Source organism: Oryctolagus cuniculus, chromosome 3 (genome assembly GCF_051225735.1).
Source record: "Oryctolagus cuniculus isolate XC-2025 breed Fujian yellow rabbit chromosome 3, ASM5122573v1, whole genome shotgun sequence".
NCBI classification, from domain to species: Eukaryota; Metazoa; Chordata; class Mammalia; order Lagomorpha; family Leporidae; genus Oryctolagus; species Oryctolagus cuniculus.
The window spans coordinates 82,383,400-82,455,488 of NC_142869.1; the positions used below are offsets into that span (position 1 = coordinate 82,383,400).

Consider the following 72,089-nt stretch of genomic DNA (forward strand, 5'->3'; position numbering starts at 1 on the left):
CATATTTCTTTTAATGCATATCTTATCACAGTAGTCAGCAAATATTGATAGTGCAGTCATTGATACCTCTAGAAAGTATTAAGTCAACTGATAACTTTGGTTTTCTTATGTTAAAATTGAAGTAAGGCTATTAACACATGTATTTCTGTAATTAAATAATATGTAAGATGTGTATTAAAATAAATATCCAAAATATAAGGAAGCATATGGCACTGGTAACATAGGAATAATAAAAATTAAGCATCACTCAATTCTTAGGGAGGAAGAAGTACTTTCAATTAGGATGATGAGGGAGGGGCTTAGAGAGATGATTATATGTCGGTAGCACATTAGAGAGGAGGTTTTTTATTTCATCAAGTGAAGAGGGGTGGATAGAAAAGAGCATTTGTTTTAGAACCAGATAGAGTTCAAGTACTGATTCACTGTGTAACATCTATAGCAAGTCATCTGTGCCTCAGTATGTTCAACTGTAAAATGATATATTATATGCGAGGGTCTTCAAAAAGTTCTTGAGAACTGCATACCATGAAAAAACTATGCATGGGTTTCAGATTTATTTGGAATAAAAAATAAACTTATCTGTTAATTCCATTTTCCATTAATTTTTGAGACATCCTCATATATTTAAAAAGATTGCTTGAGATTTAAATATAATATTCATTTACCATTCTTCTGTCTTATTCATGTCACTTCGTGGATTGCTCTGATAGAGACATACAGAGGGACATGAAATTAACCATCAACATCAGAAATTTATTTCAGACATCCAAATTGACCAAACTTACACATTGTGGCCCTTTTGTTGATAGTATTAATATATGGACTTCTACTTTTTGCATTATATACATTAATAGTAACTACACAGGCTTATGTAAGTTACACTGAAGAAACCAAGGGGATCTTTTAAAATAATGTCCTTTTATTTGGGAAAGGGGGTAGACCTCATTAGAATGCCAACATTTTAAAAGGCCAAAATGAATTGCATTTATGTCTGTATGTATGTATGTATTTTTTAAAGATTTATTTATTTATTTGTTTATTTGAAGCTCAGAGTTAGACAGAGAGACAGAGAGAGAAAGAGAGAGAGAGAGAGATCTTCCATTCACTGGTTCACTCCCTAAATGGCCCCAATGGCTGGGGTGGAGCCAGGCCAAAGCCAGGAGCCAGAAGCTTCAACCTGGTTTCCCACGTGGGTGGTAGAGACCCAAATCTTCTGCTGCTTTTCCCAGGCCTTTACCAGGGAGCTAGATTGGATATAGAGCAGCCAAACACAAACCGGTGCCCATATGGGATGCTGGTTGTCCAGGTGGCAGCTTTACCTGCTGTGCTATGCTGGCCCCCAGAACGAATTTCAGAAAAGTTTAGATTGTTTTATTTGAAAAACAAACTTTCTTCTGCTCTTGCACCACCACAATCAAAACGTAAGTCTTCTGTGATCTGAGAAGGTGTAGGGATTTCTCCCCATCAGCAAGCATGCAGTTCTGCAGAGGACACCAACTGAGTGCCCTCTAATTCAATACAATTTTGATGCTATCACCCTAGAGATGTAGTGCTAGAGCCACAAGCTGAGAACTTATTCCTCAGGGGCTTTTGCCTCCTTCATATACCAATCATATGCCCCAGGTGGTTTTACAAACTGACAATAAATTGGGGTTTCTATCCTCAGTTCAGGTTCTGTTACTTTGCTCAAGTGGCTCAGAGAACTCAGGGAAACACTTCACATTTACTGGTTTATTATAAGTATATATTAAAAAGGATACACATGAAGATATGCATTAGGTGAGAAAAGGGAGAAGGGATGCAGCCCTCCCATGCCCTCTCTGGGGCACTGCCCTCCAGGAACATCTATGTCTCCAGCTATTCAGAAGTTCTCTGAACCCTGTACTTTTGGGCTGTTACAGACTTCATTGCATAGGCATGGACAGCTATGTCAAAATGTGATTGGCCAAAAGGATATGATCTGATGCTTATAGACAACCCCAGCAAGGCTAGCCTGTCCATATTCTTCATCTCTGTTCAGCCTTTCTTTCTCCAGAGTATGCGGTGGGACCCCTCTGACCTGTGGAGGTTCTTATCATGTAGATCAGACGAGGTAGGGTCACAGATTTCATCATGGCTGGTAGCTACAAGGTGCCTTGGGGAAGAGAAATCCAATATTAATGGTCTAGCTGCCTTGGGAAATAAAGGACAAAGTGAAAGAGACTTTGCTTTCTGAGACTTAATGCTCTTAAACTTTATTTCTAGTTGCTTCAGAAATAACAAGGGCTTAGGAGTAATGAGCTGGGAACTGTGGATAGAAACCAAAATATCACAACTTTACACTACACTCCTGTAATATAATGGATAAGAAAATAGTTTGAGGGGAGGTAACATACATAATAGTCAGGAACATGGACTTGGGGTCAGGAAAACCTTTTAAGGTTTTGGTCTGCTGATTATACACGTATAGGTGTTGTGCTCTTGAGGCAATTACTTACTCTAAGATCTGGAGTTTTCTTCTCTGCAGTAGAGCTAATATATCTTAGGGGTATTTATGATATTGGGTGAAATAATGCTTATGAAGCATTTGGCACAGTTGATGACACATACTAAAGTCCTTTGACCCTCACCATCACCACCATCATCTGTAACGGTACTTAAAATTATAGGATGAGAAGTTAGACTCAACCTAATTTTGCTTAATCTGTTAGAACCTAGTCTGTTTTTATTTTTACAATTCACATCCTACAGTGGAGTGCATCGGTGTGAGTCCTATTTCCAGCTCCTCATTCCAGCTTCCTGCCAGTGCAGGCCTCCAGAGATAACAGTTAATGGCCCAAGTAGTTGGATTTCTGCCACTCATGTAGGAGACCTGGATTGAGTTCCTGTCTCTGGCTTTAGCCTCAGCTGTGGTGGGCATTTTGAGAGTTAACCAGCAAATGAGAACTCTTTGTTTCAGTTTCTGTCTCTCTCAAAAAAATTAAATTTTTTATTTTCACTAATTTTATCATTAATATTGTAGAAATTTTATGGAGATAAATCTCTAACAATAGAAATATTTAACTTAATTAAGGTTGAGATTGAATTAGCATATGCTTTTGTATTGTGCACACTTAGAAATACTGGTAGTAGATAATAAATTTAAAATGTCAATTAGGGGCCAGCACCGCGGCTCACTAGGCTAATCCTCTGCCCGCGGCGCCAGCACCCCGGGTTCTAGTCCTGGTTGTGGTGCCGGGTTCTATCCCGGTTGCTCCTCTTCCAGTCCAGCTCTCTGCTGTGGCAAGGGAGTGCAGTGGAGGATGGCCCAGGTATTTGGGCCCTGCACCCGCATGGGAGACCAGGAGGAAGTATCTGGTACCTGGCTTCGGATCAGCACAGCAAGATGGCCATAGCGGCCATTTTGGGGGGGTGAACCAACGGAAGGAAGAGCTTCCTTTCTGTCTCTCTCTCTCACTAACTCTACCTGTCAAAAAAAAAAAATGTCAATTAGGTACCTAACACAGATATGCTATATAGCCAGCCATGGCGATGGCTGATAATTGTTTCCAATATTGATTTTCTTCCTCTTCTGATTTTTTCCTGGAACATCATTACCTAAAATGTAAATGTCATTTCCCCAGTCTCACCTGCCGCTAGGTGAAGTCATGTGACTAAGTTATGGCTAGAGATATTCAAGCAGTAGTTTGTGCAACTTTCAGGAAGCATCCTTAGAGGAGGGGGTGCCTGCTACCTTTTTTCCCCTTCCTCCTTGCTGGTTTAAATGCACATGAGATCATTAGACCACAAATGCAAACCACATACAGAAAATGAGCAGCAAAGCAGTAAGATAGGAAGTCCCTGATAGCTTCATGAAGTCACACTGCCTGCTCTGGGCTGTCTGCATCTGGACTTTCATGTTATAGAGATAAACTTCTCTCTCATATAAACCACTGACTTTTGGGCTATCCCTTAGTGGCCAAAACTAATCTTGATACGCTGAAGTAGTTTGACAAAGAAAGTTTACGCTACTGTTAAAAAATCTTGACTTTTGGCTGGCACCGCGGCTCACTTGGCTAATCCTCTGCCTGTGGTCCCAGCACCCTGGGTTCTAGCCCCGGCTAGGGCGCCAGTCCTGTCCCGGTTGTTCCTCTTCCAGTCCAGCTCTCTGCTGTGGCCCAGGAGTGCGGTGGAGGATGGCCCAGTCCTTGGGCCTTGCACCCGCATGGGAGACCAGGATAAGTACCTTGCTCCTGGCTTTGGATCGTTGCAGCGTGCTGGCCATAGTGGCCATTTTGGGAGTGAACTAACGGAAAAAGGAAGACCTTTCTCTCTGTCTCTCTCTCTCTCTCACTGTCTAACTCTGCCTGTCCAAAAATAAAAAAAGATTTAAAAAAAAGTCTTGACTTTTCCCATTTGGTTTGTTTTATTGAAACTCTGCTTACATTTAGGAGTAGAATGAAAAAGAATGATTCACTGCGGGAGCAGGGAGCATGGAAACCTTTACAGAGGAGAAACACTGCTGGGCTAGGTTTTTGGAGTATAAATTAGAAAAGAAATCTGGGAAGAGGAGGGAAATAGTCATGTAAATTTGAAAGAATGTATGTGCGGAGAGATGCAGAGATTTAGTCCAGTACTGTTAAAATGTAAACTTTGAGGAAGGCAATGAGCATTAAAATTAGATCTTATAGGAATTTATAAACCAAAAAGTTTAGTAAGTGCAAGGTCCCTGATGCTAAACTCTTTAGCATTTATAATTTCAATATTATTTTTGATCTTTCCATCACATATTTTTAATATATTTTGATATAAATGTTAAATAAGGTAGAACAAAGCTAACATTTAGTTGCTCGCTGAATTTTAAGACGCTAGGTAGAGGCCAACTGTGGATTGGGAGGTTAAGCCACCACCCACATTGTTGGCATCCCATATTGAGGAGCACTTGTTGGAATCCCAGCTATTTTGCTTCCAATCCAGTTCCCTGCTAATGCACACCCCAAAGACAGCAGATGATGAGCCAAGTACTTGGGCCCCTGCCACCCACGTGGGAGGCCCGCATGAAGTTCCTGGCTCCTGCCTTGTGGCCATTTGGGAAATAAACTAACAGATGGAAGATCTTGCTCTCTATTTCACTCTGCCTTTCTTTCTTTCTTTTATTTATTTATTGACAGGCAGAGTGGACAGTGAGAGAGAGAGAGACAAAGAGAAAGGTCTTCCTTTGCCGTTGGTTCACCCCACAATGGCCGCTGCAGCTGGTGCACCGCTGTGATCCGAAGCCAGGAGCCAGGTGCTTCTCCTGGTTTCCCATGTGGGTGCAGGGCCCAAGGACCTGGGCCATCCTCCACTGCACTCCTGGACCATAGCAGAAAGCTGGACTGGAAGAGGGGCAACCAGGACAGAATCCGGCGCCCTGACTGGGACTAGAACCCAGGGTGCTGGCGCCGCAGGTGGAGGATTAGCCTTTTGAGCTGCGACGCCGGCCCTCACTCTGCCTTTCATATAAGTAATTTATCTAACACCAGAGGTAGAGTTATAATCAGTTTTAAAATGTCTTTGATAAAATATAATAAGGACCAAGTCAAAAGTAAAATATTACATGGTAATTTCTATATTTGATGCCACCTAATAAAGCTAAAAATTTTAAATTTAAAAAATATTAATAAAGTGAAATTAAAAACTGTATCTTAAATATTTTATATTTCTGGAGTTTGAATATTTTGAATACTATATTCAAAATTGGTATGTAACAGACATTTAAATTACTTCATATAGATCCACTTTCCATTGATATTCCTACATGTTTATTTGAATAAAAGAAACCCTCCATCACCCCTACTGTAGCTCCTTCAAAAGTTGTACTATTTTAACAAAAAATGATTTTTTGAGGGACTGTAGAAATAAATGTTACCCTGCTGCCAAGGCCCAAGTTAAACTTCTTTTGGAGAAATGAAAGTGTACGGTGTTGCACAATCATTTGATTTAAACATTAATTTTTTTTTTAAAAAAAAGCTTTATTTATTTATTTGAAAGAGCTACAGAGAGCCGACGCTGTGGCTCAATAGGCTAATCCTCCGCCTTGTGGCACCGGCACACCAGGTTCTAGTCCCGGTCAGGGCGCCAGATTCTGTCCCGGTTGCCCCCCTTCCAGGCCAGCTTTCTGCTATGGCCCGGGAGTACAGTGGAGGATGGCCCAAGTCCTTGGGCCCTGCACCCGCATGGGAGACCAGGAGAAGCACCTGGCTCCTGGCTTCGGATCAGCGTGGTGCGCCAGCCGCGGCAGCCATTGGAGGGTGAACCAACGGCAAAGGAAGACCTTTCTCTCTGTCTGTCTCTCTCTCACTGTCCACTCTGCCTGTCCAAAAAAAAAAAAAAAAAACTTCCCATCTGCTGGTTCACTCCCCAAGTGGCAGCAGCAGTCAGGGCTGAGCCAGGCCAAAGCCAGGACCCAGGAACTTCATCCTGGTCTCCCATGTGAGTGGCTGAGGCCCAAGCATTTGAGCTATCTTCTCCTGCTTTCCCAGGCACATTAGCAGGGAACTGGATTAGAAGTGGAGCAGTCAGGACTAGAACCAGTACACATATGGAATGTTGGCATCACAGCTGGAGGCTATACCTGCTATGCCACATTGCTGGCCTCTAAACATAAATTGTTATTTATCCGAAAAATTTAAGTGAGCTACTGTTTAATAAATCTTCCTGAAACAGAAAAAGTTTTAACAGATTTAGATAATTTTAGAAGCATCAAAGGATATAAAAGAAAAGCCATTTTTTTTCCTTTGGTTTGATATTTTCTGATTATAATCAGCAAATACCTGGATGAGATAAATATTTTTCATTTGGCCTATAAATTGTTCTTATGCTCTCTCTTTGTACACCAATACCCAGTTCTGCTCTGATATGTACATTTGCAGAAATGGTAGTCAAGGAGTACCTAAGAAACAAGTGTGCTCTGCAGATATTGTTAGAGATGAGAAGAAGGGTGTTATAATCTGAGTTGTAGGATTATAACATTTACCTTTTTATATAAATATATTAAAGCAAAAATTGACAGAGAGAGGATTTTGACAAAAATGGCAAATTTTTGTTTCTATACTTAAAATTCTGTTATAGAGTATCAAGAGAGTACCTAAGTTAGTGGAATGTCATGGGTATTAAAAAGAAGTCTACCAAGTACAAATAATCCAGATGCTGTTCTTATAAGGATGCATTTTATTTATTCTTTTTTATTAAAAATTTATCATACATAAAAATTATGCATGCGTATGGGGTACTCTAAGATGTTTTGCTACACATACAGACTGTGTAATATCCAATCAGGGTAAAAATATTTTTCCTTTCAAGCATTTAACATTCCTTTATAGTGAAAACTTCCAAATTCCTATCTTCTAGTTTTTTTTAAGAGAAATATATGTTAATATTATCTATAGTTACCCTAGTGTGCAGTAGAACCCCAGAATTTCTTACTCCTATCTAGCTATGATCCTAGTACCTGTCTATTAATATTTCCACCTCCCTCCTTACCCACATCTCCGACCTCTGGTAACTACCATCGTATTTTTTGAATTTCTATGAGATCACCTTTTCTTCAGACGCCATTTAAGAGTGAAATGTGATATTTGTCTTTCCATGCTTGGCTTATTTCAGTTAACACAATGACTTCCCGTTCCATTCATGCTGTTGCAAACGACAAGATTTCATCCTATTTTTAATGACCAAATAGTATTTCATTGTATATATGTACTACATTTTCTTTATCCATTCATTAGTGGATGGACATTTAGGCTGTTTCCACTTCCTGGTTATTCTGAATAGGGCTGCAATAAACATTGGAACGCAGACAGATCCCAGGAATGGGATTGCTGAATCATGTAATAGTTTTATTTTTAATTTTTTGAGGAAACTGCATACTATTTCCTCAGTGGCTATACTCATATACATTCACACCAATCGTGGGCAGATGTTCCCCTTTCTCCACACTTGTTTTCTCCACACCAACATTTATTTTCTTCTGTGTTTTTTTGATTGAGTTTTTGATTTGCATTTTTTGATTGAGGTTTTGATTTGCATTTCCCTGATGATTAGTGATATTGAACATTTTATTAAGTACTTGTCGTCCGTTTGTATGTCTTTCTTTAAGAAATATATATTTAGATCTACTACCCATTTAAAAATTGAATCTTTTGTATTTTTTATTATTAAGTTGTTTGAGTTCTTTATATATTCTAGATATTAACCTCTTGTCTGATTAATATCTTGTAAATACTTTCTCCCATTTTTCACTTGTTGATTGTTTCCTTTGCCTTTTCATTTTTTTTTTGAATTTACATTTGTGTATGCTTTCATTTCCTGTGATTTGGTGCTCTGATCTAGAACATTCTTATCTATTCCAGTGTCCTGAAGTGCTTACCCTATGTTTTCTTCTGATAGTTTCAGAGTTTCATTACTCACATTTAGATCTTTAATTCATTTTTGAGTTCATTTATGTCTTTGGTGAGAGTTGCAGATCAAGCTTCATTTTTGCTGCATGTGAATATCCTGTTTTTCCATAACCAAATATTGAAAAGACTATTTCCCAATGCATGTTCTAAGTACGTTTTTCACAGTTCAGTTGGCTGTAGATGTGTTGGTTTAATTGCAGAGTCTCTCTTCTGTTCCACTGGTCTATGGATTTGTTTCTGTGCCAATACCATACTGTTCAGTTACTGTAGCCTTGTGATATATTTTAAAGTCTGGTAGTATAATATCTCCTATTTTGTTATTTTTGCTCAGGATGACTTTGGCTATTCAGAGTCTTTTGTGGTTCAGTACAAATTTTAGTAGTGGTTTTTCTAGTTCTGTGAAAAATATAGTCAAAATCTTTGGGATTTTGATAGGGATTACATTGAATCCATAAATTGCTTTGACTATATTGATTCTTGCAACCCATGAATATGAAATGTCTCCTTGTCTCTCTCTTTCATGTATCCTCCAGTCTTTCATTAGTGATTTATAGTTTTCATTGTAATGATCTTTCACCACCTTGGTTCAATTTATTCCCAAGTATTTAAAAATTTATATTTTTGTAGCTATTAGAAATGAGATTGCTTTCTTGTTTTTTTTTTTTTTTTTCCAGATGATTCATTATTGGTGAATACCAAAGCTGCTGATTTTTGTTTATTGACTTTGTATTCTGAAACTTTGCTGAATTTATTTATTAGGTCCAACAGCTTTTTGGTGAAGTATTTGGGGTATTCTAAATGTAAGACCATGTCATCTGTGAACAGTGACAATTTGACTTCCTCTTTTCCACTTTGAATGCCTTTTATTTCCTTCTCTTGCCTAACTGTTCTAGCTAGGACATTAAGTCTTATGTTGAATAAAAGTGGTGAAAGTAGGCATCCTTGTATTGCTCCAAATCTTAGAGAAAAAGCCTTCAGATTTTCAATATTATATGAAGTGTTGGCCTTTATAGTGTTGAAATTTGTTCCTTCTATGACTAATTTGATCAAAGTTTTCATTGGGAAGCAGTGTTGAATTTTACCAAATGCTACTTCTGTATCTACCAAATTTTTTTTTGCAGATTTTTTTTTTGTTTTTACTTATTTGAAAGAGTTACACAGAGAGGTAGACACAGAGAGAGAGCTTACATCCACTGGTTCATTCCCAAATGGCTGCAATGGCCAGAGCTGGGCCAATCAGGAACCAGGAGCTTCTTCTGGGTCTCTCATGTGGATATAGGGGCCCAAGGACTTGGACCATCCTCTGCTGCTTTCCCAGGTGCATTTGCTCGGAGCTGGATTGGAAGTAGAAGAGCTGGGACTTGAACCAGCGCCTATGTTCTTACTAATCTGTAACAATACTTTGTATTTCTGTCAGATGTAACATCACCATTTTTAATTTCTGATCCTATATATTTGAATCCTCTTTTTTCTTGATTAGTCTGGTGAGCTTTTATTCTTTTTCTTTACCTTTTCAAAGAATCAGCTCTTCATTTCATTGATATTTTGTAGGTTTTTAATTTTTTTAGTCTCCATGTTAGTTATGTGTGTTCTGAATGTTATTATTTCTTTCCTTCCAGCAATTTTGAACTTGATTTGTTGTTTTTCTGGTTCCTTGAGGTGCAGTGATAAGTTGTTTATTGGATATCTTTCTGATTTTCTTTAATGCAGGCATTGATTGCTATAAATTTCCCTCTTACTACTACTTTTGATGTATCTCATAGGTTTTGGTGTGTTGTGTTTCCATTTTCATTCAGGAAATTTCGAAATTTCCTCTTTGATTTCTTCATTGATCTACTGATTATTAATGAAGAGTTGTGTAATTCCCATGTATGTGTGTATTTTCTAAAGTTTTTTCTTATTGTTGATTTCTAGTTTCATTGCACTGTGGTGAAAAAAGAATACTTGATAAGATTTCTGTTCTTTTAAATTTGTTGAGACTTTTTTTGTGACATGCCATATGATCTGTCCTGGAAAACGTTCCCTGTGCTTATGAGAATAATGTTCTGCAGCTGTTGGATGGAAAGTTCAGTAGATATCTGTTAGGTCCAGCTTATCTAAGGTACAATACAATTCTTTTTTTTTTTTTTTTATTGATTTTCTGTCTGGATAATGTGTTCATTTCTGAAAGTGGGGTGTTAAAGTCTCCTACTATCATTGTATTGGAGTTTATCTCTCCTTGTAGCTATATTAGTATTTGCTGTATGTATTTTGATGCTCTGACATTGGGTACATATGTATTTATTTGTAAGTGCTATTTCCTCTTCCTGAATTGAGTTCTTTATCAATATATAATGACCTCCCTGGTCTCTTTTTATTATTCTTGCTTTAAAATTATTTTATCAGATAGAAGGGTGGCTACACCCACTTTATTTTGGGTTTCATGGGTTTCATTGAATGAAATATCCCATTCCATGCTTTTACTTTTGGTCAGTGTGTGTGCTTAGAGATGAAGTTAGTTTCTTGTAAGCAGCTTATAGTTAGGTCCTGTTTTTTATTTCATCTATTTTTTTTTTTTTTTTAAGATTTGTTTGTTTATTGGAAAGGCAGAGCTACAGAGAGGCAGAGGCAGAGAAAGAGTCTTCCATCCACTGGTTCACTCCCCAGATGGCTGCAATGGCTGGAGCTGAGCCGATCCAAAGCCAGAAGCCAGGAGCTTCCTCCAGGTCTTCCCACGCAGGTGCAGGGGCCCAAGGATTTGGGCCATCTTCCTGTGCTTTCTCAGGGCGCATTAGCAGGGAATGGATCTGAAGTGGAGCAGCCAGGAATCTAACTGGCACCCATATTGGATGCCGGCACGTCAGAGGGCTGCTTTACCTGCTATGCCACAGTGCCAGCCCCTTCTATCTATCTATTTTGATTCAGTAATTTAACATTTAAGGTAATTATTAATAAGGCAAGGCATTACTACTACCATTTTATATTTGTTTTGTATTTTTTCATAGTTCCTTCTGTTTTTCTTTCTTACAGCATTCCTTTACTGGTGTACTTTGAGTCCTTGCTTACTAATTTTGATAAGTCTGTTATAGGTTCTTATTTTGTGGTTACCATAGGCTTATGGCTATAGCCAGCTGTCTTGAGATGACATCACCTTAACATTGATGGTAAAGATAAGGGAAGAGACAAACAAAAAGAGAGATAAGGAATCCTAATAAAGAACTCTACATTTATGTTGCGGTACTCCCCACATTTTGAATTTTTCATATTGCATTTGACCTCTTCAATATTGGTTGTTTTAAAATATTTTAATACAGTGGTTATAGTTTTTTTTAGTTTTTGTGGTAAAAATATAAGTGATTATATAAGTAGTATAATGTAATATACAATTATATAAGTAATATAAGTAATTACAATAGAATATTTTATTGTTCGTAGTTACTCTTACCACTGAGTTCTCTACCTTCTGATATTTTTTTTGTAGTAGTTTCCATCTTTTCCTTTCTGTTTGAAGAACTCTCTATAGCATTTCCTGTAACACATCTAGTGGTGTAAATTCTATTAGCTTTTGTTTGTTTGGTGATATCTTTATCTCTACATAATGTCTGAAGGAAAACTTTGCTAGATGCAGTGTTCCTGGCTGATATTTTTTTTCCCGTTAGTATGTAAAAGTTTCATTCCATTTCTTATTGGCTTTTGAGGTTTCTGCTAAGTTTGCAGTCAGGTAAATTGGGACCCCTTTGTGTTATTTGCTTTTCTGCTGCAGGCTGGAATATCCTCTCTTTATCTTTAACCTTGGAGAGCTTGATTGTAATATATTGTGAAGTAGACTTGGTTGGGTTGTGTCTTTCTCTAGATTGGGAAGTTTCCCATTATTACCTCTTTGAATAGGCTTACTTTGGCAATCTTAGATCCTTCTTGATTAATAACTCAAGTATTTGCTCTTTTTAGGCTGTTCTATATTTCCCATATGCTTTCTTCATTCTTGTTAATTCTCTTCCTTCCTCCAAACTATGTATTTTCAAATAGACTGTTTTTAGCTCATTGATTCTTCTTGACTAATTTTGCTCTTGATGCCTTCTGTCATTTTTTAAATTTCACTATCTACTTTTTAGTTGAAGGATTTCTGCTTTATTTTATTTAATTACTTCCATCTCTATCCAAATTCTATTACAATGTTGAATTATGTCTCTGTGTTCTCTTGAATTCAATTGAGTTTCCTTAAAACAGTTATTTTGAAGCATTTGAAAATTTCAGTTCCTAAATGGTTGATTTCTGGCACCTTATTTTGCTGTTTAGGTGAGGTCATGGTTCCCTTGAAGTTAAATTGATTCTTGATGGTCTGCATACTCAAGGATTAGGTATACAGAGCTGCCTTCATTTGTGGCTGTTCCAAAAGTTCTAAGAAGGCTGTTTATTTTTTAAAATTTTTTAAAGATTTATTTATTTGAGAGGTAGATTTACAGAAAGGCAGAGGGAGAGAGAGAAAGAGAAAGAGAGAAAAAGAAAAAGAGATAGAGAGGTCTTCCATCTGCTGGTTCACTCCCCAAATGGCTGCATTGGCCAGAGCTGCGCCAATCCAAAGCCAGGAGAAGGCTGTTTATTTTCTCTAGGCCTATGGATACTTCTATTTCAGCACTAAAATTCTCCATCCTGTATTGAAATTTTCCCCAGATGTGCCCCAGATAGTTTTTAGTGATTCAGTCTTAAAATACAAATAAACTCAAGTCTGTCCCAAATCCACAGTTGATGCGTTATTCAGTATAACTAGTGGAAGTGCCTAAAAAGGAATAGTCCATCCCCACAAGACTATTCCAGGGCTTGTGATAGACTCAGGCTCCTTGACTTGTTTCCACCATTGCCATAATTCTGGATGATCGCCGGAGCCCTCAGCCCACCAAGATCGGTGTGTCCTATGGGTAAGAGCAAAGCTCAACCCGCTGTGGTCCATCTGCTGCTGAGATTGACTAGCTGCTTAATGCGGTACTTATTAGCCATTGGTGATGTTGGCTGTGGCGTAAGACCACTCAGCTGGAACCACAGACCTCTCAATCAGGTCCAGAGGCTTTGTCTGCAGGCACTCATCTGGTAACAGGGATTAGCCTAGCATTAAGTCCAAAAATAGGCCGGCGCTGCACTCACTAGGCTAATCCTTCGCCTGCGGCTTCAGCACCCAGGGTTCTAGTCTCAGTTGGGGCACCAGATTCTGTTCCGGTTGCTCCTCTTCCAGTCCAGCTCTCTGCTGTGGCCCAGGAGTGCAGTGGAGGATGGCCCAGGTCCTTGGGCCCTGCACCCGCATGGGAGACCAGGAGAAGCACCTGGCTCCTGGCTTCGGATCGGTGCAGCGCGCCGGCTGCAACGTGCCAGACGTATTGGCCATTTTGGGGGGTGAACCAACGGAAAAAGGAAGACCTTTTTTCTCTGTGTCTCTGTCTCTCTCTCTCTCTCTCTCTCACTGTCTAACTCTGCCTGTCAAAAAAAAAAAAAAAAAAAAAAAAAGAAAAGAAAAGAAAAGAAAGAAAAAAGAAAGTCCAGAAATAGTCCTGTGGTTCCTTTATGTCTGTCCAAGGTTGTAAGAGGATTGTTACAGGCAGACCCTCAACTATTCAGGCAGGCCCTCAGTGGGTCACACCTGCATCTCACAGTCACCTGGCCCTGTGCAGTCTTTGGGGATACACACCAGGCCTGCAAGAGTCTGGTGGTAACACACACCAAAATAAGTTTGTCTTACCAGGACACAGGTATCCACCTCATACTGGTGAAAATCTAGAGACTTTGTCCACTGGCATTTGCTTTGGGATAGAAACTGTTAGGATCTGCCTAGTGTTGAGCTTCATTAGCCCATCACTGAGTCCCAAGATACAGTCCTGTGGCCCCTTATTTCTGCACAAGGTTGGAGGAGAGTGATAAAGACAGCCCTCTCTGGTTACATCTGGGTCCCACAGTCACAGTTCTCTACAAACTCCCAGGGGTGTCCACCAACCGGTTTTTACCCACTATGCCACAATACTGCCCCTCCCCCCATTCTTAAACTAAGATAAAATTGAAGGTGACTTCCTTTGTGACACATTCTCTGTAACATGTGTTTTGTGGTATTTTAAAATAAGCAGAATTTTCTTCAAAAGAGGAGTCAATCCCCTAAAAACTCTGATGTTGCTTTATCAACTAAGTGTATTTAATATTTTTAATCCTTTGTTATTTCAACAGTGTTTGTAGAATCTTCTTTAGAAATAAATTCCACCTGAGGAATCTTTGCTCATTCATAACAAGCAGTTCATCATTGGTTATTAAAATGTCTTGGCCGGTGCCGTGGCTCACTAGGCTAATCCTCCGCCTTGCGCGCCAGCACACCGGGTTCTAGTCCCAGTCGGGGCGCCGGATTCTGTCCCGGTTGCCCGGGAGTGCAGTGGAGGATGGCCCAAGTGCTTGGGCCCTGCACCCCATGGGAGACCAGGATAAGTACCTGGCTCCTGCCATCGGATCAGGGTGGTGTGCTGGCCACAGCGCGCCGGCCGCGTCGACCATTGGAGGGTGAACAAACAGCAAAGACCTTTCTCTCTCTCTCTCACTCACTGTCCACTCTGCCTGTCAAAAAAATTTTTAAAAAAAGTTTCTTCTTGAGATTGCAGGAATTCAGTCATATCTTTGGACTCTACTTCCTATTTGATTCTCTTGCTATTTTCACCGTATCTGCAGATACTTCCCTCACTGGCATCTTAAAACCTTCCCTGTCACCACTGGAGTTTGGAACGAATTTCTTCCAAACTCCTGTTAGATATTGATGTTTTGGCCTCCTGCTGTGAATTAAGAATGTTCTTAATGGCATCTAAATGGTACCTCCTTTCCAGAAGTTTTCAGTTTTCTCTGTCCAGATTCATTAGAGGAATCACCATCTTTGGCAGCTATGACCCCATGAAAAGTGTGCTGCCTTTGCCACTAACAAGAGAGTCTGCCTGTTTTTGGATGCCGGGATGTGACTTCTCCTCCCTAACTATGAAAAGTCCCCAATGGCCTCTTCTTTCAGTGGGACATTTTGTCTACATTGAAAATCTGTTGTTTAGCACAGCCACCTTCATCAATTATCCTAGTAAGATCTTTGGGATGACTTGCTGCAGCTTTTATGTCAGCACTTGCTGCTCCTCTTGCACTTGCAGAGAGAGATAATTCTTTCCTTGGATCCCATAAACCCACCTTTGTTAGATTCAGACTGCACTATAGCTCCCTCCCCACACTCAGCCTTCATAGACCTGAATATTGGGGCCTTAGTCTGGATTAGGCTTTGCTTAAAGTGTTATGGGTGGTTTGATCTTCTGTCTAGACTGTAAAACCTTTTCCATATTAGTAATAAGGCTGTTTTGCTTTGGTATCATTTTTGAGTTCAGTGGAGTGGCACATTTAATGTTCCTCAAGAACTTACCTTTTGCATTCACAAGTTGGCAGTCTGGTACAAAAGACCTAGCTTTTGGCCTGTCTTGGCTCTCAGTATGCCTGCCTGGCTGAGCTTGGTCATTTCTAACTTTTGATTTAGAGATCTGTACAACCCTTGCTTTTACTTGAAGGTTTAGAGCCCATTGTAGGGTTTTTATTGGGCTAACTTCAATATCATTGTATCTCAGGGAATAGAGAGGCCTGGGATGGGGGAAGGGTGTGAGGCTATCAATGGTGCAGTCAGAACACACATAGTATTTATTAAGTTTGCTGTCTTATATGACTGCAGTTCCCAGGACCCCCAGACGATTGAAATAGTTGCATCAAAGATCACTGATGACAGATCATAACAAATTTTGTAATAATAAAAAAATTTGTAATATTGAGAGAATTACTGAAATGTGACAGTCATAAAGTAAGCACATGCTGCTGAAAAAAAGGGCACTGATAGACATGTTTGATGCATGATTGTAAGAAATCTTCAACTTGTAAAAAATGCAATATTTGAAGTACAATAAAGCAAAGCAGAAATAAATCAAGACATGCCTATAAAGGACTGTGGCAAGAGAACAAAAGACACCATGTTGAGCTACAACTGAGTATAGACATGTACCCATAGTGCTCCAGGGAACAAAATAGTGCATCAGTGCAAAAATCTAAGTTTTGTAGTTAGGGCAGCTTAAGAGCATTGGTTCCCCCAGAGAAAAGGAGAGACCGGAAAAGGGATGGGAAATGGAAATGGGAGACTACTAAAGGCACCATAACTCACCTTTGCAGGTATTGTTGAAAGCTTCAGTGCCTAGTGAACATTCCCTTTAATTTAAATGGAAGTAAAACTGACATAAACTCTTCTGGAATAATATGGCAAGTACACTTTTTCTGTATTTCCAATTCTATTTGGTTATATTTCTATATATTGTTGCCACAGCCTAGAGTTCTGCTATTTTGTTCTCTTCAGTATCTTATTTCCTACTGTGACTGAGTTAACCCATACATGAATTTAAAGCCATTTAAATTTAGCTTTGTCCTATGTAAATTAATTTCCTTCTAATTTCCAGTGTATATTATTTTATAGTCAGAACACTTCTTTAACCACAAATACAGTGATGCATGCATGTCTTGTCTTTCTTTTCTTTTCTTTCTTTCTTTTTTTTTTTTTTTTGAAGTGCTACTACCTCTCCTTAGACAATGCCAATGCATTCAAATGGTCCTGTGCTCTTTTCTGACAACTGTGACCTTTCACTAAGTTCACCTTCCTCTCCATATTTGATTTTTAGCTATAGCCCTCCATGCCCAAACCTGGTTATTGTGGCCATTTGGGGAGTGAAACAGTGGATGGGAGATCTGACTCTCTGTCTTTCCCTCTGTATTTTGTCACTGTTCCTTTTAAATGAATAAATAAATCTGTTAAAAATTTTATAGATAAGAAGATGTCTATATTGACTGCATATTTAGTATTAAGAATTGTTGGGGCCAGCACTGTGGCATAACAAGCAGGTAAAGCCACTGCCTACAGTGCCGGCATCCCATATAGGAGCCAATTTGAGTCCTGGCTGCTCCACTTCCAATACAGCTCTCTGCTATGGCCTGGGAAAGCAGTAGAAGATGGCCCTGCACCTTTGTGGGAGTCCTGGATGAAGCTCCTGGCTCCTAGCTTTGGATCAGTGCAGCTCTGGCCATTGCAGCCATCTGGGGAGTGAACCAGTGGGTGGAAGACCCCCGCCCCTGCCTCTGCCTCTCTGTAACTCTGCCTTTCAAATAAATAAATATTTTTTATAAAAAGAATTGTTAAAGCATTATTTTATTTATGATGATAATTTTGGATTATTTGTTTATAGTAAAAAGTGCAAGTCTGTTCCACAAAAGGATAAGCATCACTATTGGTGAACAAATTTGAGAAAAAACTCTATTTTGCCAGCCACTTAGTTTTTACTCCATATCTCTGATAAAGGGTCTGCTAAAGGACATGACAGAACCTAATACCATTATCACACTGAAAATAAATGTTCAGGATTTTACTAATCCATACTTCTCCTGCAAACAAAATTTGTTACTGTGTCATACTTTCTCAGTATTCAGTGTTTGTTTCATAGGAATATGGGAAATTCAAGGGTATAAATTACAGTTTAGACACTCTATAAAAAGAGTAATGGTTATAATAATGATAAGTTGATAGTCAACATTTGGCTGCTTAATTATGTACCAGACACCCTTTCATGCATTTATAGTTTTAACTTATTTCATCTTCCTAACAACTTCATGAGTGAGAAGAATCATTATTATTCTCATTTTACAAGTGGGAAAACTGAGCTATGGGGAAATTAAGCAATTATCCCAGGATCATGACAATCAGTGATGTTCAGAGTTCAAACTCAAGTGTTCCACATGGAGTTTGTGTCTTTACTGTGATGCTGCTGGTTGCTTTTAATATTAATCTTATTTATTTCATTAATCTGGAAATGTATTACTGAAAATTTCCCATTTTTATTGACTTCTTAAGCATTTATTTATTTGCTTATTTTGTTTCTCCTTCATTTTTGAAGTCTAATTTTGCCAGATAAGACTTCTTGATTGACAGGTTATTATTATTATTTTTAAAGAACTTAAAAATGTCCATCCATTGCTCTCTGGCTTCCATGCTCTCAGATAAGAAGTTTGCTGTTAATCTTCTTAAGGATTCTTGGTGCATAAGTTGTTTTTCTCTTGCTGTTTTCAAGATATCCTGTTTTGCTTTCAAAAACAGTTGTTCAAAACGTGTCTCAGTGTGAGTCCCTTTGAGTAGATTTATGTCATTTCTCAAATATGGGGAGTTTTCAGTCATGATTTCCTTAAATAACATTTATTCTTCTTTTTCTCTTCTCATTTTGGCATGCTAATAATACATATATTATTAGGTATGATAATATCCCATATGTTCTCTAGGTTCTCTTCATTTTTCTTATTTTTTCTTTCTGCTCCTCAGACTGTATAATCTTAATTGATCCATCTTCAAGTTTGCTTACATCTATTGCTAATGTTGCTAATGAATGTCCACTTACTCCTTTTTAGCTCCAGAATTTCTATTTGGTTCCTTTAAAAACTTTATGTCGCTTTATTGGTATTCTTATTTTGTTGATACACTCCTTTCATTCTTTGCCCATGGTTTCCTTTAGATCTTTGACCATGTTTTAGAAAGCAAATTTGTTGCTAGTAGACTTGCCTTTTAAGAAATGCTAATGAGTGGTTAGCATTGTGGCATAGCAGATAAAGATGCCATCTGCAGTGCTGGCATCCCATCTGGGCAGTGGTTTGAGACCCAGCTGCTCCACTTCCAATCCAGCTCCCTGCTAATGGCCTGAGAAAACAGCAGAAGATGGACCAAATGCTTGGGCCCTTGTACCCACATGGGAGACCTGGAAGAATCTCTAATTTCCTGGCTTCAGCCTGGCCCAGCCCTGGCCATGTGACTATCTGGGAAGTGAACCAGTGGATGGAAGATCTCTCTCTCTCTCTGTCTCTCCCTCTCTCTGTGTAACTCTGGCTTTCAAATAAATATATAAAAAAATAAAAATGCTAATGAGAGTTCTTCAGACTGAAATGGAAGGGTACTAGATATTAAGTTGAAGTTATCTGAAGAAATAAACAACACCAGTAAGCTTAACTACATAGGTAAATGGATAGTAAACATAAAACCTTGAAGGTAAAAATAGAAGTCAATGTGGTTGAAGTATAGAGAGCAAAGACTGTGGTTTGAGATAAACAACCAGAAGAGACAGGACATAGTAAGACAAAGTTAGGACATTTTTTTCTTTACCCTATGAGAAATGGGAAATGTTTGGAATATGGTCAGCAACCCAATTTTACTTGAGGCTGATAGAGGTTAAGTTATTCACTCAGGGTCATGAAGTGGTAAAACAAGGATAATAATTCATAAGAGTCTGGTTCTAACATCTATTTCACCCATTTCTTAGAAATAGAAATTCTAGAAATGTGTAAGAGATTATAGGTTTCAAATTTCTGTGATATGGAGTTTACTTTATTGTTATAATGGGTAGAAACTGAGTGCCTGCTGTGTTTGAGGGATGTGATTTTACCCTTTGCAAATGTAGTCACAATTATATAAATTTTGTTACCTTTGCCTATGATAATGGCTATTAGAAAAAAAAAGATATTTGCTGTGGTTTTATGATTTCTTCTGTCTTTCCATTCTTGTGCTCTAAGAGAGAACTAACAGTGAGGGCTGATTATTTGCCAGATAGTTTTCATATAGCATTTTATTAAATTTGCTGAAATTTAATTAACTGTTGCAAGTTGACATAATTACACTTGATCTTAGCCAAAAGGCCGAGAAGCGATGCAAGTCGACATAATTAGTAATGGTCATAACTAGGATTCAAATTCATGTTTTCCTAACTAAAGACTATAATATTTCTATTATAGTAGAAATATGATTTTTTTAATCAAAAAATATAAAGTTAATTTTTCTTAAGAAATAATAGTGCATATTTAGAATAGAAAGCATAAAGCTTTAGCATAAGCATAAGAGCATAATAGCATAAGAGTTGCTAACTGATTGAATAACAAAAACAATATTTTATAGAAAAGATGTCTAGAATTGGCCAATGTGCTATGAGTTAGATGTCCCCTCTAAAACGCATGTTGAAATGTAATTGCCATTGTGATGATATTGAGAGGTAGGGTCTCTAAGAGGTGATTACATCCTGGTGGTTCAGCCTTCATTGATTAAGGCCATTTGTATGGATGTTTGTTAGTTATAAAAGGTGGGAGTTTGGCAGTCTCTGTCATGTGCTCTCTTACCATGTCATGGCTTCCACCATGTTATGATGCAGCAAGAAGATACTTACTATGTACAGTGCTTCGACCTTGGACTTCCCAGCCTTCAGAACCATGAGCCAAATAAACTTGTATTGTGTATAATTTGCCCAATTTCTGGTATTCTGTTACAGCAGCAGCAAACAGTCTAAGACAGTGTGCCCTGAGGTGATTTTATGGAACATATTTTTCTATCCATACAGCCAAATGTCTCTCTTATTTATTTTTATTTTTGTATACACAGAATTAATACTAAATAAAGGCAGAGACACAAAGCAAGATATAAATTGGAAAGTTGTTTACTCTCAAAGATTCTGTCTGACAAAGCAACATCTATGTAGGAATTGTGAGTCATTCATATGTTTATTTAATCAATATATAGTGTGTTTCACATGCATTCGTTCAATACATATTTATGGAGTCTTGAATGCTTCACAAGAAAAAGTTTCTTCTGTCATTAAGTTTATTTTCTTGTAGGAGAGTCAAAGTAAACAAATACATAAATAAAATATTCTCTAATATTTGTAAGAACTCCAAAGGAGGAAAGGGATGTAAAATGTGATCTTGTGTACATGGCATGGGATAGAATTCAGGACACAAAACATGTAGAAGTTAGGGGAGGCTTCCTGATTAGGTGACAGCTGTGTTCCAGATCTAAGGAAATAGCAATCACAGTGCCACTGAGGCTGGATCATTGTGAACCAGGGGAACAAAGATAGACAGGTGTCATCAAAAATACTTACAACTTTGTTCTAAAGTGAAAAGAAGTCACTGGATTTTTTTAAGCTTAGTTGATTTTATTACCCCTCCCTCCATATGTAATTTGAAAATGTTTCATACTCAATTTTCCTCTTATTGGAGGCTTTTAAAGAGAAAAATATGTCTAATTGCACTAGTGGAATTAAGGCGTTATTATCCGTTCTTTGTGCTTTCTATGTCTTTCCCCTAAGTTATATACTCTACTAACACATTTAAAATATTTCCATTATCCTAAAGAGAATTTTACTATTATGATTTAATCCTTCATTCAATAAACTTTGTGGTGTATCTTTTGAATTACTTAAGAAGCAAGTACATTGTTAACTCTTCTCATCTTTAGGAGCTTATGGTCTAGTAGAGATGTAGATATATAAAGCAGACATTATAGGTGTGTTAGATCCCACAATACAGATGTATGTAAAATACTTTCTGATTATAGAAAGCATGGTTGGTTCCCTAGTAGTGGGAAAGGCCTTATCAAATATACTCAGTCCTCAAAGATTTTTTCACCCTACTTTATGAAGTACAAGATAGTAATGCTACCACAGATGAATAAATCTTAACTGTTTATGATTTTCAGCTGTATGCTAAAATAAACAGCTGCTATCTGACGTCATACACTTGAGAAAGTTGAGTTTCTTTCTTGTAAGTGGAGAGTGAAAAGCATTGTTACTATTTTAGTGCAGGTGGTCTCTGACTTACAGTGGTTTGACTTAGGATTTTTCATCTTTATGATGTTGTGAAAGTGAAGTGCATTCAATGGACACTAGTACTTTGAGTTTTGATCTTGTCCCTGGCTAGAGGTAGGCAGTACAGTCTTTGCATGTGAGGCCTGGCAGTGGCTGTAAGCTGAGCTTCCACCCTTCCCATACTCGACAGTGGAACAGCCCTTACTGCAGTATAGTGTGTGGCTATTTTAGGATGTTTGGGAGGTTAGGTATATTCAATGGATTTTTGACTTAGAGTATTTTCAGTTTACAAACAGCTTATTGGGAGGCAGGGACATAAACTCTTCATAGACTAAGGCTTGTCTGTTTTGCCCTTTTCTCTTCTTTTGTTTTTTTTTTTTTCCTCATCCTTTATCTTCAGTATTTGTGAGTTTACATAAAGTGGGAAGAAGTTGAACTGTTAAAAGTTTTGAAGGAAGGAAGTCTTCATAGCAAATTTAGCTAGTTTGCTTTTTATAGGTAGGAAAGTAAGTTTTTTTTTTTAAGACTTTATTTATTTATTTGACAGAGTTACAGACAGTGAGAGGGAGAGAGAGAAAGGTCTTCCATCTGCTGGTTCACTCCCCAAATGGACACAATGGCCAGAGATGCGCCGATCCTAAGTCAGGAGTCTGGAGCTTATTCTGGGTCTCCCATGAGGGCTCAAGGGCCCAAGGGCTTGGACTATCTTTCACTGCTTTCCCAGGCCTTAGCAGAGTTGGATCAGAAGAGGAGCAGCTAGGACTAGAACCGGCATCCACATGGGATGCCACACCATAGGTGGAGGATTAAACTACTGTACCACAGAGCCACAGAGCCAGCCCCTGTAAGATCTTTTTTTTTTTTTTTTTTTTTTTTTCAAAAAGGGGACGAATGTATTTCTAAGCAGGTGATAACATTTCTTGATGATCCTGAACTGGGAGTCTACATCCACAATATTAAGCATGTACTCTCATAAATAAGATATAACAAGGCAATATGAGATTAGTACCAGCACAACCAGAGTGGGCAACATGACCACAGAGAAAATGGTGTGATTTGTAAATCTGTTGGCTAAGAATCAGAGAAACAACATTTAGAAAGTTAAATTGTATGAGACCTAGGCAAATGCTAAAGCAAAAGTCAAAGTTAGAAATAAATGCAGAGTATCCTCATGACAGAACATGACGTGAGGAGAAGTGAAATCATCACAATAATTTAGGACACAAGTATGCTGAGAGATTAAGAGAACTGAAAGAGAAAGGGTTATTTCTTCTTTAGTAGTTAATGTATATATTCAATCAAAAAGGACAGTGTTGTAGGAAGAATTAATACACAGAGTGAGTATAAAAAGAAATGATAATAGCACCACCAGCAGCAGAATTTCATACCAGAATAGTAGGCTTTTGTTTAAAATTAACTTTTAAAGTTAACTGTAGAGAGTATTTATCCTGAAACTAGCATCTTACAAAAGATGCTGTTTATCTTTTTTTAAAATAAATATAAATTTCCAAAGTACAGCTTTTGGATTACAGTGGCTTTTTCCCCCCTATAACTTCCCTCTCACCCGCAACCCTCCCATCTCCAGCTCCCTCTCTCATTTCATTCACATCAAGATTCATTTTCAATTCTCTTTATATACAGAAGATCAATTTAATATATATTAAGTAAAGAATTCAACAGTTTGCACCCACACAGAAACACAAAGTGTAAAGTACTAGTTATAGCATTAATTCACATTGTACAACACATTAAGGACAGAGATCCTACATGAGGTGTAAGTGCACAGTGACTCCTGTTGTTGACTTAACAATTGACACTCTTGTTTATGGCGTCAATAATCACCCTAGGCTCTTGTCATGAGTTTCCAAGGCTATGGAAGCCTTTTGAGTTTGCCAACTTTGATCTTATTTAGACAAGGCCATAATCAAAGTGGAAGTTCTCTCCTCCCCTCAGAGAAAGGTACCTCCTTCTTTGATGGCCCGTTCTTTCCACTGGGATCTCACTTGCAGAGATCTTTCATTTAGTTGTTTGTTTGTTTGTTTGTTTGTTTTCCAGAGTGTCTTGGCTTTCCATGCCTAAAATACTCTCATGGGCTCTTCAGCCAGATCTGAATGCCTTAAGGGCCGATTCTGAGGCCAGAGTGCTGTTTAGGACATCTGCCATTCTGTGAGTCTGCTGTGTATCCCGCTTCCCATGTTGGATCATTCTCTCCTTTTTACTTCTATCAGTTAGTATTAGAACACACTAGTCTTGTTTATGTGATCGCTTTGACTCTTAATCCTATCATTATGATCAATTGTGAACTGAAACTGATCACTTGGACTAATGAGATGGCCTTGATACATGCCACCTTGATGGGATTGAATTGGAATCCCCTGGCACGTTTCTAACTCTACCGTTTGGGGCAAGTCCGATTGGATGCTGTTTATCTTACATATAGAAAAGACTGAGACTGAAAGATAGTAGGCTTGCTTTTTTTTTTTTTTTTTTTTTTTGGAGAGGCAGAGTGGACAGTGAGAGAGAGAGAGACAGAGAGAAAGGTCTTCCTTTTGCTGTTGGTTCACCCCCAATGGTTGCTGCGGCCGGCACACTGCGCTGATCTGAAGCCAGGAGCCAGGTGCTTCTCCTGGTCTCCCATGCGGGTGCAGGGCCCAAGGACTTAGGCCATCCTCCACGGCACTCCTGGGCCACCAGCAGAGAGCTGGCCTGGAAGAGGGGCAACCGGGACAGAATCCGGCGCCCCAACTGGGACTAGAACCTGGTATGCCGGTGCTGCTAGGTGGAGGATTAGCTATTGAGCCGCAGCGCCGGCCGATAGTAGGCTTCTAAAAAAGAAAATAGACAACATACACATTTACTTCCACCAAGTGTTAAAGTCCCCCTTATTTGATAGACAAAAAGGATTTTTTAAAAAAGCTTAAGTGAAGAAAGGAGATGTATGAACAGGAATAGAATTTTGGAAACTGAAGAACAGTGGATGAGGAGGAACTGAATTATCAAATAGAATTCAGCGGCTCACTAGGCTAATCCTCCACCTGAGGCTCCGGCACCCCGGGTTCTAGTCCCGGTCAGGGCCCCGGATTCTGTCCCGGTTGTGCCTCTTCCAGGTCAGCTCTCTGCTGTGGCCCAGGAGTGCAGTGGAGGATGGCTCAGGTCCTTGGGCCCTGCACCTGCATGGGAGACCAGGAGAAATACTTGGCTCCTGGCTTCTGATCAGCACGGTGCACTGGCCACAGCGTGCCGGCCGCAGCAGCCATTGGAGGGTTAACCAACCGACCAACGGTAAAAGAAGACCTTTCTCTCTGTCTCTCTCTCTCTCTCCTGTCTACTCTGTCTGTAAAAAAAAAAAAAAAAAGAATTGAGGAACTAAGTAATAGGTTAACAATGAGGAAGGACAAGAAAGAACACAACTGACACCTCTGAAACTCCCAAAGGCTCAATAATTAGCAATTCTGAGTATCTCTGGAATGGGGAGTAGGGGAAGAATTATGTGCAGGAGAACCTGTACATACAGAATCTGCATGAAAATGTGAAATGTTTTTTAATGATAACTAGGGACCGATTACCAAATCACCATAGCATCATTAAAATCAGTTCTGCCTTTGCCACACAAATATGGTTAGCACTGGCAAAAGAATCATCCGGACAGTTGCAGAGGCTCCAGACTACTCCCTAGGATGGGTTTTGCTTTGAAGGAGTAAAATAATTGACCTAATTTTAGTTAATATCCAAACCTTTAAGGAGAGTTGGGGCACAGGAATACTTGGTGCAGTGGTTAGGCTGCTGCTTGGGACACCTGCATCGCATATCAGACTGCTGAGGTTCAAGTCCCAGCTCTGCTGCTGATCCAGCTTCCTGATAATGCACACTCTGGAAGGCAGAAGGTGATGGTCAGATGTATGAGTTACTGCCTCCTACGTGGGAGGCTTGCATTGGGTTCCTGGCTCCTGGTTTCAGCCATACCCAGCCCTAAATGTTGTAGGCATTTGGGGGAATGAACTAGTGGATGGAAAATCTCCCTCTCTCTCTGTCTCTACAATGAAAAGAACTAAATAAAAAAATTAAAAACAGAGCTGTATTTATTATTATCTGAATTTGTATTTGCATTTTCTTAGCTAATATTCTATTTTTAATCTGTTTTACTTAAGTACTGTACTGTGTTCATTTTTGCATACATAATATTGGACTTATTACACAAAATACAGAAAGTTCATTATTTGTTCTCATATTCTTCAAATAGTAAAGTTGTATTTTAATAAAAAAGAAGTCATTGTGGAGATTAAAGTTCATGAATACATAAAAATATTTTTCCCAAAAGAGTTTACCATGCTTGAACGTGTAGAGACCTTTAATTCTATTTTTAGTTGAGTATAATGTTAATCGTAAGCACTGGGGAAATAAAAGAGACTGGGACACACCTTTGTCCTAGCTGCTAAGATGCCCATAGAATTGTTTGGGTTCCATTGCTGCCTCGGCTTCTGGACTCGAGCTTCTTGCTAATGTAGAAGGGAGACTACCCCAGTAATTGAATTACTGTCAGGCATGTGGGAGGCCAAGGTTACGTTCCTGGCTCTTGGCTTTCGGCTGGCCCGGTCCTCACCACTGAAGGCATTTGAGGAATGAACCAGCAGATAGCAACTCCCTCTGTCTCTCTCTCAGTGTCTCTCTGCCTCTCAAATAAATAAATAGAAAAAAAAAATTTTAAAGAATTATAAGGTCTGGAATGTGCTTTTTATTATTTACTATCAGCATACTTTTTTTAAAATGAAAGAAATAAGGTAAGTTACTTAGACGTCCTCCTTTTGTATTTTGTTAAACTAAATTACTTTTTTGTAAAATCTGAAATTATTAATTTTAAATTATTTTCAGGGTAAAAACTATATCAGAATATCATTTAAATAATTTTATATTTTTAAAAATGTGTTTTACACATCCTTCCAGAAACATACTTTGTAATTTATCCACTTATTTCGAATCATTATGTGAAAAATAAACATGACACTTTTACTTGAAGCTCTGAGGAGTCATTGTGTAAAATTAGCAGTGTGGAATATGAATAAAATTTTAATTTGATTGTGACCTCTCATGAAAGACAACTCTCTAGCAACATTTTTTCTGCTAAGTAGTTTTCAAATTGCAGCTCACTTTTTTTTTTTTTTTTAAGATTTATTTATTTATTTGAAAGTCAGGGTTACACAGAGAGAGAAGGAAAGACAGAGAGAGAGAGGTCTTCCATCTGCTGGTTCACTCCCCAATTGGCCACATTGGCTGGAACTGTGCCGATCTGAAGCCAGGAGCCTCCTCCAGGTCTCCCATGTGGGTGCAGGGGCCAAGGATTTGGGCCACCCTCCACTGCTTTCCCAGGCCATAGTGGAGAGCTGGATTGGAAGTGGAACAGCCGGGGCTTGAACTGGTACCCATATGGGATGCCAGCGCTTCAGATGGCGGCTTTACCTGCTATGCCACAGCGCCGGCCACAGTTCACTTTTACCTTTCCTTGGAAATGATGTTAAGTAATAATTTGTTCGGTATGTGTGTTGTCTACATAATGAGATAATTTTTAGTTGTTTCATATATTATTTTAGCTCACTAATGAAGTTATGATATTCTTAAAAGTGGACATCATTTCTCTTGGCTTTTCCCTCGTAGCATGTGTAATGAATAAGCAGCTAATGGCTAATGCAAGATCAGAAGTGCAGGGTTAGTTCTGAAACTGCTAATTTTGCGTTTACTGTTGTGGCAGTTGTTATTGGTGGCCCTGTTGGGTGAAAGTTGTCATTTTGTCATTTTTATATAAAATACTGTTTCTCAACCTATATACATATATATATATATATATATATATGGCCGGCGCCACGGCTCTATAGGCTAATCCTCCGCCTGCAGCACCGGCACACCGGGTTCTAGTCCCGTCGGGGCGCCGGATTCTGTCCCGGTTGCCCCTCTTCCAGTCCACAGCTCTCTGCTGTGGCCCGGGAGTGCAGTGGAGGATGGCCCAAGTGCTTGGGCCCTGCACCCGCATGGGAGACCAGGAGAAGCACCTGACTCCTGGCTTCGGATCAGTGCGGTGCGCTGGCCGCAGCAGCCATTGTGGGGTGAACCAATGGAAAAGGAAGACCTTTCTCTGTCTGTCTCTCTCACTCACTGTCCACTCCGCCTGTCAAATATATATAATGTATAAAATATGTATAAATGTATAAAAATGTGAAATGTATAAATGTATAAAATATGTGAAATCTTAGATAGAACTAAGACTATTTCAAAGGATTGCTTGCCTCCACAACTTCACGTTTGTGGAGAAATTAAGATAATGTATTATATATAAAGCTGAAAAGAATCCTAGAAGTCATCTTAAATCCAGCATTCTCACTTTGGAAAAGCAAACTTCAGAGAGATTTGTCCTGTGTTCAACAGCTGGTTTAAAGCAGAGGGTGTTCAGTATCAGTATCTAATTCCTAGTCTAATGTTCTTTTTCTGAAAGCCAAGTGTGTTTTTTTTCCAATGTTTTCTATTTTTTAATTTTGCTTTAGAAAGAGGGTCACATTTCAGGCTTATTTCTTCTGTAGTAATATCGCCATTTCCTGCTTCACGATTTGAACTCTTGGTATCACTGTAGATTACTCTCCTTTCTCTGACTTCAGATAACCAAAACTTAAAAGTACCCGTGGTCTGTCTTTCATATCATTTGCATTCTTTGTTTCCCTTTCATTCCCACCAGTATCCTATTCAGTTCATGCTTGGATTGCTGCATTAGTTTACTTAACTATTTCTCTGTTTCCAGTAACATGTCTCCTTTTCTTACTTATTGTGGATGAAATTGCCACATTAACATATCTGAAATCATGATTTTTTCCCATAGCTAAGCCATTCCCTTTTTTTGGAAGATTCTTTTCCCCCTTCTTCATATGTATTTAAGTACTTCACATCCTTCAAAACCTAACTCAGATCTCCTTTTTCTCTCAGTACTAGTCATACATACCTAAAGGGCTTACAACCTGCAAAAGGTGGGGTCAAGTAGTATCTGAAATCATTTCATGTCTAGGCATGGGGTATTCTATTATCCTAGAGTGCCAGAGCAGGAAGAGACTTTGGATGTCACTTAATTTAGGCACCCCATTTTAGAGGTGAGTGAGTGGTTTTCCTGTAGTGAAATGATTAACATAAGTATTTACAAGGTTCAAGTCAGAAAATTCCCTCTGTGTAACACACTGCCTCTCACTGTAAAGTGCCTTGATTTTGTTTTTATTTATTTATTTATTTTGATTTTTTAAGATTTATTTGTTTGTTAGAAAGATGGAGAGACAGAGAAGTCTCCCATCTCTTGTTCACTCCCCAAATGGCCGCAAGGGGAAGGGGCTGGTTCAATGAGAAGCCTGGAGCCAGGAGATCTCCCACATGGGTGCAGGGGCCCACACACTTGGCCATCCTCTACTGCTTTCCCAGGCTGTTAAGCAGGGAGCTGGATTGGAAGTGGAGCACCTGGGACTGGACCTGGTGCTGATATGGGATGCAGGTGCTGCAGGCAGTGGCTTAACCCACTACACCACAGCGCCACAGTGCAGGCCCAATCACCTTGTCTTCTTAAATGCTTTTTCATGAGTGTCTCCATTATTTCCTAAGTTAGGGGCAAGAATCTTGTTTAAAACTATTTTGTGCTTTCTTTGATTTTTTTGCAAATCAAAGGCTTTAATTCATTCTTCATTTACTGGATAATAATTACTTTGAGATAAAAGTCATATTTTAAATCAGATTTTATATAGATATTATGGCAAGGATTACCAAACAAAGAATGAATTAAGGCCTATGATGTGCAAAATGTTAAGGATAGCACTGCCTAAATTTAAAGGGGATGAGAGAAATTTTTTTTCTCCAAAGAAGCCTTTTATTTAAGAAATAAATAAAGATTAAGAAATACAAACTTCATGTATTTTATAAGTACAACTTTAGGAGTGTAGTGATTCTTCCATCATACCTGCCCTCCTACCCACACTCCCATCCCTCCTCCTCCTCCCTCTTTCATTCCCAGTCCCATTCTCCACTATGATCCATTTTTAATTAACTTCATACACAGAAGACCAACTCTCTACTAAGAGTTCAACAATTTGCATGGAAGGAAAAAAAAAAACTGTTCCTTAACAGTCGAGACAAGGGCAGTTCAATGTCATTGCATCTTGAAGTTAATTTCACTGACAGAAGTGGGTTTTTTTTTTCATTTTTTAACTTTTATTTAATGAATATAAATTTCCAAAGTACAGCTTATGGATTACAATGGCTTCCCCCCAATAACGTCCCTCCTAGCCGCAACCCTCCCCTTTTCCACTCCCTCTCCCCTTCCATTCACATCAAGATTCGTTTGACAGAAGTGTTTTTAATAGTTCTTGGTAGTAGGCATCAATTTCTAAGACATTACCAAACAAAAATAGTGGAAATAACAAAATTTAATTGAAAAATTCTTGGGCTCTGTTTTACCCTAAGTCAATAGGTTTCACGTATTTACAACATTAAGACAATGATTAGAGAACAAAACTAGAAATTTTGTGAATATTCATCATCATTTCAATGTTTGCAGTTTCTAAGGAAATCAAATATTTTATAAAAGTAATTTTGTAGCACATGAGATTAGATGGACATATGATATAGTTCTGTTGCCTTAATTATTAAGCCAATGCTGAAAATACCTGGTACTGTGCTCTTAGATTTTAAAGTTTTATGAATATACACCTGACTTAAAGTATGTGCTTAAAGTAACAAAAATTATAGGAAATATGTAAATACACATTAAAATTATGTTGCAATTCAGCATGAATAAAAATAGTACCTTAGAGGGCAACTTAAATACCTATCAAGTGAATAAAGGATGGGCTTCATGCTTGTAGTTGGGGATCTATGTATCATCTGCTGTAGATGTATTACAGAGGTGATGTCAAGGTGAAAGCAGGCTTGCAGAATGGTTGGAAATCATTGATATTCTGACTTGGAGGCTGTAAATGGCTCAGTGGCAGATGGAGTCTTTGTCAAGGAAGAAAAATGGCAGCTTTGGAGCACATAGATGTTTTGCTAGCAACTCTGCATATAGGCTGTGACCTTCTAGTATTTAGGAGTCTTTTCTGTGCTCTAATAAATTGTCCTCAGCTTTTATTCAGCTAAAGTAGGTAAATAGTAGTCATCACATTTCAGTACAAAATTGAGGTGTTTCATTATGAAGAAACGTAAATATATTTTATTGTTTATTCTTTTTTTAATTTTTTTGACAGGCAGAGTGGACAGTGAGAGAGAGAGACAGAAAGAAAGGTCTTCCTTTGCCGTTGGTTCACCCTCCAATGGCCGCCGCAGCCAGCATGCTGCTGCCGGCACATTGCGCTGATCCGATGGCAGGAGCCAGGTACTTATCCTGGTCTCCCATGGGGTACAGGGCCCAAGCACTTGGGCCATCCTCCACTGCACTTCCTGGCCACAGCAGAGAGCTGGCCTGGAAGAGGGGCAACTGGGACAGAATCCGGCGCCCCGACGGGACTAGAACCCGGTGTGCTGGCGCCGCAAGGCGGAGGATTAGCCTAGTGAGCCGCAGCGCTGGCTTTTATTGTCTATTCTTTAAAGAAGTCAGATTTTAAGGGAACATGCATTTCTTGGTATGAGAAGTACTTCTCAGTTTGTCTGCAAGAGTAAAATCACCCAGTAGAATTTTATGGAAAAGATATTTTTTTAGAATCACAGAATGTTAAAGCTTGAAAGTGAACCCCAAATCCTCAACCAACCCACTCTTATTTTAAATGAAGAGACCAGGGATCAGAGACTATTACTGAACAGAAACCACTTAGCTAGTTTCTTTCTTTTTTTAAATATTCATTTATTTATTTAAAAGGCAGAGTTACGGAGAGGCAGGGGCAGAGAGAGAGAGAGAGAGAAAGAGAGAGAGAAACACCTTCCATCCACTGATTCACTCCCCAAATGGCCTTAATTGCCGGAGCTGGGCCGATCTGAAGCCAGGAGCCAGGAGCTTCCTCCGGGTCTCCCATGCAGGTGCAGGGGCCCAAGCATTTGGGCCATCTTCCACTGCTTTCCCAGGCCATAGCAGAGAGGTGGGTCAGAAGTGGAGCAGCCAGGACTTGAACCAGGACTTGAACCCATATGGGATGCCAGCACTGCAGGTAGTAGCTTTGCCCACTACACCAGAGTGCTGGCCCCTTAGGTAGTTTCTGACTCTTAGATTATGACTTGTTTTATTTATAAAATATCTTCTATTATGAAGGTAAACTCCCTTTACATCAAGCTTAGAATACTACAAAATGCACCTACTTATACATGACAGCTGCAAAATGAGAGTGCATCATTTCAGAGGCATTTATTTACTATTCAATTTTAGATATATTTTTTTGCCAAAAATTTAGTTTTTTTATTCTAGTCTATCATAACTAGATTGCTATATAGAAAATTTTGTTGAAGCACCTATCCTGGATTATAAAGGTTTATGTGTCTGAGACATGTTGCTATGTTCTTATTCCTTAGTAAATATTTTATGTGAATCAGAACCAATTGAGGTATAAATACAATCACCTACTTATAATGGTTTCACTTAGGATTTTTCAAGTTTATGCTAATAAGAAGCAATATGTAGTCAGTAGAACCCATACTTCAGATTTTGAATTTTGGTCTTTTCCTTGTCTGCTGATAATGTGATATGATCTTTCTCAAGGCTGTACAATGGCAACAAGCCACAACTCCTGGTCAACCACAAAATTACAAGGGTGAACAATGATACTGTGTAGTGTATGGTATCACATCGCTGTGATGTTTGATAGGTTGGGTATGCAGAATTAAAGGTATTTTCTACCTAATGGTATTTGCAACTTACTATGGGTTTATTGGGACATAACACCATCATAAGTCACAGAGCATCTGTATATCTTATGTTGACTTATTTGAGTATTTTCAAAGAAATATTGCATTTTATATTAAGATATTTGACTTTTGTGTATTGTATACTAACATTTTGAAAATGATATATTTTCTATGAGCTCTTCTTTCAGTTTTTAGAATATATATCCCCATGAGTTTATATTATTAAGTGGAAGTGGAGTACATTCATTTGAACAGATACTTTAAACTGAAGAACAATTCATGGCTACGTTAAAAGTGAAAGCAGGGGCCGGCGCCATGGCTCACTTGGTTAATCCTTTGCTTGCGGCACTGGCATCCCATATGGACGCCAGGTTCTAGTCCCGGTTGCTCCTCTTCCAATCCAGCTCTCTGCTGTGGCCCAGGAGGGCAGTAGAGGATGGCCCAAGTGCTTGGGCCCCTGTACCCGCATGGGAGACCAGGAAGAAGCACCTGACTCCTGGCTTTGGATCGGCGCAGCGCCGGCCATGGCAGCCATTTGGGGAGTGAACCAGAGGATGGAAGACCTTTCTCTCTGTCTCTCTCTCTCACTGTCTACAACTCTACCTGTCAAATTAAAAAAAATATATATATATATATATAAGTGAAAGCATCAAACATCTAAAATTTACTAACGTACTGACAATTGCTAAAGTTATGGAAGGAAACATTGTACAACACAGAATAAAATGAATCTTTGAGTTTGCCACATTGAGTACTTCTAGTTGTAGTCTTTTGGAAGCCAGTGTCTAAGAAGTACAGTTTACAGAGACATTTTATAGTAGTTTTGTAAAATGCTGTCTGTACATTTGCTAAAGATAAAATTACACAATTCTACAGTTTTTGATTAAGAAAAAAATTTGAAAACTTAAAGCTATAGGCTTCCAAAATAATTGGTTTTTAATGATAGAACTGGTTAGAACTCTTGGATACAATGTGGGTTATGAGAAATAAGAATTACAATAACATAAATATAATTACTGTTCTTGTTAGTAGATATGTTGAACTGCAACTATTTTACTTATCATATGCTTTAATGTGAAATAAACTCAGATGGTAAATGATGTTCACCAAATTTTCAACAACTAATTGTTAAGTGCTGAATTACATGCAAGTGCTAAGGAAAAAGTGCTGAACAAAACAGTCTCTGTGCTCATAGTGTTTATATTCTTTTGAATATATATATAAACAGTATGACAAAAAATAAAACAAATTAAGAGTCATGAGTGCCAGGAGTATGAGGTAGTATTTGTTGTAAAGCAATTATAAAAGATCTCTCTAATGAGATGGGAATTTAGCAGAAAACTTAAGGATGTAAGGAAGTGAGTCATGAAGATACCTGGGTGAGTTTTAAAGAAAATAGTAAATACAAAGACACTGAGGGATTTTTGCTTGGCACCTTCAAGAACAGTAAGGAAACCAGTGTGTCTGAAATTGTGTAAATGATGAGAGAGAGTCATAAATGAAGCCAGACACTTTTCACATAGAGCAGCGTTTAAATCTTTCTTTTTTTTTTAAATTAAGAGAAGTTTGGAAAAATTATCTTCTTTAAGCTTAACAGAAGTCTATTTATTGTTGTCAAGCCAGTGGTCCCCAAAGTAGTTTTGGTATTGTTTGTATGAAATAGTGCATGAAAAAATGGTTCCATGGTCAAATAACTTTGGAAGACTTATTTTAAATAAAGGTAGATGGGTTTTGTCTAACAACTGTTCCTGAACATCATTTAATGTGCTGATATGTTTTGTGAATCTCAGACTTATTTGATCCATCCTACAGGAACATCAAATGGGACTAATAATTTTATTCCTTAGTGAATACTGTATTGGAAAGTCCTTTTGGTTAACTAGAGGCTAGTAAAAGGATTTCCTACAAAATCCTTTTATTATTTCATAACTTCTCTATTCTCCTTAAGGCAACATCAGTCTTTGACTGCTTTAAAAAAAAAAAAAAAGCATTTCTTTTTCCCCTTCTAAATGTCTCTCAAATCCATCCTTTCCTCTCTATTCACAATGTCTAAATCTTAGTTTAGGTTTACAGTGTGTCTCACCTAGAATGTCCCAGTAGTCTTCTAACCGGTGTCTCTACCTCTGCCTTGATATGTCCACCTTCATCATCCTCTCACTAATGATTTAACTGGCATCACAATCCACCTAGGTTATTCACTTACTTTAAATCCTTTACTAGCTTCCAGTCACTACAGAATACAATTTAATCTGATTTACGGAGTATATGAAATCTTTTGTAATCTGTCCCCTGCCTACATCTAAAATTATGCCTTAATATGCTGAGCTTAATGTTCTCCAAATTTTAAACCACTTATGCTTTCTTAAAGCAGGCCATGGGTATACAGTCTTTATGCCTTTCCCCTATTATCTTTTCCTGGCTTAGCCTCCTGCTGTGAATAGCCTAATTCTCCCTTAGACTTTAGGGCAGGTATAACTTACATAAGAATACTCTAATCTCTTTCTTGGTAAGTCAGGTATACTCATGTATAATTCTAGAAAAACACTTAAAACAATAAAATAATAATATGTATTTGTATTTGTATTTTCTCCACTTTTTTTATCCTATAACATGTAACTGTCTTAAGTGCCTAATACTTTAAGTGGATACCCTACACATGTTGAAATTAATTTGACTGAATAATTGAAAGCCTTCTGATGAAAATATCAATCCATTTCTTTTTTTCCCTACTTTAGAACCTATTTGGATTAACTGTAAAATAATAAAACTTTTAGAGGAAAACACAAGGGAAAGTCTGCAATACCAAACTTGGCAAAGAGTCCTTATACACGACACACACAAAAACAAATGGTCCATAAAAGAAACCAGTGAACTGGACTTTATCAATATTAAAAATATTTACTTTGCAGAAGACCCTGTTAATATGATGAAAAGATTAGGGGCCTGTTGTTACAGCACAGCAGGTTAAGCCACCACTTGTGATTTTAGCATGCATGCCATTTCAGAGCTCTGATTTGAGCCCCTGCTGCTCCACTTCCAATCCAGCTTCCTGTTAATGCACTTGGGAAACAATGGAAGATGGCCCGAGTACTTCCACCCCTGCAACCCATGTGGGAGACCCAGATGGAGTTCTGGGCTCCTGATTTCAGCCTGGACCAGCTCCAGCCATTACAACCATTCAGGGAGTGAAGCAGCAGATGGAAAATCTCTATCTGTACTTCTTTGTCCCTAACTGTCTTTCTTGTTCCCTCTTGATCTGTCACTCTGCCTTTCAAATAAATATTTTCTGTTTTAAGAAGGATAATGAAAAGACAAACTACATATTGAAAGAAAAATTTGAAGGGTTCTGTCTGACAAAGGGTTTATATCTGGGATATGTGAAAACTCTCAAAACACAATGCAGGTTGAGTATTTTTATTCTAAATTCTTGGGACCAGAATGTTCAGATTTTTTTTCCAGATTTTGGAGTATTTGCATAGATTTTACTAGTTAAACATTCCTAATCAAAATCCAAAATGCTCCCAACTCTGCAGGAGCTCAAAAAGTTTTGGATTTTAGAAGATTTCGTGTTTTTGTATTAGAGATGCTTAACCTATGGTAAAAGTGCAAAATAGAGTTAGAAAATGGGCAAAACAAATGAAGAACCATTTCACTTCAGGGACATATGGATTTAGATGAGAACATGAAAAGATACTTAGGATTGCTAGCTGTCTTGGAAATCCAAAAATGACTGCTACCACATACCCATAAGAACAACTAAAATAAAAAAAAAAATAGTGACACTACCAAATGCTGGTAAAGACGTGGAGAAATTATGTTTTTATACTTTAGCAGTGGTAATGTAAAATAATACAGCTACATTGGAAAATAGTTTGACAATTTCCTTAAAAAAACAAACAAAACTAAAGATGTTATTGGTAACCACTCTCTTGGGTATTTATCACAGAGAAATGAAAACACATATATTTAGGAACCTGTACTTATTCGTAGAAGTTTTATCTGTCATAGCCCAAAACAAGAAATAACCAAATGTCTTAGAATAGGTGAATAGTTAAACCATAATATAATATATTCATACTTGAAAGTCCTCTTAGAAATAAAAAGGTATGAACCATTGATACCTACAATTACTTGAATGGGTATTAAGGGCATTAAACTAAGTGAAAAAAGCCAATCTAGAAGGATTATTAAATGATTTTATTTCTTGTCACTCCCCCTCTTTGTGGAGGAATGACACAGGACCCTGCGCTGTTCTTTTGTCTGCTCGGCCCTCCCCGGGTTTGCTGCTGGTTCTTCCCGGGTTGGCTACCGTCCCTTCCACCTCCGTGGAAGGGCGGTTCCCCCTGCCACTTTCCCCACTTCCGCGGGGGAGCGGCACACCACCGGCCGGCTCTCTCGGGGGCTGCACAGGTGTTCCTTCAGATAGATGTTCCCGGTGCATGTTGTCTCTCTCCTCCTTTATAGTCCTCTTCCACCAATCCCAACTCTGCTACCCACACGCCAAGTACGCTGCTCTCCTCCAATCAGGAGCAGGTCCTGCTGTTTATTGGTTGAACTGGAGGCAGCTGTGTAGAAGCTGCTTCCTCTTCTCCCAGCGCCATATTGTGGGAGAGCAGATGCATAGAATAAGTCTTAATTCGAGTAACAGTCTAATCCGAGTTGCTCCCCACAGATCCCCCTTTCTTTTTATTTTTTGGCGTTGATACGCGCCTGTCTTTGGTGCCCCGTGGCACACACTCTGCTCTGCTTGCTAGAGTTGCCCACAGGTGCTTACAAGCCCTACCAATCAGGCAAACCGAATCCGGGTCCTCTCTTCGCCATGTTGTGAGGTTTTTAGGCACTGATGCGTGCCTGTGTTCGGTGCCCTGCAGCGCATGCTCTGCTCTGCTAGAACTGCCTGCAGGTGCTTACAAGCCCTACCAATCAGGCAAACCAAATCCAAGCCTTCTCATTGCCGTATTGTGGGGAGACTTATTGATGTTGATAACGTGCCTGTCTTCGGTGACCTGCAGCTGCCCAGAGGTGCTTATCGTCTTACTAATCAGGCAGACCGAATCCCAGCCCTCATTGCCGTGTTGTGGGGAGGCCTTATTTTTCTGTTTCTCTACCTCCGGGCATTCCTATTTCTCCTGTTTTACTTCTATCTGCCAGCATTCCTATTTCTCTCATTTTACTTCTAAACTTCTGTTTCTCTTATCCCCGCGGCTTCCTGGTGCCCGCCCCGAGGCTGCTTCTCGGCGCCTCGCCCCGCGGCGGCTTCCCAGCGCCCGCCCTGCGGCGGCTTCCCGGCTCTGCGCGGCTTACCGGCTTCTATTCGTGCCCTGCGCGCTCTCTCTGCGTGCGGCAGCTTCCGCGAGTCACACAGCCTAGCTCACGTTTCCGCCACCGGTATTCAGTCTAAGTTCCCCAGGCTAACCTGGCAAATTCAACCTAGCTCACGTCTGCGCCTTTCGGTTTGGCTTCCCGTCTTTTGCTCCCCGGGCTAACCTGACGGATTCCAACCTGGCTTACGCGTCCGCCTCTAGTTTTAGCTTTTCGCCTTTTGCTCCCCGGGCTGACTTGACGAATCCCAAGCTGGCTTCCGTCTCTGCCTCAGCCTGCCCCCGGGGCTTCATCCTCCCTAACATATTTTTCTCTACCCGGTATGTTTCCTAAGTTTCTTCCAACAATATTCCCCTCTCATTTCTCCTGGCTTCTCCCCACAGTCAGTATCCGAGTCTAAGTTTCTTCTAGGTTTCGCTTTCACTTTCAACCTGCAGTCTGTATCTGAGTCTAAGTTTCTTCTTGCTTTCACTTTAAATCCTAGCTTTCAATCCTAACTTCTTTCCCACAGTCCGTATCCGAGTCTATACCTAGGCTTTCAATAGCTTCTTCCGGCACCTTTTCCGTCCGGCTTTTCCCTAGGCTCTTTGCTAGTCTCTCTCTCCGGTATTTTCCCACTTCTTCCGGTTTCTTCCCTCCTAGGTTTCCTATCCGAGTCACGGCACCATTATGTCGCTCCCCCTCTTCATGGAGGAACGACACAGGACCCTGCGCTGTTCTTTTGTCTGCTCGGCCCTCCCCGGGTTTGCTGCTGGTTCTTCCCGGGTTGGCTACCATCCCTTCCACTTCCGTGGAAGGGCAGTTCCCCCTGCCACTTTCCCCACTTCCGCGGGGGAGCGGCACACCGCTGGCCGGCTCTCTTGGGGGCTGCTCGGATGTTCCTCAGGTGTTCCTGGTGCATGTTGTCTCTCTCCTCCTTTATAGTCCTCTTCCACCAATCCCAACTCTGCTACCCACACGCCAAGTACGCTGCTCTCCTCCAATCAGGAGCAGGTCCTGCTGTTTATTGGTTGAACTGGAGGCAGCTGTGTAGAAGCTGTTTCCTCCTCTCCCAGCGCCATATTGTGGGAGAGTAGATGCATAGAATAAGTCTTAATTCGAGTAACAGTCTAATCCGAGTTGCTCCCCACAATTTCTGTAGTAGCTCAGAATGACAAAATTGGAGAGGTAGAGAAGAAAAATAGTTGTATATTTAAAAAAATTATTTAGTAAACTTGAAAGGCAGAGAGATAGAGAGCACAGATCTGCTGGTTCACTCCCTTGCAAAGACCAGGGCTTGCTTGGCTGAACTGGATAATGGGAGCTGGGAACCCAACCCAGGCCCCATATGGGCCACAGGAACTCCACTATGTGAGCCATGACTGCTGCCTCCCAGGGTCTACATTACAAAGAAACTGGTGTCAGGATCCAGAGTTTGGAACTGAACCCATATCAATAGGACACTGGCATCTTTTAACAATTAGGCTAAATTACCATCCTTAGTTAAATACCTTTTTTTAAAAAAGATTTATTATTTATTTGAAAGATAGAGTCACAGAGAAGCAGAGAGAGAGCATCTTCTATCCAATGGTTCACTCCCCAAATGACCGAGAGAGAGAGAGGGAGAGAGAGAGAGAGAGAGAGAGAGAGAGAGAGAGAGAAAATCTTCCATTTGATGGTTCACTCCCCAAATGATTGCAACAGCTGGAGGTGGGCCCAAGTGAAGCCAGGAGCCTGGAGCTTCTTCCACGTCTCCCACGTGGGTACAGAGGCCCAAGGACTTGTGCCATTTTCCACTGCTTTCCTAGGCCATAGCAGAGAGCTGGATCATTAGTGGAGCAGCCGAAACTCGAACCGATGCCTATGTGGGATGCTGGCACTGCAGGCAGTGGCTTTACCCACTATGCCACAAGGCCCGCCCCTAGTTAAATGTCTTGATTGCAGTTTTTCCATGAATGTTTACATGGTAAAATGGTATAGAAGTACACATACATGTTGGTAGTTAATTTCATTGCTTTGCTATTATAGCTTACAGCATCATCTAAGGGCTTTCAATTCAGGAAAACTAAGCTGATGGGTACGTGGGACCACATTGTAGTATTCCTGCAACTTCCTATAAATCTATAGTTATTTCAAATACAAAGTAAAAACAGCAAAAACCTATTTATTTTTCTTTTATATCTCCACCCATCTGTGTGAAGAAAAAAAAGTATTTCACTTTCTTGCCAAACCTAATACTTTATTCATGCTTTTGGATATTTATCCTTTTCTGCAGAGACTTGCTTCATTGATCTTTCATAAGACATATCCATTTTCATCCTCTTGTGACTGGTTTATTTTATTACTACCTAAAGGATTGTTCTAAATAAAACAATAAACAGAAATACAAACAAAACCTACACTTCCCTCAAGTGGTTGTGTTTGGCATATATATATATATATATATATATATCCATGCTAACATGTGTAGCTCTAGTCCACTGTTAGAACTGTGTTTATTCTTTCATTATAAGAATATATCACAATATTTTTATTTCTTAATTTCCCAGAATTTCACTGTACAAAGAGTGCTGTAGTTTACATTCTTGTACATGACTCCTTATGCATATGTATGGGAACTTTTCTGGGTTCACTATCTAGGAGTGGAATTATGTGTTATAATCTCCATGCAGCTTTGACTCTACTCTATATTGCATAATTTCTTTCTATAGTGATTGTACACGTTTATGCCACCAGCACAGAAGAGATTTCCTGCACAACATTTTTGACATTTGTTTGATTTTTCCTTCTTACAACTTCTATATAGAACCCACTGTGAAGTACAATATATTTTATTGGTGCAATGCAATTAAAATTTCTTGCTCTACTTGGACTATAAAAGAAATTATAAAAAAAATAATTTCAATTCATCTTGGCTTTTTTGCCAGGTCTTTATATAGAATCTTGCTTTTGCCTAAACCATCTCAATAAACTGAATATTGCAGCACTCTACCAGAGATCTCTTCCTGCTCCAATTCACCCCATTTAAAACTGCTAGATCAATATTTCTAATTCAAGTAGTTTCCTATTGTTTGTAGCACTAAATTTATAGAGCTTAATATGGTATTCAAGGTCATCTCCAATAATGTCCCAAACTATCTTTTCAGTTGTATTTCCCTGCCACCAATTTCTATACATACCTGTGTACCAACATGACCACATTACTTACATGTATTTGTTGCTATTTTCAAATAGATATGTAATGAGCTCTTAAGTTTTACTGACATATTATCACTGGAGTTTCACAGATGCTACTGTTAAAGAATGAGTAAGTTGTGATTCTTGTTATTAGGGAGCTGGTAAGCCACCTGAAGCTGCTCTTGGCAACTTTATCTACTACACCAACGTGGACCCCTATTCTGCATCTCAATATGAATGTTTGAGGAGTTGTTAGAATATTGCAAGTTTCTGAAATTGTATATTGATTGTTGGATACACTGAAGAATTCTTTAGATGAAGGCTTCTTGAACTTTAATGTGCAGAAGATTCGATTTGGTTGGTCTGTGCTGGGGCTGAGTTTGTGCATTTATAACAAGTAATGCAGTGTTGCATCTGAGTAGCACAGAGCCAGATGGCCTTTCAAAGCCCATCACCATATTTTAGAATTGTATCCTCTACCCTGGTGAAAGGAGGTTTTAGGTATTGCTGTAGACATTTGGTTAATCTGTCTTATTATTTATAATCTGATTTCTATTTTGCCATTTAAATAGTAATTTCTGCTTTATTAGAAAATGCCTTGCATATGGATTAATGATTGTTCTGTAATAATGTACTTCTTTGCTTAAAATCATCCTTCAGGTTTGTTTGTTTTTTAATTTGGAGTGAGAGAGAGAGTCCCATCTGCTGCTTCATGCCCTAAATGCCTGCAATGACTGAGATCAAAGACAGAAACTCAATCGAGGTCTCCCATTTGAGTGGCAAGAGTCCAATTAACTGAGCATCTCCACTGCCTCACAGTTTCTGCATTAGCAGGAAACTGGAGTCAGGATCCAGAGCCAGATATGGAATTCAAGTAATCCAATGTGGAACAAAATGTCTTATCTGCTAGACTAAACACTTCCCTATTTTTCAACATTTTATGAGTAGCCTCAAAAGCTATTTGACTATCAGTGGAAGCTCTCAGTTTAAGTTTGATAAGGAATATCTAGTTACTTGGTTTGCCTTGCTAACAACTGTAAATCATATTATCTTTAAAAATTTTTACACTATATCAATGATTTGATTAAAATGTTAGAAAAAATAAAAATAGGAAATAATCTTCTGTTTGACTTTAGCGGTTTTAGTTTGTGTAAGTACTGCTTTTGTTTTTTTCTTAAGATGTTATTATCATGAATTAGTATATACCACAGAGGTTAGGCTGTTATCCATAGCACAAATGAATTGAAAACCTTATTTGTGTGAATGGGCAACCAATAAGGTAGATAGCTTTGCAGTTAAATAGTTTATACTCAAAAGGATATAAATTGATATTGGGGGGATATCAAAACTTTAGGATATATAATATGAAATACTTTTTTAAAAAGATTTATTTATTTATTTGAAAGTCAGAGTTACACAGAGAAGGAGATGCATAGAGAGAGAGAGAGAGAGGTCTTCTATCTGCTGGTTTACTCACCAGTTGGCCACAACGTCTGGGGATGCACCAATCCGAAGCCAGGAACCAAGAGCTTCCTCTGGGTCTCCCATGAGGGTGCAGGGGCCCAGTGACTTGGGCTACCTTCTACTGCTTTCCCAGGCCATAGCAGAGAGCTGGATTGGAAGTGGAGCAGCCGGGACTCGAACCAGTGCCCATATGGGATGCCAGCACTGCAGGTGGTGGCTTTACCCGCTATGCCACAGCGCCGACCCCAAAATACTTTCCTAGTCTATAAAATTTTAATTATTAAATTATAAATTTTTAAGAAAATTCCAAATATTTCTTATTTTTGAAAAATGGAAATTGGGGGGGGCCGGCGCCGTGGTTCACTTGGCTAATACTCCGCCTGTGGCGCCAGCATTCCATATGGGCGCTGGGTTCTACTCCTGGTTGTTCCTCTTCCAGTCCAGCTCTCTGCTGTGGCCCGAGAAGGCAGTGGAGGATGGCCCAAGTGCTTGGGCCCTGCACCCGCATGGGAGACCAAGAAGAAGCACCTGGCTCCTGGCTTTGGATTGGCACAGCGCCAGCTGTGGTGGCCATTTGGGGGGTGAACCAACGGAAGGAAGACCTTTCTCTCTGTTTCTCTCTCTCACTATATCAGTCAATAAATAAATAAATAAATAATAAAAATAATAAAAAAGAAAGAAAAATGGAATTTGGTAATCCACATTTGCAATCCAGAAGAGTAGCATATATTTTGGAAGGGAAAAATGTGTTGTATTCATTTAAAATGTTAGAAAAATTTTCATGTTGTTAGTGATTATATCATCCCTACCTTATTTCATTTAGTAATTATCCGTAATAGAAACTGCTTGAGGAATTATATTATTACAAAGTGACTTTAAAATATATTTCTTATTGTTTTATTTTTATTTTGTAAGTACTCACCTTGCAATAAAAAGTTTTCATACGGAATTTATGTCAAATGTTGATATAAAAATTTTTTGGACCTAATCCAACAACTCTGTATAGAAATAAACCTCCTTTGTTTCTTCTGGTTGCATCCATTGATTTTTTTTTCTAAAGATACATTAATACTGCTGATAGAAGCAGAACAATTGGAATTTACATTAAAAATAAATGTGTTGAATACAAAGCAATACACTGTAATATTAGAGTCTTGATTTTGCTTTACCAATATAGTTTTAAAATCCAAAGGACAAAAATGCTGAAAAGATCAAGAAAAAATGAAAGAAAAAACAAACGATGCAAAAACAAAATGACACTGAGGTCTTGGTTTAATACATATGTATTTCAGGTTGATGGTTGATTTCATTAGCAAATCTCATTGTTATGCAATGTCTGTTCTTCTGCAGCAAAATGAATATTGTATTCTCACAGGCTCTGAGTATATCTATTATGTCACAATAAATGAAAATATATACATTTGTAGCTATCTTTGATTTCCTCTTTCCATTCTATTTTTAAGTAAAAGACAGAAATTGAATTATTTTGTTGTTAAATTTCCCCCAAAGTCTTTGATTTATGTTATGGGTATGTTTCCTACTTTTGTTCTCTGAAGTACAGGATTCTAAGGTAGCTAATAATGTAACCATATTAATTACCCGTTAACTTTTTAAACAAATAGAATGTAATCTTGATTGATTTAAGCTAATTATTAATGTGTGCTCTTCAAGCATCTGTGTTCTAGCTTTCTTAAATATTAGGAGTGTTTTGCTTATTGCAAGACAATATGTTAAGCAAATGCACATATTATGCTAAATCTAAGGGCTATTATCTTTTGCTGTAACTAAACTTTTATGTTGAGATTACTATATTAATATTTAAATTTCCAAAAAATAGGAAATTAGTAAGTAACAAATTTCAGTGTCTATACAATATAAATAACCTTTCAATAGTAATAAAATTTTAGGCTGCATATTTCTTATAAAATGAGTTTAAATATGGACACATTTGTATTGGACACAATTGCCATTTAATTTTAGTCATTTTAGGGTCTGACATTCGTTTATTAAATCTATTTGGTTATGAGCAGTATTTTCAAAAGTTGTCCTCACAACTGAACATTTGTTGACAAACTTAAAATACAAAAAGCCCAAGGTTTAATTAAATACAAGTTGATTTTATATCATACAGAAATTATCCGTATGGCCAGAATTGTTGTTCTGGTTCACTTGATGAAATCCTGACCAATGTCTTAGCTGTGTTGAACAAACATGAGATATTAATAAATATGTGTTTATTAATGCATCATATTAAATTAATTTGCACTTAGAGTGTTTGCTACATGTTGAGTGTTTTATTATTCACAGTGAGTAATAGGAGGAATGTCGAGATCTCATAGGGTGATCTCCAAAATAATTTTAGAGTACTAAAGAGCTACTTCAGAGAGAGAGAGAGGAGAGAGAGAGAAGATGTTATGGATCCAAATAACCAGGCTTTGAGAGAGGGTCTTCCTGGAAGTGATAAGATCTAAACTGATAATGAGGTGGGGAGAGCAATGGGAAGCTACCTGTGGATAATCTGGATAGTAGGAGAACATGAATTTAGCTTCTTTTGGGTGACAGCGAGGAGATCAATCCAATTGTAATGAAGTTATGATTTGCTACTGCCTCCTTACCTCACATGAAAATCAGAGTGTTGGCCTGTTACATTTTAGCAGTGTGCAGTATAGCAATGTTGATGCTCACTGACAGTGCTACTATGGTGGACCCTGCTTCTTCTTGTATAACAAAATGGGAGACAGGAAATTCCCTTTATGTCAGAGTAAATGCACTGAAAGTGTGCAGATGTGAATCTAAATTGGTGCAGACTGAATGAGAAGACAGCTTTCTTCTACCATAGTTAGAAACACCAAACTGAGGAGGAATAGAAATCATAGCTTAAGTTCCTTGGCTTTTGAATTGAGCAGAATCATTGAAAGTCACCAACGAAGAGGGTCTCTTAAATTAAAAAACAGTCCCTTTTAAGTGTCTGCATCTGTCTACTACTATCTTTTCCTATGCCTCATAGGAACCGTAGTTATCTGTTGCATGCCTACCTTGTATACCTATCTAGCAGAAAAACTTGAATTTGGAAAATGGAATATGAATTTGGAGTGTGAAAATGGACTGTAAATTCAATGAAAAGATCCCGAGGGGATCAGGTGTTTGGCCTGGCGGTTGATCGCTGTGTCCCACATTGGAGTACCTGGCTGGATTCAGTACTGGCTCCTGCTTCTAATTCTTGCTTCCTGTTAATGCACACTCTGAGAGGCAATGGTGAAGTCTCAGTAACTGGGCTCCTGCCACCCACAAGGGAGACCTGTATAGCATTCCCAGCTCTCGGCTCTGACTTTGGTCCTGACAGAGCCGGCTGTTGGGGAGTGAACTAGCAGATGGAGTTTCTTCCTCTCCCACTTCCCTCTTCCTTCTCCAATAAATTGGCAGGGGTAGGGTGGTGGTGAAAAGATCCTGGAAATTGTTAATGTATGTTTAACACCCAAATCAGGTAAGTTGCAGAATTCCTAGCTAGATGGCTTATTTTCTTTCTTTCTTTTTAAAAATTTATTTATTTATTTGAAAGTCATAGATACAGAGGCGGGGAGAATCAGAGGCAGAGACAGAGATCATCCATCTGTTCGTTCACTCCCAAAATAGGCACGATGGCCAGGGCCCGTCCAGGCCGAAGCCAGGAGCCAGGAGCTTCATCTGGGTCTCTGCTGAGTTGCAGGGACTGAAGCACTTGGGCCATTTTCCAATGCTTTTACATGCGCATTCACAGGGAGCTTGATTGGAAATGGAAGAGCTGGGACTCGAACCTGTACCTATATGGGATGTTGGCACTGCAGGGTGCTTTACCTGCTACACCACAGCATAGGCCCCTAGATGGCTTATTTGCTAGGTAACCTTTCATTGTGTTATGATTCTGATTTGTATTGAGGAAATGTTGAAACTTCCATAAAAAATTTGTTATTTTGATTGCTGTAATTATACTGAGAAGCTGTTATTTTTTCCAACTTTGCATTATGAAAAGCATAAAAGAAATTTCTTTTAATTTCAAGTACTAGGAAAATCTTTGAGTTTATGGAGAATAAGAATTTTATAATTTCATCTTCTTACCCACTTCCTTTGATTGCTAGGAAGCTCAGGGCTAAACTACCCGTGTCATAGACTTGTACAAGACCTCATGATAGGTGTTTGTGTCTTCAAGGTTTACCTGTGTTTTGTCGTTCTTGCTGCTTCTTATTTTCCTTTTATATTAGTTTAAAGGCATTTTGTTGTATCCATATTTATGATAGTCAGATTGTATTGGACTAAGATGGAAACTGAGAGAACAATTCAGATTGAAATACAAGAATATGGGGCCAGCACTGTGGTGTAGCAGGTAAAGCTGCCACCTGCAGTGCCGGCATCCCATATGAGCACCGGTTTGAGTCCCGGCTGCTCCACTTCTGATCCAGCTCCCTGCTATGGCCTGGGAAAGCAGTGGAAGATGGCCCAAGTCCTTGGGCCCCTGCATCAGTGTGGGAGACCCAGAAGAAGCTCCTGGCTTCAGATCAGCCCAGCTCCGGCCGTTGCAGCCATTTGGGGAGTGAACCAGTGGATGAAAGACCTCTCTCTCTCTCTGCCTCTTTGTAATTCTCTGCCTTTTAAATAAATAAATAAATCTTTAAAAAAAAAAAGAAATACAAGAATACACTAGAGAAGGAAAAGGTGCCTTTTTTCATTTGTCAGTTCAGAAAGGGAGTCTTTCTAAATCACAGGATGCCATATATATATATATATGTAATATATATTACTATGTATACATATTTATGTATATATTCCCTTGTGACTGAACTGTGAATTTTTTTTAAGATTTATTTATTTATTTATTTGAAAGGCAGAGTTACAGAAAGGCAGAGGGGGAAGAGAGAGAGAGGTCTTCTGAAGCCAGGAGCCAGGAGCTTCTTTCTGGGTCTCCCACATGAGTGCAGGGACCCAAGTACTTGGACCATCTTCTACTGCTTTCCCAGGCCAAAGCAAAGAGCTGGATCAGAAATGGTGCAGCTGGGACTTGAACCAGTGTCCATATGGGTTGTGGGCACTGCAGGTGGCAGCTTTACCAGCTACACCACAACACTGGCCCTGAACTGTGAACTTTTTTTTTTTTTTTTGACAGGCAGAGTGGACAGTGAGAGAGAGAGAGAGACAGAGAGAAAGGTCTTCCTTTGTCGTTGGTTCACCCTCCAATGGCCGCCACGACCAGCATGCTGCAGCCAGCACACCGCGCTGATCCGAAGCCAGGAGCCAGGTACTTATCCTGGTCTCCCATGGGGTGCAGGGCCCAAGCACTTGGGCCATCCTCCACTGCACTCCCGGGCCACAGCAGAGAGCTGGCCTGGAAGAGGGACAACCGGGACAGAATCCGGCGCCCCGACCGGGACTAGAACCCGGTGTGCCAGCGCCACAAGGCAGAGGATTAGCCTATTGAGCCGTGGCGCCCGCGTGAACTCTTAGTGCCAAAACTTGGTGACTCTTGATAAAAAGCACCTTGAATGAAATAACATATCGAAGTTATTTTTACATTTTTATTTCATTATCCTCCATATTTGATCAATTATGGGCAAGTAAGAGTCATGGGTCTTTGAAAAAATTGAAATAAAATTTTCTAATTTAAATTTTGTTTTGTTTTTGGTATATAAAGTACTTATTCAAAGCTGTCTATGTCATAGGAATTACATTTTAAATTTTCTATAATGGGAATAAGCACTATGTTTTGCATTTCAAATATTTAAGTTATTTGACCATGAAATTCACCTGAGACTGTTAACTCCTTAATCGCAGTTTTCTGAAAATTGGTGGTGTGTTTCACGTGTTATAGTGATGATTAGTACTGTCAGTGACTTGTGTTAGTGTGATTCATTACTGAATAGAGACTGCTTTAAAATGATGCATTACGTTTTTCTTCGGAGACCTATTCCAAGGTTCTGCACCTTTAGCACAGTCTTACCTGGCTTGGATGTTCTGTTTGTTGTTATTGATTTCAATGTCATTTTGTTTTGTTGTGTTTTATTTTTTAGTACATTAGAACCTTATTTTTGCAAACTGAGTTAATATTAACAATACAGTTTTGATGTGATTATATTACTGTAAAAAGTTCCATCAAGGTCTTGGCGTTAAAAGCAAAGCATACCATGTTCATAATAGGACATAGAAGCATAGCCTTAGTAAAGAGAATTTATAAGATAAATACAAATTATGAAAATGTTTAAATTACAAGAATATTTTAAAGTAGTAGATTAGTTTATTATTTTTTATGGAGCTGTGTTTCTTGTTTGTTGTATACCAATAGTTAATTTAAATCAACCCTCTTCAACTTTATTTGAAATTTAGAGAGCAAAAATCCTGGTAATTTTGGGATGGGGAGAGCTAAAGATAAGGAAACTAGTTTCTTAAACTAACAATCTTTTCCTTTTTTAAGAATTCACAAGGAAGCATTTTGTTTTGTTTTATTGTTTAAAATTACATAGAGAATACCTTCAAGTTATGTAAACTTTTTGATTCATATAACTGAGATGTTTGAATAAAACATTTCTACATTAATTTATAAAGTTGTCTTATTTTGCAGGAGGCTGTCCTTAAAAAATGGATTTAGCCTCTGACTACAAATTTTTGATTTTGGTCTTTTACTGTAATTCAGAAATTTTTTTGTCTACTTTCTTGAAGCAATTGAAATTTTAAACACCTTTGTTAATATTTAGCGGCAGGTTTTTTAGCAGTTATTCTGACCTATTATTAACAAGCATTGCCTTGTTTCTACAATTTGCTTGCCAGAACTAATTTTTAGAACCTGCTTAAACCGTGCAGGTTTGTAAGCAGTAAGCATTCCTTATTATCGACTGTGAGTTTCTGCATGTCAGGAATAAACGCTCCTATAAAAAGGAAGAAAGAAAGAACTCTTCATTGTCTGTTTTGACGTTAATAAAATTAAGAAAAGAATAATTATTTGAGACATCCTGCTTACCTGGTTTAGTTTTGTCACGTGAGCGTTCACGGTTACTGGTGATCTAAGTGCTCCACCTGCCTTTCAGTTTGTTTACCAGGAAATCAAGATGTGTAAACTGCAGGAAGTACTATTTGACCCTCTCCGACAGTATCTCATTACAATAATTGCTAATCTCTGAATAAGACAGCCATGTTTTGTGAGTAACTGAGAGAGAGAGGTTGTGTTAGGTAGATTTTAGGTGTTTCAACAAATAGAGCTTTGTAAATGCTTACTTGGATTATGTTTTCACGATAGCTTTCGATAAAAGACATATGGTGACCTTTGGGGTCAGCAAAGCTAGGACACAATAGTAGGTATTCTTTCATGCCTTTTAACTGAAAAATATCACGGGGCTTGTTGTTTTGGAGTGCTGTCACTGCTCTGAATCGAAAGGATAATGGCTACTTCCTGATTAAACCCACTCTCCACAGTAAGCTGTTAATGTTATCCTGTATGTCTTTTTCTCCTGTAAATGCAAGAGTGTTTGGTGTTTTCTTTACTTTTTATCATTGTCTTTTCGTAGATAAATCTCTTAGAAATGTATCCTGAAGTTGAAGTTTATGATTAGAGTAGAAACTACTGTTTTAAGTTTGGAGAATTTTTTTTAAATGAAAAAATATTTCTGTTTGGTCTTCTAAATCCAACCATCTCATATACTTACTGGAGATTTTGGTTAAAGAAATTAGCTGTATTAAAAGTAATTGAAGTGATAAATTATATTAAGCTGCCACTTTCTTGGTTCTCTAAGCAAAATTTTAAAAATAACTTCTGTAGCAAATCAGATTAATTTCTGAGAGAGTATTATTTGGATAAACTAATATTATTTTGATTTAATAAATTTCCAAATTATATAGTCATGATATGTTGTTGCTTACTTAAGTTATTGCATTAAATTATTGTTCTTAAATTAGTTAAGAGATCCTTGTGACATAAAAACAATGTTAAGTGTTCAGAATATAAAGAGGGAATAATGAGCTTCTTAGTTTTAATCCTAAAGCTGACAGTCACTCCATCTGTGGTCCTGGGACAATCATTTAAACTGCTTGCCTCAGTTTTATTGTCTACTACTCATACGCATGCTTAGGTAAAATGTATACATTTATTTCTTTATGGAAGTACAAACCATAAGGAAAATAAATTTTATAAGTACTTGTATTTTGTAAAATGAAGAACTAGCTCTGCAGATAGGGCAACACTGGGAGTCACAGTACACAGAGAAATAATGGAAAAATTTTGTGGCTTTAAAAGAAACGCTCTTAGGTTGGCCTTTTTATTGGAACAGAACTCTCAGTTTTGCTTATTCTTTAAGATAACATTACCAAATGATACATATTGGGTTCATGATTAAAATGAGAAGTGGAAAGCTTAGAAGTAATTTATTAAAGACCCACAAATATGCTTAAAATTATTTTAAATTTTCTCAAAAATCTTATTTCTGGAAATGAGATTGTTCAGAATAAAGAATGTATGTGTGTGTATGACAGGGCTGTAAATGTAAGTGATGTAAATAGTATGGTGTTTAATTTTTAAGCTCTATGATAGGAATTTAGTTATACAAAAGAAAACATTTTTAATATATTAAAAATGTAAAGCAGTCACTAAAGAAGGTTATAGACCCTAACGTCTAAATATATTTTAAAATGTTCTGGGATAATGTAAGTAGAATCTCACTACTGTTGAGAGAATTAAGGTACTTTCTTTTGTAAAATGCTTATAAGGTTATTTTAGGTAACTCAGTAATTTTTAATATAGATTACTGGTGCATCTTAAGAAAATTCTTAAAGGTATGGTCAGTGAATATTCTTGCTTAGGATATCAAAGTAAAGCTTTTAGTAGTCTTTATTTTAATTTGTAATAACAAGTAATAGATGTCACTTATTGAATGCTTACCGTGTGTGAATCTCTGAGCCAATGCTATCATTTAATATTCATATATTCATCATATGAGGTACAGGTACCATTACTACTAACATTTTTAATGGTAATAAATAGTTATAGATTTAAGTAGTTTGGTCAAAGTCCTTTAATCAATAAGTACTAGAGTCAAACTAAAAATCCTAGAATTTGGAACCCTGAACATTTTCTCCAGTGTCAAACCCTTAGGCAATGTGTTTTTATTTTGGAGATTCAGATTCTTTTTTTTTTTTCATCAATTTGTCAAATATTGCAAAGTGCCTACCAAGTGTCAGGCATTGTGAGGAAGGACAGCAATAACAATAGATAATAAAACAAAATCTCTTGTCTCAAGAAGCTTATAATCTCCTAGGCTGTTACAGTACTAGTGATAACTAAGAAAATAGAGGTAAGCACAAATGCTAAAGAAAGCACAAAGGAGAGCTGTCTGGTGTCTTGCTTTATTTATTTAATGTGCTTTTATGTGCTGTTCTAGGTAATTGGGAAATATCAGTAAATAAAACAAAGACCTCTGCTTTTGTGGCACATATACTTGACTAGGTGTGGAGATAAGCAAACATAGTAAAGTATGTACTGAGTGAGAAGCTGGTTAAGTGTTGTGAAGGAAGGATAAAGAGAGCAAGATGAGAAGGATGTGGTGGTTCAGGAATTAAGGAAGGAGAAGGGGATAGTGAGTAAAGAATAAAGAAGTTAAATATGTGGATTCCTTTGGGAAAAGCCTTCCAGGCATAGGCCAAGAGGGAAGAGCATGTTGAGATTGGCCTAGAGTGAGAGAAAGGGAAATTTGGAGGGGGTAGTGTCAAAGGTAATGGGTGGGAGGATTATTCAGGTAGGGCCTTCCAGACTAATATAGGGACTTTGAGGAGCTCCTGCAAGGCTTTTCGTAGGTCTGGTTTATATTTTTAAAAGAGCTCTTCAGGGGATGGCACTGTGGCGTAGAAGGCTAAGCCTCCATCTGCAGTGTTGGCATCCCATATGGACACTGGCTGCTCTACTTCTAATCTAGCTACTTGCTAATGCTCCTGGGAAAGCAGCAGAAGATGGCCCAACTACTTGGGCCCCTGTAACTATGTGGGAGACCCAGAAGAAGCTCCTGGCTTCAGTCTGGCCCAGCCCTAGCTGTTGAGCCATTGGATGGAAGATCTCTCACTCTCTGTCTCTCCTTCTCTTTTTGTATCTCTGCCTTTCAAATAAATGCTACTAGACTATGGAGAGGCATGGACCACCAGTTGGAAGGCTTTTACAGTAACCTACATGAGAGATGGAAGTGACTTGGAAGTAGTTTAAAAATCCAAAAAGATTTCTTGATGGACTGGATATGAAATATAAGAAAAAGAGGAGACAAGATTACTTTAAAGTTGTGGCTGAACTTCTGAAAGGATGGTGTTGCCATCAGCTGTGAGATGGGGAAGGTTTCCGAGTAGAATACATTTAAGATGGTGGTGGAGAATCAGATTTTTGTGCTGGGTGTGGTAGATTGGAAGTTTCTAATGATTATTCCCGTGAAGATATTGGAAAGCTTTACAGAGAAGGAATAGTCTAAATTGAGATTGAAGACTGAGTTGTAGTTATCCAGTCAACGAGGTGATTTGTAATGATTCACAAGCCTTCACTTTATATTTAAATGAATCTTAGAATGATCTATGTTACATAGTTACTAACACATAGACATATAAAAAGTAATCACATTTATAAAATAATAAAATTGCTCACCTCAAAAATAAATTATTCTGGGTAGTCAATTTTCAGATTATTTTAGTAACAAGTACATTCCCAAGTTATACTGGATGCTTTTACATATGTTGACTCTCACCATATTACTGTAAGGAAAACAGCACCCTCATAATATACTTGGAGAAACTGAATGTAAGCATAAGATCATTGCTATTTTGGGTGATGATTATGGATTCAAATCCAGGTCTTTAGCTTCCATTGATGATAGTCCTGTTTAAAAGTTGTGTAATGTTAAAGTTAAAAAACATTTTAGACCTTTGTTTGAGATCTCTTTTTGAACATTACTGTTCTGTATTGTAATACAGGGATACTCTTGGGACATAAGGTTTATAGGTTCTTAATCATGCAGTCAAGCCACTTACTGGTCATTCTTAAATTCAGTACAGACACTCCCTCCTAATGTATAGTGATTAATAAGTGCTTAGAAATGGCAGCTGGTATCATCAATATCTTTATTCCTCTTTGTAATGTGCTGTGACCTTGGGGATCACAACCCAAGTACCTTGGAATCATGTGTGCATTAAGAAACTTAGTAATTAGAAAAGAAAGAGTTTTAACCTGTGTTTTGTCAGCTTAGAGACCGTTTTTGTTTCCTTCCCTTTTTTTGACTGTTATCTGGGCAAATGACTTTGCTAGATAGCTGTATTTCTGACTGGAAAAGCAATAATATCTAGGGTGCCAGTGGGTATTTTCACTGAAAAAGTAAACATAAGTTGTTTTACTTCAGTAGGGAATAGGAATATAATTGCTCTTTCAAACAAGTTTATTGTGAGATAATGAAGCCATATCATAAAAACTTAAGCTTTTGCCTTCTTGATCAAAAAAACCTTTTTTTTAATTTTATTTATTTATTTGAGAGGCATGAAGAGAGACCAAGAAGGAGAAAGAGAGCACTCTCATCTGCTGGTTCAATTCCAAATGTTTGCAATGACCAAGGCTGGGCCAAAGTCAAAATAGAAAACCAGGAACTTAATTCAGGTCTCCCACTGAGTGGCAGAAATCTAATTACTAGAACTATTGCTGCTGCCTCCCAGAGTCTCCATAAACAGGAAGCTGGAGTCAGGAGCTGGAGGTGGATATCAAGCCCAGGCACTCTGATATGGTGCCTGGATCTCTTAACCGCTAGGTCAAATGCCTGCCCCCTAAATACTATTTATTTTATTTTATTTTTATTATTTGTTTGTTTGTTTGTTTTTAAAGGCAGTTACAGAGAGACAAGGAGTAACAGAGAGGGAGGGATCTTCCATCCGCTGGTTCACATCCCCCATGGCCACTGCAGCAGAGGCTGGGTCAGGCTGAAGTCAGGAACCTAGAACTCTATCTGTATCTCCCACACAGGGCAGAGGCCAAGGACTTGGGCCATCTTCTGATGTTTTCCTATACACATTAGCAGGGAGCTAATTGGAAGTGGAGCAGCCAGGACTGGAACCTGCACTCTTGGAATGTGGGTGGAAATTGCAGGTGGTGGCTTAATCTACTGTGCCACAATGTGCCAGCACCCAAAATACTATTTCATAAACTTGGTCTAAGTTAATCCTGTTCACATTTATACTATGTTTTAAAAGACACATTGCAGAGCGAGTCATTCAGACCAACTGCAGGAAAGAAATCCTTTTACCAAATAAATTTCACATTTTAATTCTTTTTAAGATTAGAAATATATTCTGAACAATACTAGTTGGGCATAAAAATATTAGTATAATTTTAAATGTTTCTGTATTGCTCATGTTTTAAAAATGTTTGTTTGGACAGTGTCTTGACATTGATTCTATCATGAGAAAAGGAAAATGAGTAGTCAATCAGAAAATTTTGCTTAATGTATCTTATTGCCTATTTCCCTACTTTTATAACTATACTGAAGTAGATCTATTATGTTCTTGGTGAATTGATGAGGTAGGGGGCTGTGAGGTCCTAATTTGAGTCTGATCTTCTAGTCTAGTTTGGTAAATAAAATACAAATATGAAATTTGGAAATTGACTTGATAATTTGAACAACTGATCTGGATTTGTAAGGAAAGCATGATCAGATATTAAATGTGTTTCAGTAATTTAAAAACACAAGATGCCCGAAAGTGGATAAGATTAATTACTAAAGAGTGATATAAATAAGCAAAATACTGTGAGTTAACAGTAAAGGAAGGGTCCCTAGAGTGACCAGGGAAGGTTCCTTTAAGGAAAAGATGGCCATGCATTAAAGACTCCAATCATTAGTTTTATAAAATAGCTGTATTGAGATATAATTAACATATCATGATTATGCTTTTTACTCATTTTAAGTATACAGTTCATTTGTTTTTGGTGTATTAACATTATTCATTTTTGAAGTTGTGGTATAATGTACATGTCATGAAATATGCCATTTTGATCATTTTTATGTACAATTCAGTGGCCTTAATTATATTCACATTATTATATAACCATCACTACTATTCCAAATTTTTCATCACTCTGAACAGAAACCCTATAAGCATTTTATCTTTATTTGAAAGGCAGTTATAGAGACAGAGAGCTCTTCCATCCACTGGTTCATTCCCCTGATGAACCTCAAGGGCCAGGGTCCAGGCCAGGCCAAACCCAGAATCCAGGAACTTCTTCCTGGTCTCCCATGTGAGTAGTAGGAGCCCAAGCACTTGGGACATCCTCCACTGCTTTAGCAGGGAACATTCCCAGGTGCATTAGCAGGGAACTAGATTGGAAGTGGAGCAGCCAGGAAATGGACCAGTGCCTGCATGGGATGCCAGCATCAAAGACGGTGGCTTTAACAGCCCTGCAACAATGTGATTTCTCTCTATAACCGTTAAGCAGTAATTTCCCATTATCCTCAAATCCCAGCCCCTAGTAATCTAATTTATGTTCCTATAGACTTTTCTATTAAGTAGAATAGTATAACATTTGTCATTGTATTGGTCAGATACATTTCACTTACCATAAAGTTTTCAGGGTTCATCCATGGTGTAGCATGTTTTAGAACCTAATTGCTGTTTATGTCTATTATATATATATATGTGTGTGTGTGTGTATATATATGTGTGTGTATATATATATATATATATAACAAATATGACATAGTTTATCCATTTGCCTGTTGATGGATGTTTAGGTATGCACATATCTTTTACAGTCCCTGCTTGTAATCCATATGGTAAATTTATGTTTAGCTTTAAAATGTTTAGGCAAACTATTTTCTTCATTTTTTGAAAGATTTGTTTATTTATTCAAAAGACAGAGTTACAGAGAGGCAGAGAGAGAGAGAGACAGAGACAGAGAGAGAGGTCTTCCATCCACTGATTCACTCCCCAGATGGCCACAGCTGCCGGAGCTGCACTGATTTGAAGCCAGGAGCTAGGAGCTTCTTTGGAGTCTACCATGCAGGTGCAGGGACCCAATGACTTGGGACATCTTCTATTGCTTTCCCAGGCCATAGCAGAGAGCTGGATCAGAAGTGGAGCAGCTGGGTCTCAAACTGGCACCCATATGGGATGCCAGCACTGTAGGTGGTGGGCGGTGGCTTTACCCACTATGCAACAGTGCTGGCCCCTGCAAACTATTTTCTATAGCAGCGGACTCACACATTAAGAATAAGTCTGGATGTTTCCACAAGTAAATAGTGTAACTTAGTCCATTTCTCCCCACTTTTGAGCTATTTATTTTTAGTTGCCCTTTTTGCATTATAAAGTGAAATCACTCATTGATATTTAACTGAAAAATATTCCCAAATTTTTTTAGTTATTTTGTATTTACTTATTTTGTATCTACTTATTTTCCTTCAGATTTCCTATTGAGGAAAACTATAGGCATTTCAGTTGGCATTTTTGCGATAACTCTCAAAAGTATAAATTCTGGGAATTCAAGTGAATTAGGAGAGCAGTGCTTACCTGTCTTTCCATAGGTCAGTGAGGGGCTGCTAAGTCAAATGACGGCTGAATTCAGTGACTTGGTAAGCATTGACCAGTAAGTGAGAAGAAATATTGGAAGAAGGTAATTATTTGAACTAATTACAAATTTCTCTTGGAGGGATCTATAATTTATCAGAACCACAATTAATAATGAATTATACTTGTAGATTCAATAGAGAACTAAACAGTAATATCAGAAATAATCAGTCATCCTGATGAGAATATTGTTTAAGATATTTGAGAGTAATTTCTAGAAGACTATTTGGAAATTTCCTTTAAATTTCTTGTCGAAGGGTATATGTGGAATATTTGATGCATAAGGAGTTTGAAATAACTAGCTATTTTGAGAAAGTGGACATGAATAGTTCATGGGCATCTTTTTCAATTTTTCTTTTTTGGAAAACCTCCGTGGCAAATTACCTCAATATAGATTTTTTTTTATTTTTTTATTTTTTATTTTTGACAGGCAGAGTGGACAGTGAGAGAGAGAGAGACAGAGAGAAAGGTCTTCCTTTTGCTGTTGGCTCACCCTCCAATGGCCGCCGCGGCCAGCACGCTGCGGCCGGCGCACCATGCTGATCTGAAGGCAGGAGCCAGGTGCTTTTCCTGGTCTCCCATGGGGTGCAGGGCCCAAGCACTTGGGCCATCCTCCACTGCACTCCCGGGCCATAGCAGAGAGCTGGCCTGGAAGAGGGGCAACCGGGACAGAATCCAGCGCCCCGACCGGGACTAGAACCCGGTGTGCCGGTGCCGCAAGGCAGAGGATTAGCCTATTGAGCCATGGCACCGGCCCAATATAGATTTTTTTAAAAAAATATGGAATGCTTCATGAATTTGCGTGTCATCCTTGCATAGGGGCCATGTTAATCTTCTCTGTATCGTTCCAATTTTAGTATATGTGCTGCCAAAGTGAGCACCTCAATATAGATTTGAGTCTAGTGAGTTTTTTTACATTTAAGTAGGAACTGAGAATGAGATTATGAGTTGTCTAAATTATTAGCAAAGGTTAGACTTGAAGAAATCTTTTGAGAAATAGTTTCCTCTTGGTTAAAAGTAAAATTTCAGTAGTTCATTAGCACAGAATTGTCATGGACATAGTACTTCGAATGACTTACTGAATACAAATTAAATAATTAAATAAAATAGTTTAAACAGTTTTTATTTTGGCATTGCTCATCTGGCAAGATAAGCAGTCAATGGGATCAAAAATTAAATGAATGAGAAAATTTAAAGAGGGTTAGAAAATACCAAAACCTACCTGCCTGCCTGCCTTCCTTCCTTCCTTCCTTCCTCCTTCCTCCTTCCTTCCTTAAGATTTTATTTATTTACTTATTTGAAAGGGATACAGAGAGGCAGAGAGAGAGAGAGAGAGAGAGAGAGGTCGGTCTTCCATCCTCTGGTTCACTCCCCAAGTGTCACAACTGCCAGAGCTAAGCTGATCTGAAGTCAGGAGCCACGAGCTTCTTCCGGGTCTCCCATGGCAGATGTAGGGGCCCAAGCACTATAGCAGAGACCTGTATTGGAAGAGGAGCAGCCTGGACTCGAACCAGTGCCCATATGTGATGCTGGCGCTGCAGGCAGAGGCTTAGCCCACTATGCCACAGCATTGGCCCAACTAGCTTTCATTTCAATGAACTTACTGAACCATGGTGACAGGAGTTTCTATTACTAAGGCTGTGTAATAACTCACTGAAATCAAATCTCATGTAATGCTAGTACTGTATTTGAAAACATCTCTGCTTCCAGTTGAAAATAGAATAGTCCCTTTTGAACCTTAGTTTTTAAATTTTTAAGTTACTCATTTTTTGGAAGTAATTATACCTTTAGTATAACTAATTCTTATCTACTCTTTCCATTTTTATGTATTTTTTAAGAAATTCTTTTATCATTCAATTTAGATTACTGCTTATATGGTAGGAAGCCTCAAATGAATACCAGATCTATTTTGATTTCCAATATTTTAATGTACTATATGAAAAACATATCTGATTTTCTGGAATCAAATTACTCCCTGATACACAAGCAGATATACATACACATAAACTTAATGCTGTAGAACTTTCTGCCACTAGGACATGTGAAATTCAAATTCAGCTTTGTTAGATGTTTGATGTGACATTTCCATTCACTTGAAAGCTTTTCCAAGTCCCCAACAAAGCTAGGATTAGAACTGGTGTCTCTGAAATATTCTACCAGTCTACCACATCTATCAATCATTCCAGGACGCTACCTCATCCATGTTTTGAGTAACCTTGTAGGATTGGATGGAGGACTGTTTCATGTCCTCCTATGCAAATCATTCCTAATATTACAACAAGTGTAGATGAACTAGACAACTGGGGAGTGTCTCTGACTTCTTGCTGCCCTGAAATGCTCTTTCTAAGACTATCCAGAATTATTCTTATCTCCTTATTCTCTTGTAGTGGTTTGAAGCCTGCTTTAATTACTGAGCTAGCTGTTGATCCTGTTGCCTAGTAAAATTTGTCTAGATTCATAGCATATTTCTCTAAGTTTTGTACCCTCTCTTCAGTATATCTGGCTATACATTAGACAGATGGAATTGGTTATGATACAAGGGTACTTCAAAAAGTTTATAGAAAACTGAAGTTGAAAGACAGTTTATTTTAGTGCAAAAAATTTTGAAAACCATGCATAGTTTTTTCATTGTGTGTATTTTCATTAGCTTTTCAAAGATCCTTTGTATGCAAGCATTCCAGAATTTTTTGTGTCACCATCCCTCTTACTGTGTTCCTTAATATTTGTTGTTCTGTTTGAAGTGATAGATTAAAGGAAATGTGTAGTCCTAGCAAACATTTTTCAACTTCTGAAACAGAAAAATTGACATACAGTTTATTTAGATACTGACAAGAATATTTGTAAAAAGTTAATCCAAAGTTATTCCTAAATAAAGTTGTAAGATATAAGAATAGATTTTTCTGAATATTAAATTTCTTACTTGTTTTTTAGACTAACAATTAATATATATTAACTAAAAATTCCCTATTTTTTAAAAGATTTATTTTATTTATTTGAAAGACAGAGTTACAGAGAGAGAGAGAGAGCCAGAGAAAGAGAGAAAGATCTTCTGTCCACTGGTTCACTCCCCAAATGACCACAACAGCCAATGCTGAGCTGATCTGAAGCCAGGAACCAAGAGCTTCTTCTGGGTTTCCCACGCGGGTGCAGGGACCCAAGGACTTGGACCATCTTCTACTGCTTTACCAGGCCACAGCAGAGAGCTGAAGCATCCAGGAGTCGAGCCAGCACCCACGTGGGATGCCGGCACTGCAAGCCTGGGTTTTAACCCACTGCACTACAGTGCTGGCCCCATGAATTCCTCATTTATAAAATTCAAATAATATCTGCCCTACCTACTTCAAGATTTGTTGTTAGAATAAAATGAGAATATATATGCACACTGGGTTTTTTTCTGCAAATTTCTATAGAAGTTTTTTAATGATTATGGATTTCCATTCAAGACTTTTACTAAGATCTTATGTGAATGTTTTAGGCTTTAAGGATGACATCAGGTCTGATTTTTCAAGGATGTCACAGTGTAGTAGGAAGCTAGAGATCAAAACAGAAAATTGCTATATAGTACAATGTTAGAAGTGCTCTAATTAGGGAGTATACAATAGCAACAAGAAATGAACACTTAAAGCTTCCTTGTAAGTCAGAATGGTTCTCTAGAAGAGGCAATGCCTGAGAGGAGACCAAGAATTCGTGTCGGAGTTTGGCAGGGAACAAGGGACGGACACTTGGAGAACAGGAAACAACATGTACAGAACACATGGCATGGATGTAGGGAAAACTGTAATGTACTTGTGAATGGCAAGTTTAGGCACCTACTATATGAAAACAGACAGTGAAAGGAGGCTAAAGTAAAAGCCAGAGGTCTATTAAGAAAAGGTTTAGGGCTGGCACAGTGGCACATGGATAAAGAAGGCCACCTGCAGTGCCTACATCCTGCATGGGCACTGGTTCATGTCCCTGCTGCTCCATTTCTGATCCAACTCTCTGCTAATGGGCTGGGAAAAGCAGTGGAGGATGGCCCAAATGCTTGGGCCTCTGCTAACCCCGTGAGAGACCTGGATGAAGCTTCTGGCTCCTGGCTTCAGCCTGGCCCAGCCATAGCTTTTGTGGCCATCTGGGAGAGTGAACCCTCCAGAGAAAGAGAGAGAGATCTTCCGTCCACTGGTTCACTCTCCAAATGACCACAATGGCCAGAGCTGAGCTGATCTGAAGCCAGGAGCCAAGAGCTTCTTCTGGGTCTCCCACGTGGGTGCAGGGTCCCAAGGAATTGGACCATCTTCTACTGCTTTACCAGGCCATAACTTGGTAGATGGGAAATTTCTCTACTTCTGTCTATAACTCTTTCAAATAAATAAATAAAATCTTAAAAAAAGAGACGTGTTTTTTATGACAGGCATAAGACCTGAGATTTATTCATACAGGTAACATAGAGACACTGGGATTTTTAAGGAGGGGAGTGGCAGGATTAGTGTGTATTAAAAGGATTATTGCTTTAAAAACACACATGATTATTGTTGGCTGTGGGGAGGAGGATTGCAGAAGACAGAAGTAGAGATCTCTTGGAAGGCTATTGCAACATTTTTGGTGAGACCTAATTTAGAATCATACTAAAATGATGTGGGAATAGAAGATATTTAGGAAATAGAATTAGCGAAAGAGAGTATTTAGTTTATGTGATTCAGCATCCCTGACTTTTTTATCTCTATTAAATCCTTTTTTTGTATTGCAATCTGGCCAGTCACATGACTATGGGAATGAGGTAGCCAAACAAGTTTGACAAGTTCTTAGGTACTTAAAATGTTGGATGAACTTATTAGTCCTCAAACTGAATTGATATAACTTTAGTAAGTTGTTTTCTTTCTTTCTTTTCCGAAAAAAAAAAAAATGTAAAATGGAAATGTAAGATTAGCTAAATGGATGAGTACCTCAGAGATTTTTGCCAGTGACTTGATTTGTTGTCTTAAAGATGTCTTTCTTCACATAATATATGAAAAGTCATACTAGGGACATTCTACATTCTGTCTTTTAAAATTTTGTTTGTTTGTGGGTACTTAATTTGCAAAGCAGAGGCAGAAAGTAAGACCAAGAGACAGAGATATTCCATCCACTGGTTCACTCTCCAAATGCCCACAACAACCAAGCATGGGCCAGACTGAAGCCAGGAGACCAGAACTACCTCTGGGTCTCCCATATGGGTGGCAGGGATCCAAGTTCTTTTGTAATGATCTGCTGCCTCCCAGGGTACACATTAACAGGAAGCTGGATCAGAAGCAGAGGAGCAGGGATTTGAACCAGGCACTCTGATATGGAATGTCAGTGTCTCAAGCAGTGTCTTATTATACTAGATGCCCTGCCTTCTGCATTCAGTCTTGGAATAGGGCATATTGACTTTAACATTTCAGTAGACACTTCCTTAAGTCAAGTAGCACTCCATTATGGAGAGATACTAAACATTCATTTTTTAAAACTCAAATAGCTTAGGCAGGTGTTTGGCCTAGAGTTAAGATGCTATTTTGGACACCTACCTCCCGTGTCATAGTGTCTGGGTTTGAATCCCAGCTCTGCTCCTGATTCCAACTATCTGCTAATGCCAGTCTAGGAGGGATGCAGCCCTGATATTGCAAGTGGTTGAGTCCCTGCCACCCTCATGGGCCTAGATTCTGAGCTCTAAGCTTAAACCTGGCCCAGCTCCATCCAGCCTTGGGGGCATTTGGAGAGTGAACAAGAGATGAAGTGTTTCTATCTCTCTCAAATTAAAAATAAAACAAAACAAAACACAGTTTTATGGAGATAAAGTTCATATGCCATAACTTCTCCCATTTAAAGTATTTGGTTCAGTTTTCAGTGTATTCACAGTGTTTTGCAACCATCACCACAATTAAAGCATTTCATCACCCCAAAGGGAAGCTAAGTACCCTTTAGCAGTCACTCCTTATATTCCCCAACCTACTCATAGCTCTAGGCAGGTACTATCTGCTTCCAGTCTCTATAGGTTTGCTTTTTCTAGACAATTTGTATAAAGTGAGGCATGTGACCTTTGGGCATTTTTGACTGGCTTCTTTCACTTACTCCAATGTTTTCAAAGTTTTGTTACATGTAGTGCATCTTAATGTTTATTCCCTTTTTATTATGGGATAATATTTGAATGCATGGGTGTAATATACTTTATCCACTTATCAGTTGATGGCCATTTATGTCGTTTCCACTTTTTGGCTGCTATAATAAGTAATAGTTGTAATCGTTCATGTATAAGTTTTTGTATAAACATATGTTTTCATTACTTAGGTACCTACCCAAAGCAGGAATAGAACTCTATATAGGAGTAGAATTACCTAGTCATATAAATATGATAACTCTCATGTTTAGACATCTGAAGAGCACAATTTTTCAAAAACTGTATTTATCTATTTGAGAGGTGGATTTCCCAGACATTCATTCACTCCCTGAATGCTCACAACAACCAGGGTTGTGCTAGCTCAAATGAGAATCCTGGAACTCAACCCCATTCTTCTGATGTGGCTGACAGGGACCAAAGTACTTGACCCATCACCTGCTGCCTCCCTGAGTGTGCATTCACTGGAAACTGGAATCTGAACAGAGCCAGACTCAAACTCATGCACTCTGATATGTGGTAAGAGCATCCAAAGTGGCATCTGAACCACTTTTCCAAATGCTACTCCAATTGAAATTTTCCTGTGTTTAATGCAGTTCATGTTAAGAAATGTTTGGGATATATACTTCGGGGCTTCTAATATGAGGGTGGTGAATTTATCTCAGCATTATCACAGAGGGTGTTGATGTTTCCAGATAAAAACTGGAAGTATTGGCCAGCGCTGCAGCTCACTTGGCTAATCCTCCACCTGCGGCGCTGGCACCCAGGGTTCTAGTCCCGGTTGGGGCACTGGATTCTCTCCCGGTTGCTCCTCTTCCAGTCCAGCTCTCAGCTGTGGCCTTGGAGGGCAGTGGAGGATGGCCCAAGTACTTGGGCCCTGCACCCCATGGGAGACCAGGAGGAAGCATCTGGCTCCTGGCTTTGGATCGGCACAGTGCACCGGCCATAGCGGCCATTTTGGGGGTGAACCAACGGCAAAAGGAAGACCTTTCTCTCTGTCTCTGTCTCTCTCACTGTCTAAATCTGCCTGTCAAAAAAAAAAAAAAAAAAACTGGAAATATTAATATTTGAGCATGTCAATGCAATAAGAAAAGGACAAATGTTTACAAGTCAGAAAACAATAAAAATTGTGAGTAGAATGGACAGGACACCTTTGAATAGATAAGTTAATACCTAATTTGACTAAATTTTATAGTTAAGGGAATGATAGAGGGGATGATACTACTATTTGTGGATATTTGGAGATTATCAGTATCACAAAGGAGAAAACTTGGTTCATAAACTACAGGAAAATCATATTCTGAACAAATCAATTTTTTGTTATAATGAAGATTGTAAAGTTATGTATTAACATCTTGAGAAAAATCTGTTTTAATAATTTAGTCATCTAAAAATGAAAATAAAACTGTCACTCTCATCCAAAAAGAAAACTTCAAATTATACAAAAACTAAAATCAAAATGGCACTCATTTGATGGCCTGATTGACAGGGAATAGTTATTATAATCTTAAACATCTCTTCAAGTTTACCTGTGAAAGAAATTTGCTTGGAATAGAAAATTCTCTTGATATTTTAAACTTTCTTTTCCTCATGTTTAATTTATACATAAAGAAATAATGTTGACTTTTATTGAGCTATTTTTCCCACCCTTGCACCTTCAATCTGAAGGTAATAAAGGTATTTTCTTCTCTCTATTCTTCTGGCTGAACACAGGAGAATAAAGCTGGTTGCAGGAAATGTGCTAGGCTAGGCTCTCTATTTTTTTTTTTTTTCAATAGCTCTTTGAAGTAAGTGTAATTAATCCCACTTTCCTGATTCAGAAACTAAGGCTCACTAGACATACTGGCTGTGTATTGAATAATACAGTGGATTCATAAAACAAATACAGAGCTGTAAAAAGTCACTGTAATTAGCAGCTTCCTCTGTGGAAGCTAAGCACTCTGTAATTCAAAGATGGGAAGTTGTGACCTAGGATTAGTCAGATACAATTTTATGGTACTGACTCCTGGGCCTGTATTTAATGGTGTATGGTATTTAGATTATTATAAGGAAAACCAGAATGTGTCTCAGTAGTGGTAATAGCATGAACAACGATGAGAAAGACAAGAGTATGTATGACATTAGGAAATTTTCTGTCAGCCTTTTTATGTTGCAAGAAACAGTAACCCTCTGAAACTCAAGAAAAGGATGGATGTCAGAAAGCCACAGAAGTCTCAGGGACTATTGAGCAAAATCAAAAAGGCAGATCTGAGGAAAAGAACCTGGTATTAGCCCTACTCTGATCTCTGTCTCAAGACCACAGAACATGGGTTCAGCCGTCGTTATTCCTAACTCACTGTTCATTAACTTGTGTTTTCTTAGTCCCAAAGCTTTAATGATCTCCAAACCCAGCAACAACTTCCTCTCTTTCTTTTGGTTAAAATGTCTGTATCAGAAGGAATCCAATTAGAGCATCTTTCTGAGGTAACTAACCTATGGGTTTCTGGCCCACCATTGCTTCCTTAGGTCATGTCTGTTGCAGACAGCTTTGACCACACTTGATAGCATCCTACAGCCCACTGCTACAGAACTAGAATTCTATCAGCAGCACAGGTCCTGTCAGCTGGGTTAGAGGATTTATAAACGGGAAGCATCAGTGAAGCATGAGGAAAGTATAATGGGTCATGAACCTTCCTACTTCCTGGATGGGTGTGGAAGACACAGCTTTAATTTCATGAAAACTCTCATCATTTAAAAACTATGTCAAGGCAAAGGTCTTTTTTAATCCTAGCAGTCTATCAATGATGTTGCCTCTCTCCAAAACTTTTATGTCATTTTCTCCCTCCACCTTTGTTCCCCCCTCCTCCCCTGCTTCCTCAGCCTCCTCAGCTTGTCTTTGCAACTGCTTATAACTTCATTTGATCCTAATGTCAAGGAGAGAATGGACAAAAAGTCTTCATTTGTCTCAGGGTTAAGAGACAACGATAATAGCAAGCCATGTCCTAGTGCTCAACATATATTCAAAACTCAAAGATTATAAATCATGGTTTGTGAGGAGGTGGAATTACTGTATTTTATCCTACATTTAAAATTTTTCCATGAATTTTGAAAATGAATGCAGACATTTCCATTTATTCAAAACATTTTTAAGATTCATTTTATTTTGTTTCTTTGAAAGGAAGAGTTACAAAGAGAGGGGTTGAGGGAGGGAGAGATCTTCTATCTACTGGTTCACTCCCCAGATGGCCACAACAGCCAACGTGGCCAGGCCTAAGCTAGGAGCCAGTAGCCAGGAACTTCTTCAAGATCTCCATGCAGGTGCAGGAGCCCAAAGACTTGGACCATCTTTCACTGCTCTTCCAGGAGCATAAGCAGGGAGCTGGAGTGGAAGTGGAGCAGCCAGGACTGGAATCAGCACCCATATGGGATGCCAGCGTCACAGGCGATGGTTTAACCAGTTATGCCACAACACTGGCCTCTCAAAAATTTTTTAGATGTATAGTAATTTAGATTTGAGTTGAATTATGAACAGTATGAAATGAAAAGCAAAATTTATTAAAAAATTTAAATCAGAATTATTACATGATGAATTTTTATAATGCAAAGACTGACATTCATTTTTATATGCTAACAACTCAGCTAGCATATAGGTTTGTAGTAGATGCCCAGTAATAGTTTGTTACAGTATAAATAGTGGACCAGCTATTTCAATTGTAGGAGGCAGAGAATCTTTAATGTATAATATTTTATCAGAATTCTCAAATTTCTCACTGTCTATAATTTCAGTAACATTAATTTTTAAAAGTATTTCATCTTCGGTCAAAGCACTTTAGTACAATATGCTATCATCTCTATAGATATTAAAATTCACAAAGTAGGCCGGTGCCGCGGCTCACTAGGCTAATCCTCCGCCTAGCGGCGCCGGCACACCAGGTTCTAGTCCCGGTCGGGGCACCGGATTCTGTCCCGGTTGCCCCTCTTCCAGGCCAGCTCTCTGCTGTGGCCAGGGAGTGCAGTGGAGGATGGCCCAGGTACTTGGGCCCTGCACCCCATGGGAGACCAGGAAAAGCACCTGGCTCCTGGCTCCTGCCATCGGATCAGCGCGGTGCACCGGCTGCAGTGCGCCGGCCGCGGCTGCCATTGGAGGGTGAACCAACGGCAAAAGGAAGATTTTTCTCTCTGTCTCTCTCTCTCACTGTCCAGTCTGCCTGTCAAAAAAAAAAAAAAAATTCACAAAAGTAGATGAGACATTAATGTAATCATTAGAAAATAGTTTATATAATATCCAGTATATCAAAAGCCAATTATGTATCTGTACTTAATATTGTATTCTAATGTGGCAATTTATTTTCAGAAGACTTTACTTTTTCACATTAAATTTTCTATATTTTTCAGAGTTTGAGAAAATGTGTAACATTTAATAAAGATACCCGTAGACATCAACAAATAGTAAAGATAATATTTTCCCAAAGCATATCTAACTTATTTTCCTAATTTCTTTTTTTTTTTTTTTTTTTTTTTTTTTTTTTTTTTTTGACAGGCAGAGTGGACAGTGAGAGAGAGAGACAGAGAGAGAAAGGTCTTCCTTTTGCCGTTGGTTCACCCTCCAATGGCCGCCGCTGCAGCCGGCGCACCGCGCTGATCCTGGCAGGAGCCAGGAGCCAGGTGCTTTTCCTGGTCTCCCATGGGGTGCAGGGCCCAAGCACCTGGGCCATCCTCCACTGCACTCCCTGGCCATAGCAGAGAGCTGGCCTGGAAGAGGGGCAACCGGGACAGAATCCGGCGCCCCAACCGGGACTAGAACCCGGTGTGCCGGCGCCGCAAGGTGGAGGATTAGCCTATTGAGCCACGGCGCCGGCTCAATTTTTCTAATTTCTGTATGCTTATCAAATACACAGCCCCCACAAAGGCCACCCCATTTCCTGAATCTATATCATCTTTCAATACTTGATACCAAGGTCACTTAACTCAATTTATTACAAGAAGAATCTTAGAGGATGATGCTTTGGCACGGAAGGTTAAGCTTCCACCTGCAGTATTCATCCCATATGGGTATCTCTGCAGAAGTCCTATATGGGTACCGGTTCAGGTCCTGGCTGCTCCAGTTCCTATCCAGTTCCCTGCTACTGTACATGAGAAAGCATCTGAGGATGGCCCAAGTCTTGGGGCTCCTGCACCCATGTGGGAGAACTGGAGGAGGCCCCTGGCTCTGGCTTCCGCTTGGCCCAGCCCTGGCTATTGCGGCCATTTAGAGAATGAACCAGCAGATGGAAGCGCACGCTCTCTCCTCGCTCTCTCGTGCTCTGCTCTCTCCCTCTCTGTCTCTCTCTGTAACTCTTACTTTTAAATAAATAAGTCTTAAAAAAAGAATCTTTAGCTTGGTTTTGACTAGGTTTTCACAACTGCGCCAAGTTCCTAGCGTATAAACCCTTTATATATAATACTTAACCTGACTTACTCATTGTATCCCAAGCATGTAACATGTTTCATTATTTAGAATTTACTTTCTGAAAGATTGAACATCTAGTGTTTCCATGAATGGTTAAACTTTGTATAATTTGTGTCACTTGTAGCATCTGTGTAAAATAACTGATCTATCCTTAATTAGCTGAGTGAACAGAGTAAAAGGCTAGCATTTAGGTGCCCAGCTAAATTAATATCCCATATTTCTTTGTCATACACTGGATGGTTAAGAGTATTTGGCCCTTGAACTTTAGAGGAATTCTACAAATTTTGCATAGCTCTCACATCAATGGACTATGTGCAAAAAAATCTGGATTCTGCTGGTATAGTGCTAGTAGTATGATAAGGAATTGAAAAATCTTTGCTTCTCTATGGAAACTGTGTTTTACTGAGAAGTCAAATAGATAGGTGCTTTTCAAACTTCTTTGCCAATAATCCAGAATATTTCACTTTTCTGTGTCTCACTATGAAGATTTCACGGCCTCCAATGGGTTATGTCCTGCTGTCAAAAAAAAAAAAAAAGATTTATTTTATTTGAAAGTCAGAGTTACAGAGAGGCAGAGGCAGAGAGAGAGAGGTCTTCCATCTGTTGGTTCACTCACCAGTTGGCCACAATGGCCAGAGCTGCACCGATCCGGAGCCAGGAGCCAGGAGCTTCTTTTGGGTCTCCCACGTGGGTGCAGAGGCCCAAGCACTTGAGCCATCTTCTCCTGCCTTCCCAGGCTTTAGCAGAGAGCTGGATGGGAAGTGGAGCAGCCAGGACTCAAACCGGTGCCCATATGGGATGCCGGTGCTGCAGGCTAGGGCTTTAATCCGCTGTGTCACAGTGCGGGTCCCTGTGCTACAGTTTTTAATGTGTTGTTGCAGCTGGGACTAAGAAGCTCAATGTATAAAAATAGCTTACAGTTTTAGAGTTGGTAGCCAGTGTTTCTTGTGATTATTTATCTTTCCCCTGCTGAGTATTAGGTTCTTCTGGGGTTCTGAAGTAAATTCTAACATAAAAGATCTGTGGAATACCAAAGCTTCCGCTTCTTTTCTTACCCTGTTTCTTTTTTTTTTAAACTTTCATTTAGTAAATATAATTTCCAAAGTACAGTTTATGGATTACAATGGCTTTTCCCCCTCATAACTTCCCTCCCACCCGCACCCCTCCCATCTCCCACTCCCTCTCCCATTCCGTTCACATCGAGATTCATTTTCAATTATCTTTATATACAGAAGATCCATTTAGTATATATAAACTAAAGATCTCATCAGTTTGTACCCACACAGAACATAAAGTATAAAATACTGTTTGAGTACTAGTTATAGCATTAATTCACATTGGACAACACATTAAGGACAGAGATCCCACATGAGGAGTAAGTACACAGTGACTCCTGTTGTTGACTTAACAATTTGACACTCTTGTTTATGGCATCAGTAATCTCCCTAGGCTCTAGTCATGAGTTTCCAAGGCTATGGAAGCCTCTTGAGTTTGCTGACTTTGATCTTATTTAGACAAAGTCATAGTCAAAGTGGAAGTTCTCTCCTCCCTTCAGAGAAAGGTACCTCCTTCTTTCCGCTGGGATCTCAATCGCAGAGATCTTTCATTTAGGTTTTTGTTTTTTGTGTTTGTTTTTGTTTTTGTTTTTGTTTTGCCAGAGTGTCTTGGCTTTCCATGCCTAAAATACTCTCATGGGCTCTTCAGCCAGATCCAAATGCCCTAAGGGCTGATTCTGAGGCCAGAGTGCTGTTTAGGACATCTGCCATTCTATGAGTCTGCTGTGTATTCCACTTCCCATGTTGGATCGTTCTCTCCCTTTTTATTCTATTAGTTAGTATTTGCAGACACTAGTCTTGTTTGTGTGATCCCTTTGACTCTTAGACCTATCAGTGTGATCAATTGTGAACTGAAATTGATCACTTGGACTAGTGAGATGGCATTGGTACATGCAATCTTGATGGGATTGTATTGGAATCCCCTGGCACATTTCTAACTCCACCATTTGGGGCAAGTCGGATTGAGCATGTCCCAAATTGTTCATCTCCTCCCTCTCTTATTCCCATTGTTATATTTAACAGGGATCACTTTTCAGTTAAATTTAAACACCTAATAATAATCGTGTGTTAATTACAGAGTTCAAATAATAGTATTAACTAGAACAAAAAATACTAAAAGGGATAAAGTATTAAATTGTACATCAACAGTCAGGACAAGGGCTGATCAAGTCACTGTTTCTCATAGTGTCCCTTTCACTTCAACAGGTTTCCTTTTTTGTGCTTGGTTAGTTGTCACTGATCAGGGAGAACATATGATATTTGTTCCTTTGGGACTGGTTTAATTCACTCAGCATGATGTTTTCCAGATTCCTCCATTTTGTTGCAAATGACCGGGTTTCATTGTTTTTGACTGCTGTATAGTATTCTATAGAGTACATGTCCCATTTCTTTATCCAGTCTACTGTTGATAGGCATTTGGGTTGGTTCCAGGTCTTAGCTATTGTAAATTGAGCTGCAATAAACATTAATGTGCAGACAGCTTTTTTGTTTGCCAATTTAATTTCCTTTGGGTAAATTCCAAGGAGTGGTATGGCTGGGTTGTATGGTAGGGTTCTATTCAGGTTTCTGAGGAATCTCCAGACTGACTTCCATAGTGGCTTTACCAGTTTGCATTCCCACCAACAGTGGGTTAGTGTCTCCAGCATCTATTGTTGGTAGATTTCTGCATGTGAGCCATTCTAACTGGGGTGAGGTGAAACCTCATTGTGGTTTTGATTTGCATTTTCCTGATTGCTGGTGATCTTGAACATTTTTTCATGTGTCTGTTGGCCATTTGGATTTCCTCTTTTGAAAAATGTCTATTGAGGTCCTTGGTCCATCTCTTAAGTGGGTTGTTTGTTTTGATGTTGTGGAGTTTCTTGATTTCTTTGTAGATTCTGGTTATTAACCCTTTATCTGTTGCATAGTTTGCAAATATTTTTTCCCATTCTGTTGGTTGCCTCTTCCTTTCCTGACTGTTTCTTTTGCAGTACAGAAGCTTCTCCTTTTTTTTTTTTTTTTTTTTTGACAGGCAGACTGGACAGTGAGAGAGAGAGACAGAGAGGAAGGTCTTCCTTTGCCGTTGGTTCACCC

The 72,089-nt window shown here is 38.7% G+C and overlaps 1 protein-coding gene, 1 non-coding gene and 1 pseudogene across 13 annotated transcripts in view; 1 reads left to right on the forward strand and 2 right to left on the reverse strand.

Annotated features, from left to right (window-relative positions):
• Nucleotides 1–20,033: 20,033 nt before the first annotated feature.
• LOC149127406 (U2 spliceosomal RNA) lies at nucleotides 20,034–20,135 on the reverse strand (annotated as a pseudogene).
• A 29,824-nt stretch (nucleotides 20,136–49,959) lies between these two features.
• Nucleotides 49,960–72,089, forward strand: part of BAZ2B (bromodomain adjacent to zinc finger domain 2B) — a 205,171-nt gene continuing 183,041 nt past the window's right edge. For 9 of the 12 annotated variants that reach the window (XM_089328265.1, XM_089328268.1, XM_089328266.1 and 6 more), the window contains exon 1: nucleotides 49,960–50,295. In XM_089328265.1, the coding sequence (XP_089184391.1) occupies nucleotides 50,286–50,295 (10 nt within the window). In that variant the 5' untranslated portion in view covers nucleotides 49,960–50,285. The remainder of the gene's footprint in view (nucleotides 50,296–72,089) is intronic. The other 3 variants (XM_017342872.3, XM_017342873.3, XM_051849478.2) reach the window with 1 other exon arrangement.
• Nucleotides 58,199–58,305, reverse strand: LOC127491867 (U6 spliceosomal RNA). The gene has a single exon (XR_007920800.1). It is a non-coding gene; the product is annotated as a U6 spliceosomal RNA (small nuclear RNA).